The 72,089-nt window shown below is 41.5% G+C and overlaps 4 protein-coding genes across 5 annotated transcripts; 2 read left to right on the top strand and 2 right to left on the bottom strand.

Annotated features, from left to right (window-relative positions):
- Positions 1-2,636: 2,636 nt before the first annotated feature.
- LOC117551624 lies at positions 2,637-24,270 on the bottom strand. Its single transcript, XM_034224560.1, has 7 exons — positions 24,152-24,270; positions 23,037-23,166; positions 18,053-18,146; positions 17,577-17,701; positions 16,461-16,603; positions 14,883-15,080; positions 2,637-2,754 (listed from the first exon to the last, which is right to left on the bottom strand). The coding sequence occupies exons 1-7, from the start codon at positions 24,160-24,162 to the stop codon at positions 2,637-2,639; spliced, it is 819 nt and encodes a 272-aa protein (XP_034080451.1). The 5' UTR covers positions 24,163-24,270.
- A 7,304-nt stretch (positions 24,271-31,574) lies between these two features.
- serpini1 (serpin peptidase inhibitor, clade I (neuroserpin), member 1) lies at positions 31,575-57,894 on the bottom strand. The gene is made up of 9 exons (XM_034224562.1): positions 57,275-57,894; positions 45,312-45,603; positions 44,250-44,480; positions 43,378-43,572; positions 38,077-38,281; positions 36,789-36,886; positions 34,014-34,100; positions 33,515-33,604; positions 31,575-33,102 (listed from the first exon to the last, which is right to left on the bottom strand). Exons 2-9 carry the CDS (start codon positions 45,580-45,582, stop codon positions 33,026-33,028), a joined length of 1,254 nt encoding a protein of 417 aa, XP_034080453.1. The 5' UTR covers positions 45,583-45,603; positions 57,275-57,894; the 3' UTR covers positions 31,575-33,025.
- LOC117551628 (microtubule cross-linking factor 1-like) lies at positions 41,007-46,631 on the top strand. Of its 2 annotated transcripts, none has more exons than XM_034224564.1 (2): positions 41,007-41,799; positions 44,273-46,631. In XM_034224564.1, exons 1-2 carry the CDS (start codon positions 41,017-41,019, stop codon positions 44,282-44,284), a joined length of 795 nt encoding a protein of 264 aa, XP_034080455.1. In that variant the 5' UTR covers positions 41,007-41,016; the 3' UTR covers positions 44,285-46,631. The 2 variants fall into 2 exon arrangements, with proteins under 2 accessions (XP_034080455.1, XP_034080454.1); XM_034224563.1 differs by lacking the exon at positions 44,273-46,631 and adding an exon at positions 42,026-42,296.
- An 85-nt stretch (positions 57,895-57,979) lies between the features above and the next one.
- Positions 57,980-71,834, top strand: LOC117551629 (programmed cell death protein 10-like). Its single transcript, XM_034224566.1, has 8 exons — positions 57,980-58,415; positions 62,881-63,059; positions 66,940-66,993; positions 67,980-68,097; positions 68,622-68,748; positions 70,534-70,612; positions 70,713-70,795; positions 71,143-71,834. The coding sequence occupies exons 2-8, from the start codon at positions 62,970-62,972 to the stop codon at positions 71,222-71,224; spliced, it is 633 nt and encodes a 210-aa protein (XP_034080457.1). The 5' UTR covers positions 57,980-58,415; positions 62,881-62,969; the 3' UTR covers positions 71,225-71,834.
- The last annotated feature ends 255 nt before the right edge of the window (positions 71,835-72,089 follow it).

The raw sequence follows: 72,089 nt of genomic DNA, 5'->3' as shown, positions 1-72,089 counted from the left end.
GCCTAAACCTAACCAAGTCTTCACCCTAAAATTAATGATTCCCAATGATTATGGGGACCTCCATTTTGTCCCCATAAGGGAAGCCAGTCCCCACACGTGACTGTGTAAACAGATTTAGGTCCCCACAAGGATAGTAATGTTAGGCCACACACACATTTGAAAAGTGAAAAGCAATGGCAGCGAGATGATAACTCCTCCTCACTTTTTAGTCATCATTTCATGGGTAAATTACCAGGCATGAATCATGTTAAGCCCAGAGTCTATATTGAGACGCATGCCCACACGGCTGCCACACATTTTAATGTATATATTTAAAATATCCTTTTTAACACCAGCGCAAGATTTACTGGAAAGCTCTGAGCTATGAAAGGAAGTGCTTTTTTATTTTTCACCCATCATTTTTGGGAAGATCAACTCTCTCATTTATCTGGCACAGTGGTGGAGACAGTGGGGGCAAGTACATGTACTGAAGTGAAGCACTTAAGTACACATTTAAGGTACTTGTACTTCAATTTGTATGTTGTGTCTCTACTGTGACATGTCTCCATGCTTTAATGTTAAGAAAGGTCTTTATTGTTCTCATACTGCCTGTGCTGCAGCACCTCTTTTCACCCTCTGTCTGAAACCAAAGCCCAGTCTGCTCTGATTGGTTAGCTGGCCGGCTCTGTTGTGATTGGTCAACCGCTTAGAGATGTCCTGTCCCTTATCACGTACAATGTGTTGGAGTGGAACTTTGGGATGTTAGCCTTTGCAGACCATTGACATGCACAAACACCTACTGTATATTACACATTACAGGAGAGGGAAACAACTGAGAGCCTCGTTAAGGTAAAAATATCTGAGTATCTGTTCCATTACTGTTAGAAACTGGCCCTAAAGATAATCAAAACATTGTGATTTCCTTCATTAAAAACAAAATCCTGTCCTGTGTGTTGTCTCTCCGCAGCAGAAATGATCTCTCATTCCTCAGCTGCAGACTTCCCTCTATCTCCACACACACACACACACACACACACACACACACACACACACACACACACACACACACACACACACACACACACACACACACACACACACACACACACACACACACACACACACACACACACACACACACACACACACACACACACACACACACACACACACACACACACACACACACCACACACACAGACAGACAGACAGACAGACAGACAGACAGACAGACAGACAGACAGACAGACAGACAGACAGACAGACAGACAGACAGACAGACAGACAGACAGACAGACAGACAGACAGACAGACAGACACACACACAAACGAGGCGTGAAACTGTCTCTAATACCGGCTGCTTACATTTCTCTGCATCACTGCGAGGGAAAAGAAACCTAGTGCTCGTTCATGGACTGCTGCAAAGTAAATCAGGTGTAGCGACAATAGTTATGTATGAAAGTATGGATTTGTTCTTTTATCCAAAGCACTTTTCAGAACCACACTTTGAGAGGGACTTACTGTAAGTCCTGCCAGTGTGAGTGCTCTGCAAGCGGCCGAGGATTAATCGGGATGTTCTGTGTGTGTGACCAGCTGGGTGATTACCCAGTCACTCAGAGGCCATTATCCTCGGGGGGGTCTGGACACTAAATGTTTGATAAGGCTCTAAAGTGGATGACCGGTTTTTCTTTTCATATTGTACGGATTTACACTGAAGACACCAATTAAAATCTAAGGCATCCATGGAGAAATAATAATTACTTTGGGTTCCTCAGGTACACTTTAATCTCTCATACATGAAATCGCTAATCTTATCAGAGTTACTTTTTCATCTCTAATATTAATTTTATTTATTTTCTTCTGTATTTTTTTTCTATTTATTAATTTATATTATTTTTCATATGATTTTTCATAATTTATTAATTTTTAAATATACTATCATTTTAATTATTAATATTAATTATGATTATTTCATTTTTTATTTAATTATGATTATGTTAACGTGATTTTTCTATCATTTTTGCTATTACTTGTCTTATTCCGTATCATGTAAAGAATTGACAGGAAAATAACAAGCACACCTCTGTATTTAGTTTTTTTTTTTAAATGAAGGCATTATGTTGTCGACAACAAGGAAAATATCTTCGAATCCATACGATAGTGTACAAGATAATCTCGAAGAAAATAAAGAAAGCTCTCTCGATGTGTTTGGTGCAGTCTGCAGCAGAAAGAGTGTGAGTGTTGGCTCAGCAAAGTCCTGAGAGATGAGAGTGAGTGGAGATGAGTCACGCAGCGATCTGATCATCCTTCCTCCACTTCCCCTCCATCAGAGCCAAAGTTCGTCACAACCATTCAATCTTTGTTCTGCACCACATTCAGTTAAAAACAGAGCAGAAATAGAGCGAAACAGCAGCAAGACTTCATGACATGTTGTTTTTATTATCAAAATGTGTGGATAGAATGTATAAAAATATCATTACCAAAGATAAATCATACTATGTATAATTGGTACTGCATATAAAAGGGTTTTGCATGGCCTTGGAGCACTTACACAATACAGTTCTATTGTCGGCTTTGTCAGTGTTTTTCGGCAACTGTAGAGACACAATGTGTGAGTTGAAGAGTTCTTTGCTGAAGCCTGTTCATTGCTGCCAGGGTCATAAAATGTTGCACATCCTGGTGGTTTCTGGGAACTGTAGTCTGGTGGGCAGAGAGTCTTCTGGCAGCTTTGGGATCCCATCGAGGATCTCAAGCTTTGGCAAACACAGGAAAACACTGCAAAGAGACAAGAAGCAGAATGAAGATCCGGACCATGGTGACATCACTATTTAAAACGATAGTTACGGCTGTAACTACGGTTCTATGAGTCCCGGATGACCGCCAGAGGTGGTGCTTTAGCATTGGATATGTCCATCGCACGCATGCGCAGTTCGAGTACCTAATAACAACAAAGTCACCTGTGACCCACGTGACTACGGCTACATAGGCCGGCGTCATTAGTAGATCGGTTCCCAGAATCTTCTCGCAAGCACACAAGAATTCTGAGTGACCGGAAACTCTGGCGGTCATCCGGGACTCATAGAACCGTAGTTACAGCCGTAACTATCGTTCTATTTCGTCCCTACTGACCGCCAGAGGCGGTGCTTTAGCACTGGATGACCTATACCAACCATGTCATGAAGAATCCAAGCCCTTGCTCAGTACTGGAAGCAGCGGAGCTCGGCAACAGGACCACGCCCAAAGGATGGGGAGTGGCGACATTGACCCGGTAGAACCTGGAGAATGTGCCAGACGATGCCCACGACGCCGAGGCGCAGATGGTTTCCAGGGACACCCCTCTAAGGGCAGCCCAAGACGTTGAGATGCTCCTTGTAGAGTGACATCTGTAGTGGAAATGTCCACTCTATCCTGATATGTTTAAACCAAATGCTTCTCATTTGGTTAGATGTGCTGTTTTCCTCTATCTACTCTACTTCAAGGCCACAGAGCTGTTTTGGCTACTGGGTTGAGACTCACACATAGTCACACGAGAACTTCTACAGCTCAAGGCCAGGTGTCTAATAACAATGTGACCGTGTGAAGACAGATTTCTTACATTCTCATCATTTCTGCTATATAAGCTTTGCTGCCATATTGAACTGCGCACACTCGCGAAGATTATTCTATACTCTGTGGGACCTGTGTCTATATTTATTGTATTGTAATATATATATTTGAAGCTTCAAATAAATACCAGAAAGACAACTCTGTCTGATTCACCATTTATTTGATTTGATCACTCTGACTTGTACTCTACAGTATTGGGGTTTTTAGATTTCCATAACAATTGGCGCTGCGAGCAGGGTCTCTGCAAGTTCGATTGGGAACACCTACGAACGCTGGTTGGTAGCTCCAGGATCCTCGGATTCCCTCTACCCCGCGACAAAAACAGTACGGGACGAGAGGACCAGCGGCGGGGGTGGAACTGATTGACTTCACGAGATCAAACGGACTTAAAAAGGCTTTCCAATACTGGGTGAGAAGTGCAGTGTCTAAATTGTTTAAAGTTAAACGTAATTAAAACTCCATGACATTTATGAGAAGGACTGCTCGAAAGTAGGGTTTATCCCGTCGTAGATCGTGGGTTTACGATCAGTTTTTGCGTGATTTGTACTGAGAAACAAATATCACATCATCGACGAAAAAAAAGAAAAGAAAGGTGTTTAAACACCCCTTGTTTTGTCAGGGGTGGTTTGGTAACATCTAGAGACTTTGTCATGGGAGCAAAGTAGAGTAGGGGGCTTGTACACCCCCCCAAGGGTCCGATTGTGGATGTCATGAGAGTAAAATATGGGAGGACAGTCTGTCTAAATTAAATATATGGACGGAAATGATTATTTCCCTACCTCACATTAACTCAGATGTTCTTTATGCTATAAACAACCAAATGTGTGTTTCGTGATAGCATTCTACACGAGGATGAAAAATTAAAGAAAAGAAAACTAAGTTTAATATTAATATCAAAATGAGTGATCTGTACATCTCAAAACCCAATTCAAGCGACCTTTCACCTCCACTTAATTAAATGCACTGGTTGCAAGATAAAAAATGTGAGTTAATTGATTTAGATAAAGTCCCCAAAATCCCAGTATTGGAAGCCTTCCGAGTTCGTTGTACTGAGAAACAAATATCACATCATCGACGGATGAAAAAAAGAAAAGAAAGGTGTTTAAACACCCCTTGTTTTGTCAGGGGTGGTTTGGTAACATCTAGAGACTTTGTCATGGGAGCAAAGTAGAGTAGGGGGCTTGTACACCCCCCTAAGGGTCCGATTGTGGATGTCATGAGAGTAAAATATGGTGAGGACAGTCTGTCTAAATTAAATATATGGACGGAAATGTTCGGATTTCCAAAGGGAGTTTTTTTTTTGAGTAAATAAAAAATCAAGAACCTAAAGAATAAATTACAAGAAGAAGTAGAAATAAAAATAAAGATAAAGTAAAAGACTTATATAGAAAACTGGACACTCACAGAAAGTGTTTATAATAAATACTGGGAGGATTAAGCAGAATGCCGTGAAAGAAGGCAGTTGGCCTTGGGCATTAAAGAAAATATTAAGGTTGAAGATGAATGTGAAGAAAAGAAGGAAAATAAATTATTTACAAAACCATGTAAACCCCAGACATCTCTGTGTTCTTCCATTGCAGGCCTGAATGACCTCTCCTCGACTGGGTATCCTTTCCCTCCCCCGGGGTACAACCCTGGCAATCCGGCTGGGCCACCTCAACCACCTCCACCGCCACTACAAGTCCCAGCCATGCAGTCAACAGACTCCCCGTAAGCTCGTCCACCCCCATCAGCCCCAAGTAGATGGGGATAACAGCGGGATAAACAAACCGAAGCCCAAGCAGGTGTTTGGGCAACACACCTCAGTAATGCCTTTCTCAACGGACTCACAGACACAGCGCAAGCTACGCAGAATGCTGGCCGATCACAATACCGAGGGAGAGAAAGAAGAGGTTTTCCGAGGCAGAAGACGAGAAGCAAGACCTTAATTTGACGAAAGATGTTTCAAGTGTGGCAGTGTTGAACATTGGATTATGGGACTGCTCACAGAACACTGGCGAGTGGAGGCAGAGAGGGGGACAGCAAGGACAGGGCCATTCACAATCAGACTGACCTACACCAGATGGGGAGGAGGGGACCCGATCGAGCGAGACGGAAATTCAGCCAGCGTTCGAACCAGGGAAGTGACACACACACACACACATCATGCTATTGAGTAATTGGAAAATGTGTGAATGATGGTTATTGAGTAAAAGTAGAAGAAATGTCCCACACTAACTTGAGCTATCATGGGTGTTGATGTTCTATAGTAAAAAGGGCAGATTTGCCTGATTGCAAATGTAGTGGTAGATTTATGCACTCAATAGGAGCGGCTGGGGTGACTAAAGGAGAAGTTTTTGTATCACTTCAGAGTGGAGATAACGGTGATGATAGTCAATCCATTTCCCACATAAGTAAAAAAACAGTTTCTTTTATCCTCCGTCTGCCTAATAAATTTACTGGGCAGAGATCTGATTCTCCGGTTCGGCTTAGATCTCATTTTTTCCACAAATGAGGGTATTAAAGTCCGGCAGCCATCTCCTACGATGGTTCAAAAACTGGCATTTGATGATAAAGAACTGTGTGAATGTGTATATAATGGCTGCTGACATATCCTGATTCTCAGGCGTTGTTGCGTTTGACTGATCAACGTGTTTTTCCACCTGCTGTGTTCATGGAGGCTTCTCATTTGCATTATACGTGCTAACGTTGTTGATGATCCGTGTAAATGATGAGAGTTTTCAGTTAGAATGTGTGAATGATGAGCTCATGCTTAAAACTATGCTTGGAGGAGTTTGCTGGTTCCTGTTGCACTCACACCCAACACCCACACAACACAAACTGTGTCAAATCCCAGGGGCGGTCCACACATTTCACTAGCCAGGGGCCCCACTGAGAGATAGAGGGATTTGGATCCAATCGTTAAAGATTGGGAGTCAGTCACTGATTGGACACCTACACACACAGAATATGTACATGTGTCACGTGACGTGTATCAAATGAAAATGTGCACGAACGTAGCCGTTCTGCGCACATTGCTGTTGGTTGAGGATGATGAGGTAATTCTCATATCTCTGAGCTTCCTGCCGCGTTTTCAGATGGGCCATGCTCACTCTGGGCAGCTCACAGATATGACGTATGTTTAATGTCCACGTTCCGTTCAAATCAACCCCCGTACCCATTGAAACGTGAAGCTGTTGATGGCATTCGGCCAGTGTTTACCTCTCTGCTTAAACAAGGGGTCATTATTCCGTGTAACGATTCCGGTACGCACTCCAGTGTTTCCTGTCAAAAAGATCAGAGACAAAACCTCCTGACGAGTGGAGATTTGTCCAGGATTTACAGTAAATGCAGCTGTGCATGCCCGCTCGTCCTACATCCTTATCTGATTCTTTCCCAAGTTCCAGCCTCTGCAGCATTTTTTTACTGTCATAAGATCTCTCAAATGCATTTTTTTAGTGTTCCTGTACACAAAGACAGTCAATTTTGTTCACATTTGAATATAAGGGTAAACCTTACACATTCACACGTTTGTGTCAAGTCTACTGTGTACAACCAGGCATTGTGTACAAGGTTGGTCTCTCTCCAAGTTTCTAAAGGCACCGCTCTCATACAAGGCCAGTTTGATGACCTCATGATTTATAGCACCCACAGCCGAACAGTGTGGAGCTGATACCATTTCCTTGTTAAAATACCTCGCAGCCGAAGGCCAGAAGGCTAGTTTGTCTAAACTCCAATATGTACAAAGAACAGTTACATTTTTGGGTCATGTCATTTCAGGAGAGGGGAAAACGCTTTCAGATAACTCACTAAGCGACAGATGATGTCATACTTGCGTATGTGTTCATAACACACGGCTGTTGTTATGCTTGCTGTGATGTTACATTAGTCCGTTCTCTGCTTGTAATTATGCCGTTACAAGCTTCAAAGTGTATTTATCATCTGAATTTGCCGAAACAAGTTTAATATTCTGGAAGCCAATACTTTGTTTATTCGAAAACAGATGAAAACAAACTGTCTTTTATACAAAATGGAAGTATTATACAAGTAAAACTACATGTTGCTTTAATCCCATGTAATTGTAGAATGAACACAGTCTTCCTTTGTATAAGTCAGGTGTTTTGAGTAGTCAAAATTACCTACAAATCATTGTACAGATTTGTAAATATTATTTTCCACTTGTTACCATTGTGAGGCTATTTTTATGAAGCTCTGCGTGATTTTGTAGCTACAATTCAGACTAATACACTACCAGAGGTGGAATAAGTACTCAGATCTTTTAGTGAAATTATAGGTACTCAGATCTTGTACTTGAGTAAAAGTAGAAGTACCAGAGTGGTACAGTAAAAGTCCTGCATTCAAAATGTTCCTCAAGAAGAAGTAGAAAAGTATTATCAAAATATAATACGGTAAAAGTATTCATTGTGCAGATTGGTCCATTTCAGAATAATATATATGATATGTTTTATAATGATTGATCATTAAAGTGTTCTCAAAGCTGGTAAAGGTGCAGCTAGTTTGAAGTACTTTGTATACTGCAGGGTAGCTTGTGGATTTACTCCAGGTGGAACTAAAGTCTGTATTAACACTTGATTATATTTCACATCATTCATCCACATCTGTGAAGTAACTAAAGGTATTAAATACATGTGGTGAAGGAAAAGTACACCATGTACCTCTGACTTATGTTCACTGCCAACCTAAAAGATATCTAAAAAAAAAAATAGTAATCAATGATGTTTTGAGAAGTTATTTGGCTGATTGTTTTTATATCGGCTCAGCCAGGTTATATGGGAGGCCCAGTCTACGTACACTCTAAAAACAAATGCTTGGCTTAACAAAGAGAATCAAGGCAATAGGTTGCATCGATGGTTATTGAGTTAAGACAACTTCTAATGAAATGTTGTTAAAGCAACAAAGTTATTTGAGTTAGGGGAAAAGGCGTTTCCTCTACAATCAGGTGTTTTCAATTACCACTTACTTAATAATTGGTAGCATAAACACAAGTTTTTAAGTTGATTACTCCAAAAGTTCCAACTTGTTTTACCGTATGATTTAAATGTAATCTTAAGTTGTGTATACTTAATTACCACATGTTGAACATGGACAGATGTTTTTAAGTTGACAGCCATTTGTAAATTAAGTTGCTCCAAATAATATTGTATTCAATAGGGTTTTCCTCTTAGCTTATTCATGTTTTTGCCTTTAAAGAAAGAAATTAATTGATTCCACAACAAAAATATTAGGCAATTCACTTTTTAATTTTGAACTGCAGTTGTTTATTTCAACACATGATGTTTCAATCAGGAGAGTTTGAATTTCAAGTTGTATTTGAATGACAAAAGATGACACTCACCTTAAAATGTCCTTTGTATATTTCTATTTGTCTTAACTATGGGAACTTGTCCAGGAGTTAAGTTAAGTGGGAGTGGATTTGAAATCCTTAACTCAAGGTGTAGAACAATTAAGTTATCAAGCCAATTGCATTACAATACCTCAACTTGAATTTAGTTTGAAGTCAATTTAACGCAGAAATCAGAGTTCAAATGACACACAATATTAAGTTGATGTAATTACCAACATTATTACATCAACACAATTTATAAATTAATTTTTGCAAATTATGGGGATTTTGGGGATTTTATCTAAATCAATTAACTCACATTTTTATCTTGCAACCAGTGCATTTAATTAAGTGGAGGTGAAAGGTCGCTTGAATTGGGTTTTTAGATGTACAGATCACTCATTTTGATATTAATATTAAACTTAGTTTTCTTTTCTTTAATTTTTCATCCTCGTGTAGAATGCTATCACGAAACACACATTTGGTTGTTTATAGCATAAAGAACATCTGAGTTAATGTGAGGTAGGGAAATACTCATTTGAGTATGTGCATATAAATATGTAATTTACAACAGCTGTAAGATGCTTGAAAAGTGCTTGAATTTGATTTAGATAAAGTCCCCAAAATCCCCCCATAACGGAAGACGACAACAAGTGACGTGTCCTAGTCACCACTAGCACCACACTTGCACTACATACACTAAAACACACTACACACAAGGTGTCACGAGCGAGTGCCAGCTGAGCGGTTCCATATGCTCTGGTTCCTCGTTTGTGTTACCGGTGTGCGGAGTCTGACTGTCCGTGTCACAAAATCAACCGAGGGAATACACACACACCCCATGGAGCATTCCCACCTCGTGATGACGGCTCGCCTGGGAAAACGACAACGCAACCGTGAGCAATACTACCGGAGAGCCTGGACAATCATAAAATGGTTCCTCTGCATACTTGCCATGATAATTGTGTTAGGACTAGTCCTATATTTTATGTATCCATGGTCAGCACACAGCATGTCAGCCAAAATCGAGGTATCTAAGAGGTACATGGGGAGAGCAGGGCGAACCACATGGGCAGAGGGGCTGGTCAAGACAGGGATTGGTAACATTACTCTAAGGGATGGGAAGATAGCACAGTGCAGTTACGGTGTTTACAATATCTCGTATTGCATATTCAGTGTCCCTGGAAGAATCCTTTCTAACGTAGCATTCCCTGATGTTAACCATATTTCCCTCCAACTGGCCTGGCCCAGTGATGCTGGGTTTAGCTCGCCACAAGATTACGTTTGGTTGTGCGGCGACAAGCTCTATCAAATGCTGGCTCCCCTCTGGATAGGTACATGCACTCTAGTGGATTTGAATCCAGCAGTCACTGTCCTCACGTCCTTAATGTACACGACACATCATTACCCAGAGTTCCAACACCACGAACACCACAAGGTAAAAAGCCCATAACATAGATACCTTACACGTTCGGCTAGAGAACCTCACTTACGAGACGACGCAAGGCTTCCAGGTCATGCCCCATTCATAATAGCCTCTAGGAACATGCTCATGCAGCACCAATTTGCTCTTGACCTGTGTCATATTATATGTCTGTTTGATTATCCCAATACTGAAGAAGTGCGTTTCCAGCATGGTATCCTCAGCTTTCGTTCAGTATACTGCTATTCCATTACATGACAATCCTTTGCGCCACAGTGAGATAGACCAGCTAGAATCAGAAGAGTCTGATACCGACACTACAATATAATCAATATAATCATGTGTATCAAGTGTACTCTCCTCCTTGTATGCTTACATTATATTGGAGTCTGTCCTCCACAAAAACAGCCAATTTTCTATGATATATTTGGGATGTGTTTACTTAAACCAGCGATGGAGTGTATTCATTGATGTGTTATATCAGTCTATCCTGTCATTTGTTTTTTTTATTGATCAAGTATGATCAAAAGGGGGGAATGTAGTGGAAATGTCCACTCTATCCTGATATGTTTAAACCAAATGCTTCTCATTTGGTTAGATGTGCTGTTTTCCTCTATCTACTCTACTTCAAGGCCACAGAGCTGTTTTGGCTACTGGGTTGAGACTCACACAAAGTCACACGAGAACTTCTACAGCTCAAGGCCAGGTGTCTAATAACAATGTGACCGTGTGAAGACAGATTTCTTACCTTTTCATCATTTCTGTTATATAAACTTTGCTGCCATATTGAACTGCGCACACTCGCGCAGATTATTCTACACTCTGTGGGACCTGTGTCTATATTTATTGTATTGTAATATATATATTTGAAGCTTCAAATAAATACCAGAAAGACAACTCTGTCTGATTCACCATTTATTTTATTTGATCACTCTGACTTGTACTCTACAGTATTGGGGTTTTTAGATTTTTTTTTTTTTCCATGGCCACTGGCCCCATAGGCATGTGAGATTGTATCCACAACCCAGTGGGACAGCCACTGCTTGGAGAGAGCACAGCCCCTTCTCGTGCCGCCATGGCAAACGAAGAGCTGCTCTGACTGTCGTATATGGGCCGTAGCACCAATATACGCTGCTAGGGCACGCACAGGGCACAGAAACTCAGGCGTGCCGTTCTCCTGTGGGACGTTAAATGTCAAATGCTAATGATAGCTCAGGCACAACGCCACAAGCAGAACTTTCAAAAGAGCATAATAAGGGCAACTTTATGGGAGAGGAAGCTGAATCATCAGATCCTCCTTCGCACTCTCCAAAAACTTGGAGTTTCAGGCTCTGCACTTTCCCTCCTCACCTCATACCTCAAAGACCGTACCTACAGGGTGACTTGGAGAGGGTCTGAGTCCGACCCTTGTCAATTAACTACAGGGGTCCCTCAGGGCTCTGTTCTTGGTCCCCTCCTCTTCTCCCTGTACACAAACTCGCTCGGATCAGTCATTAGCTCGCATGGTTTTTCTTACCACTGCTACGCTGATGACACCCAATTAATTCTGTCCTTCCCCGCTCAGAGACCCAGGTCGTCGCACGCATCTCTGCTTGTCTAGCTGACATCTCTCAGTGGATGTCTGCTCATCACCTCAAACTCAACCTTGACAAGACTGAGCTGCTCTTCCTTCCGGGAAAAGATTGTCCCACTCTTGACCTAACAATCAACATCGGCACCTCAGTTGTTTCCCCGACTCAGACTGCAAGGAATCTGGGTGTGACCCTAGATAACAACCTGTCCTTCACTGCAAACATCGCTGCTACAACCCGTTGCTGCAGATACACGCTTTACAACATCAGGAAGATGCGTCCCCAGCTGACACAGAAAGCGACTCAGGTTCTGGTCCAGGCTCTCGTCATCTCACGCCTAGACTACTGCAACTCCCTCCTGGCTGGTCTACCTGCATGTGCCATCCGACCTTTGCAGCTCATCCAGAATGCAGCGGCTCGTCTGGTCTTCAACCTTCCTAAATGTTCCCACACTACTCCGCTCCTACGCTCGCTTCACTGGCTTCCGGTAACTGCTAGAATCCACTTCAAGACACTGGTACTTGCGTACCATGCTGCGAATGGATCTGGCCCTTCCTACATCCAGGACATGGTTAAACCGTACACCCCAGCACGTGCACTACGCTCTGCATCAGCCAAACGACTCGCTGCGCCCTCGCTGCGAGGGGGACCCAAGTTCCCAACGGCGAAAACACGTGGGTTTGCTGTCCTGGCTCCAGGATGGTGGCATGAGCTCCCCATTGACATCAGGACGGCAGATAGCTTGCACATCTTCCGGCGCAAACTGAAAACTCATCTCTTTCGACTCCACTTCGAGCGATAGAACTATTAACGAAGCACTTTTATACTAATAAAGGACTGGCTTTTCTAAAGCCAGTTGAGTAGCACTTGAAATGTTTTTGCTCTATGAAACCTGATGTACTTATATGATTCTGTTTTCTTCAAGTTGTATTTTGTTGGACGAACGCACTTATTGTAAGTCGCTTTGGATAAAAGCGTCAGCTAAATGCAATGTAATGTAATGTAAAGGAAGCGGGAACACTGTCGTCACCAGAAAGTCTAAGCCAAACAATAAATAAGACAGCAATCAGGACAACTTAGCTGGGAGAGGGTGCGGGGACACAGCCATCACCAGCAACAAGTTGACACAAACCTGTCGATCGAGGCTCTGCACAGCGCACAGCCGGCCACAGCTCCTGGAGGATGCGGAACCCGTAGCTACGACTGTCAGTTAGTGATGGCAGTTTGACACTGAAGCTTCGAACGGAGCTTCAACCCTGGACTTCCTATTCCATAGAAGCAGTGCTTCGAAGCTTGCTTCAAATCACGTGACATATGACGTCCGAAGCAGCAACTGCTTCAAATCACGTGACATGTGACGTCCGAAGCAGCAACTGCTTCATTTCCTGAATGAATCACTTGACTGGTTCGCGGTCCATTCACGCTATTCAATGCACTGCCTCGTCTAAACAATGCGCAATGTGTGGGTTGTTGTCGTAGTTTGCGTTGTTGCTGTTGAGTTGTTGTTGGTATTGCATTTGAATTGTAGTATCATTATAGAGCAAGCCAGGAAGAAAGATAGGTCGTTCTGGCTCGGGAAACACTTCGAAATGTGGAGAAGTTGTGAACAAAAAGACAGTTATCAGTAATATAAAAACAGTCCAATATTTCAAGGAATAGATAGCCCAGTGGGTTGAGCCGGCGGCCAGGATGCGGCAATGTCCTCCGCGCAGCTGGTTCAAAGCCCGGAATGGATGTATTTTAATCATTGCTTTTCAACTTTAATAACTGATAAAAGGCCCTCTCCTCCCAAAGAAATGTCCAGCACTCTCTAGTCTCTTCTCAATAACCCAATACACACAATTATCAATCTTTAATTGCAAATAGAACATGATATTCAGTCTTAGTGTGTGTGTGCATCGAACATCAAGCCACGTTAGCTTTCTACTGTTTCAAGTCTTTATGCTAAGTCAACCCGCTGGGGCTATAGAATTATACTCTCTGCAATAAGCTCATTTCTAAAAACCTCTGACTATTCCCCACTGCAGCCTTGCACTTCGCCAGGAGAGGTTGCTGTAACTGAAGCTTCGAGAAATGAACCTATTTCCGACACAATTGTCCAAGTGGTTCGATGCTTCATTCAAAGCTTCATTTTGCCATCACTACTGTCAGTCGCGAAGCTGCCCCACGGCCAGCTGCTTGCAGAGAAATCCCTCAGATCAAACGTTCAAACCTGAACGCTGTAGGCTACAAGAATGTAGCCGCGGTACTCTCGCGAAGCGAGAAGATGAAAAGAAACCGATCCACTAATGACGCCGGCCTATGTAGCCGTAGTCACGTGGGTCACAGGTGACTTTGTTGTTATTAGGTACTCGAACTGCGCATGTGTGCGATGGACATATCCAGTGCTAAAGCACCGCCTCTGGCGGTCAGTAGGGACGAAATAGAACTCCCACTTCTATTGGCTAGAGTTACAACACGTGATAGGCTAAGGGGCGGGACATCTCTAAGTGGTTGACAAATCACAACAGAGCTCGCCAGCTAACCAATCAGAGCAGACTGGGCTCTGGTTTCAGACAGAGGGTGAAAAGAGGTGCTGCAGCACAGGCAGTATGAGACAAATAAAGAGCTTTTTGAACATTAAAGCATGAAGACATGTCACAGTCAACATGAAACCAAATATGAACCTGAAAATGAGCATCACAGCCCCTTTCAATTACAACATTTTCCAGCTACAATCAGCCATTGTCTAAGAAATTAAAATCTTTTTACTCTCTGCTATAACGCCAGATAAAAGGCCATCATTTCCAAGAAACCTGTCCCAATGTTTCCCTGTCACCACATCTTTTTATCGCTTGCTATACGGGTTGCATCGATGAATCTCTTCGAAGGTCTTTGAAGACAAAGCCTTCTCTTTAACAACCTTTTACACCATCTTTAACTTTACTGCCCCTGCCCCCTCGTTTTGATCCACCTTCTTCATACGTGTCCGGCCGCTCACCGTGCACGGTAGTCCTGAGTGAAGGTCACGGGGTTGCGGCTCAGGTTGAGGGAGCGCAGCGGGCCGATCCCCAGAGCCCCCAGACCCCCCAGGGAGCCGATGGCGTTCTCAGACAGAGAGAGGTGCTCCACGGCGGGGAGCTTTGGCAGCTGACGCAGACACAGCAGGTGGTTACGCTGCAGGTTGAGCATTCTGCACCTGCAAGGAGGAAGCACAATGCGGTTATGGTTAAGGCATTGCTTTATGAACAGACAGGCAGGTAAAAGTGGTTTGAAGGTCAAAGGTGGGTTCGGATAACAGTAAAACAGGGAAAATGTGTTGTCTGCAAAATGGATGAAAGGAATATAAAAAGGTTAGAAAAGTGTCAAAAGAACTATCATTTCACGGGAAGACTAGGGGAAGAGGAATGTGAGAATTTGGTTCGGGATATTGCCAAATATCTGGAACAAACTCCCAGAAACCTGCAGGTCCGCTGCAACTCTCACTCTCCAGATTGAAGACTTTTCTTTTTGCCGCTGCGTTTAATTGAACTATTCATATCTTAAACTGCACTGTAACTATTAATGTTTTATTATCTTTGCTTTTTAATGTTTCTAATGTGTTTTATGCTCTGTGACGAAGGACGAAGTCACTATGGACTGATGGCTTCGGGCCGGGTAATATTGCACTTTATTAGCGTGATTGCACAGTACAGTTGACATTACATATTTGCACATCATTTATACAAATTATTGAGGTAGTATTTTTTTAACTGATTAAACCGTATTTATTGGAATGTTGTCTGGCAGGTGCTGGTCGGGTCCTCGGCTCCGCCTGAAAAGATAGGGGAGTTTGCGAGAGCGCCGAGAGTAGTTATGCTGGTGTAAGGATGACAGCGGTTGAGAGTAATCAGGGTGCAAATAATATGTTGATGTCTGTGGCTGATGATTGTGTGCACCTGGTGTCCTGTGTTGTCTCCTCCCCCCTCACCTGTGTCTTGTTAGTATGTGTGTATTTAGGTGCTGTTTCCTTGTAACTGGGTGTGTGTGAGATCCTTGTGGCTGCAGGATGTGTGCAAGGGGAACAGCAGGATTGAGGCTGTGAACTTTGTGCACATGATTTTAATAAATGCCCACGTCGGGTTATATTTTTGGACGTTCTGCCTCTGCCTCCTTGCTTGGTCTGGGCCGCTCAACGGTCAGTCTCACATGCTCTTAATGTCTTTCATTTTTGTAAAACACTTTGAATTGCCTTGTGTTGAAAAGTGCTATGTAAATAAATGTGCCTTGCCTTACTTAATTGGCACAATATCAGAAACCCCACATGAAGAAATATATGTTATTAAACTGAAAGTCAGCCATAGTGTATATATTGAAAGAGTCTTCCAATCACTACATTTACGGGAAATGGGAAACTGCACAAATGAAAAAATGACAACTTAGTTATGTCAAGTGGCAAAGACAGAAGAACATGGAGACTACCTAAATGTTACAGATATATGTAAGTGTCAGTGTCCAAAATAAACAGCTTTCCCATCAGACTACAGCGGTTATATTGAGAAGCGCTAAACTGGTGCAGTTTGGGTAGTGTAGTTTCTACCTTGGCAGACGTACAGAACTCAGGTTGGTGAGGGAGTTGTCAACAAGTTGTAGTTTCTCCACACGGATCAACCGGCGGAGGATCCGGAGGAAATTCTCTTTTTGGAACGGGTCACCCAAGCCCTGGTAGGACAGATTTAACTCCTGAGGGGAGAGACGGGTAGAGAACGTTTTCATCAGCCTCTGTCACAACTCTAGCAAGCGCCAAACATTAATTCATTGCTCTTATAATTTTAATTATATATTACCTTTTCACCTCCAATAGTATATAACGCCACATTTTCACTCATTCTATATTCCTGATTAACAGATTGTTATGTCTTTCAACAGATTCTGCAAACATATGATATTTGGTATCAGATGCTTCCTGGTATCTGTTTCTAATTATCTAGTAAACGGTGTTCTTGTAAAACAATCCGGTTGTAGACGTTGTCTCTCATCACATATCCAATATTGGATCTCAAGTTGCTAATCGGGCATTAAACGACTGACCAGCTAAATGAAAAAGAAGTCTAGGCCTGGACATGTGTTCGCTACATCTGAACAAAGAAGCATTGTTACCTGCACCAAGAGGAGAATGATAGCCAATGGGTTATTAGATAGTTAAAATGTAGAGTAAGCATGTTTTCATTGATAACCTTTGTTTTTCCCATTGATTGTCTCAACCCTTGGTAAAATATAACTTCCTATCCATCTTTGTCACACACACACACACACACACACACACACACACACACACACACACACACACACACACACACACACACACACACACACACACACACACACACACACACACACATATACATCACTTCAGGGGACATTACATTGACTTACATGCATTTCCTGGAGACTTATCCTAACCATAACCAACACATGCCTAACCCTAAACCTAACCAAGTCTTCACCCTAAAATTAATGATTCCCCTCATGGGGACCTCCAATTTGTCCCCATAAGGGAAGCCAGTCCCCACACGTGACTATGTAAACAGATTTAGGTCCCCACAAGTATAGTAATGCTAGAACACACACACACACACACACACACACACACACACACACACACACACACACACACACACACACACACACACACACACACACACACCTGACTTACCAGACAGTTCTCCCAGTTCTCTTGCAGTCTATCCTCCCATCGTTGTCCTTCCTCCTCCCTCCTCCTTCCTCTCTCTAAACAGAGGTCATCCCCCTCTCTTTGGAACAGCTCCTCATCTGATGGCCCTTTAATGATGACATAGTAGTAAAATAATTAAGTAATGTCAACAATGTTTACATGATTATTCTGATTGTAGTTTAAAGGTCTGTTGCTTCCAATGAATGGCTGAAGAATTCCTGTTTTCTTTTACGCTTGCAAAAACTAAATATAATGTTCTAAGTTCATTCTCTCAAACATAGAAACCATATTGCAGAACTGCATGAGTTAGAAAACTGTAATCTCTTATTGTTATTTTATTACATTATTATTCTGTCTCTTTGAATCCAAAGTTACTGCAGCAAAAAGAGCAAACTTCGAGTGGATATCTCTGGACGATCAAAGTGCACAGGTAGGGGTTTTCTCAGAGTGATCCAGACCTTCTCTGACCCTGGGGCAGGTCAGCTGGTCGCCCGTTACATCACACTGCTCCAGGCGATGCCAAGACACGAAGCGGAAACGACTCGAGGGAAGCTGAAAAAGAAGAAGAAGAGAGCAGGGTGAGCTTTGTGGTCACTCACAGGGCAAATGAGTGGCAACAGGATGTTCAGTTTTCAAATAATAGTAACTTCCCGTTATAAATAAGGAACCAAAACGTACCCAGGCCAATACAGAACAATATCGTATGTGCTCTTTCAAAATAAGATGAATAATGATATGTGACATTTTTTGTATGTATGGTGATGGCAGGTCACAGGTGGAGATGTGTGGTATAGAAAAGTGTAACCAAGAGGCGCATTCACACCGTAGTACTTTTCCCACAAAGGTTCATCAGAACATAGTCCATGAGAACTCTTTAGTTCATGAGAACTCTTTAGTTCTCATGAACTCTTTAGTTCTCATGAACTAAGTACAGATCGTGTTCACACCGGAATAAGTTCCTGGGGAAGGATTAGGCAAATGAAGCCGCTGACGTCACTTCTTCTTCTTCTGCTTTGGGTTTACTGGCAGGCCGCAAACCACTTCACGGCGTATACTGCCGCCCAAAGTCCCCGGCCGGAAGTCCCCGGAGTTAGGGACTGGCGAGTAAATCGCCAGAACGCCGACACCTCCTCATCTCCACCGCTCCCACGTTTTCTTTTGTGTTGCCATAAGTTAGTCTCTCTGCGTTTCTGCGCTGGGCTAATGCTAATGCTAATAATGCTAATGCGAGGATAATAAAATGGCGGCTTCAAAAAACATTTTGGCAGTTTTACGGGGCGTGGTTTGCAATCCGCCCAGCCAATCAGACATAGGAACCTTTTTCTCCCACGAAAGTCCCTGGTCTCTAGCAGGGACGGAAAAGGGGGTGAAAAGGTTTTCATTAACTAATTTTAGTTCCGGCTCTTTTTGGTGTGAACGCGACATTTCGGAACTATATCGGAACCAAAGTGGGAAAAGTACTGCGGTGTCAATGCGGCTATGGTTCCTAACTGTCACTCAGCTCTTTACAAAGGGGCCCCATTATGCTTTATGGGGTGTTCCTTTTCCTGTAGTGTTGGATAGGTTTTAGTGCATGTAAATGGTCTGCAAAAGCTAAAATCCCTGTGTTCTCTCTCCATAGGGAGTTTCTCTCCCACCCCCCCCCCCCCCCCCCCCTCGCCTGAAACGCCTCCATTGGACTCCTTTGTTTACTTCCGGAACATTATGACATCACTATGTAACACTCACACTTCTATTGGCTAGCGCTCCAACACATTGTACGTGCTAATGAGAAGGACATCTCTAAGCAGTTGACCAATCACAAAAGAGCCGGCCAGCTAGCCAATCAGAGCAGACTGGGCTCTAGTTTCAGACAGAGGGTGAAAAGAGGTGCTGCAGCACAGACAGTATGAGGAAAATAAAGAGCTTTTTGAACATTAAAGCATGGAGACATGTCCCAGTAGAGGAACTAAAGAATAATATATACCTTTGTATAATATGTCTTTTTAAAGTTAATGAATGCAATGAGTTCAACTATTAAAGGCTGTATAATATGATGCACAACTCAGCATAAACAAAGCCCTCTGTACCGTTCAGTGTAATGCCGAAGACACCAGTGATTGGGAGTAGAGGACACACACTAAAGCTTAATCTACCGCAGCTTCCATTAGGGCCGGCTTAAACTGGATTCCCTCAGCGTGCAGTTAGTGTGAAGCTTAAATCAATGGGTTATTTCTTAGACCATTAACCAATACTGCTTTATGTGTTAACAAGGTGAAGTTTTTACTCAAACTCCTTCAGGTTTGCTGATGCTTGACAAGAAGTAATAATGTTTTATCATCTGATGATGGCAGCCTCCTATTTCTTACACCCCTTATCTTTCATATCTTTACACACCAGTACAGATCTTTCTGCCAATGCAGTATTTCAGGTATCACATCACACTGTGTAGACGATCAACTAGCAAATCCATGTGAGATTTTAATTAAATTAATTGAGCAAGTGAATCTACTCTTTGCTTGTCCTAAAACATTTAATTGTCTTTATCCGTTTGACTTCAGTGGGATGCAGGAACTCTTATCCCGACATGACCTTTTCAACCCCCTATACACTCATCTCATTCGACCTTACTTTGTCTGTAACTTTATACCTTCCTCTGTTACTCTAGAGTCTAGACACAGGAGTGACCTGCTACTCATTGACTCGCAAACAGCCCCAGGGCACCAGCTCACTTTTGACTAGCATAAGTATAAAATACTGAAAGGAATAAAAACCAAACTTGGCAGAATGACGTACACCAATACAATTGTTGGATAGGTGGTTGGGGAATTAAATACATATAATATCATGATGAGCTTGATTAGTAGAACATGTGGATTCAGGAGTTCTAGTTAATTTGTTGATTGGAATTCTTTCAGACGAGATATATGGTAACGTGTTCAGGTGCAAGGCAAAAACTGTCAACTGATAATGAGACCACCTTAATTTGTTATCATTGCACCTGATGACAAGCAAACATTGAAGCCTTTTTGGTGGTACCGATTCCCCAGATTATAGCTTGAGGGAGCCTCAGAACCAACGCCCAATTAAATAAAAATGTAAAAACATTTAAAGTTGAACGGCCCCCCTCGCACTTCTACGTGAGTCGGAGTTACAGGCGGGTAACCTTAAGCTCATCAGAGAGAAACCAAACCTTCCACTTGGCATGAGTGATTTGAGTGGTCAGAGCTAAAGAGTAGGGGGAGCAGCAAACCATCGTAAATGAAACAGAAACTCGCAGAGTGCTACGATATCTCCCAAAAGGGTCTATGACAAACAGTTCATGACTTATGAAAGGGGTGTTGTAACAGTGTAGGGGGCGGGGTAAACCTATCATTGGCCTCTAGATGTTTTCATGGCTGGACCAACATCATCCACATGTAATTGGTGACAATAGACCAACGTCTGATTTATACAATTTTTTTTATCTTTTGTATAATGGCCAAAATGGCAGCCTACCCACAGCAAAGTCTTTTCATGAAAACTCACGATTTTGATTAATGTTCGTGCTCAAGGTCTTGTGATCGTCCAGACCAAATTTGAAGTCAAACAGACAAATTATGCAGGAAGAATTCATGAATTAAAATATTTACAAAATGGAGTGTGCAGGCACTATTTTACTGTGAGTCAAGGATACATTCACGAATAACTGATGCATGTATTCACTAGAGCTGTTATATCCTCAATGTTTTTAAGTTTTAAGTTACGTGATTTTGAGTTGACTAAGTCAATGCGTTTGACTTATGTGTAATTAAAGAAATTAAAATGTAGACTAACAAATATTGAGTCATGTCAAATTAAAAGTGTATGTTTGAGTACTTAATCCATTGCTGTACAGTAACTGAACATATTTGAGTTGACTTAATAATAAATATTGAGTTCAGTTAACCCAAAAGACTGTTTGAGTACTTATTTTTGTAAGTTCTGTTAACTTAATCCATTGGTAGAGGTGAATTCAAATGGTTAAGTCACAGTACCTGAATACATTTCAGTTGACTTAACAAGCCATTTTAATTTTACTGTAATCAATAGGTACATAGCATTTAATCCACATATTTAAGTTCTTGAAAAATGTAAGTTTTTAGTTAATTAACTTAAAATACTTAAGGCAATCAGTTGCCCTAATTGACTTTAGTTGACTTATTGTGGCTTACAGTGTAGGTTTCAGAATCAATCTCAACTAGAAAAGTTAAAACAACAAAAAAGTCTCAGGGGGGGGAAAGTCCAGAGTTTCTTTCTGACAATATCTGCTGACAAGAAGCTTGCATATAATGGAGGAAGAATCGGATCAGCAGTTCCCTGCCTCTTTTGAACCCTCTAGAAATGCCCCAAGCTGCTCTCACTTCTTAATTAACAGCCAGTCCAAACACCCTGTGCAACAGGTGATCTGAATAACCTCCAATCAACTCAGGGGAATTGTGACATTCAGCTCACATTTGGAAACAAGCAAAATGACAACAAGTATCAAGGAGTGGGCAACTGCCGCACATTATGTACACAAGCAAAACAAATATCCCAACTATAGTACAATGTTCAACCTTTTTCGACTGTGCAAAAGTCTGTGGTTAACAAAAGCTGAAAAATGTTTAACGCTTTGCTCTGCGAAATAAGAAATGTCAGTAATACTCTGGTAAATGGCTGAAGCTTGTATGTGTCATAAAAAAGGCAGTTGTTAAAAAGTGTCTAAATGAGACTTCTAAACTTAAACTTATGCTATTAAATGTAACAAAAATGTTTAAAAAAGCACATGGGAGGGTTAGGTAAGATGCCAGCTTTCATCTCTCTTCATTCAAATAGTCAAGAGGGTACCAAATCTATCTAGGCGAGAGGCCAGTGCCCTGAGGGGTAAAATGGAGAGAGCATGGAACAGACAGAGAATATTAGGATCAGTTCAGAGAGGGAGGAAGAGAAGAGGGACTAAGAGGAGAGGGATGAAGAGGAGAGGGAGGAAGAGGAGGGAAGGCTGGAATGGAAAGATTAGGAGATGAGAGAAGGAGGTGGAAGAGGAAGGTATAAAAAGATGGAAGAAGCAAAGCTAAAGAACGCGTAGCAAAAAAGCCTTTAGGAGAGCCCCAATGGATAACTGGCTTACAGTAATGTGTGTGTGTGTGTGTGTGTGTGTGTGTGTGTGTGTGTGTGTGTGTGTGTGTGTGTGTGTGTGTGTGTGTGTGTGTGTGTGTGTGTGCGTGTGTGTTTAGGTAATTATCTCTATTTGGGGATGTCATTCTGTTTACCCACTCACAACCGGGGGCCCCACTTTATACAGACAACAAATCAGGCCCCAAAAAGGAGTCATTCTAAAAGTGCCTGTGAAGTGTTTTGCTTTGGCCCCTGTGTGTGTGTGTGTGTGTGTGTGTGTGTGTGTGTGTGTGTGTGTGTGTGTGTGTGTGTGTGTGTGTGTGTGTGTGTGTGTATGCCTCTTACAGGGGTAGCTACAAGTCCAGAATCGGGACTCTGGTCCACAGAGAGAGGTGTTCGTGTAACCCGGAGGTCAGAGCACTGGGAGGAGTGGGATTTGGGAAAACTGCCAGTGAGCGTGTTCACACCTGAAGAACTGAGACAGAAACACAAAGACGGGGTCACTCGGGACATTTTCACATCTTTTGGCAGCTGTCTTGTCGTAATGTAAGCCCTGCTGTGCGCTGAAACCCTGACCACCGGCCGAGTGGGTAGAGTTACGGAGAACTGGGCCTGACAATGCAGATTAGGACCTGTTGCCAGGACAGTGGCAGACACCTGAGCAGGTGCTGTTAGCCCATAATAGCACCTGTATGCAGGGGATGGCCGGACACGGGTGCCTCTTTAATTGGTGTTGCTTGTACAGTAATGAAATGTATTTGACCTCTCTTGGTAATGTATTATTTGCAATCCTAGTATAAGTGACTAGGCCTACTTACGTTTAATAAGTATGTATGTCATTTAAAAAATAAATGAAGGGCTATTAGACCTAGAATTTAGTATGTATATCTATAAAGTGACCTTTTGAAGGGGTGTCATTTTGAGGTAAAAATAATAACACATCTTTCGTAACTTAACTAAATAGCCAAAAATAAACGACTCAATAAATGAACTATCTGCCGTTAAATGTATTAAAAAGGTAATATATGAAAATACATTTAGTCAAAATGTATGGTGAATATTTTTCTAAAATGTTTTCTTTTAAAAGGATTGAATACATATATGACTGAAAAAATAAATGATTGAATGCCTCATATGATAAATAAATACATAAATAAATACACAAACAGAAATACATCAATAAATACATAAATAAATAATTAAATAAAGGGAAAATGAAAGAAATAGGAAAGTAAACAAAAAGGCGAATACATGTTAATAAAGTACATCTAAATAAAACTAACAATATGTGTCACTTTATATTAATTAAATAATGCCTACACTTAAGAACATATTAACGTATTCATCGAGTCATTTATTCATTGATTTTCTTCCTCCTATCTCTGGTCCCTTCAACCTGATGTAATTAAACTGGCAAACGCCCCACACTATCAGTGAACATGATATACCTGGAGTCTTACCTTTCTGACATGTCCCAATTTTCTGGAGGTGAATTCTCCCGGGCTTCTCTAACGCATGGAGAGCGGCTCGCTGTGGCCCGTCAGAGCAGCAGCTGTTTCCCATGGAGCCGCGGTCAGTGTTCACAGAGAGAGAAAGACTGTCCGTCCTGTCTGCTGCCGCTCGCTCCACAGACTGACACCAGAGCGGCAGGTGAGACGGCTGCTGGTTACCTGGCAACAGTGTTCAGTTGTATAACAATATAGGACAACAAATGAATATTCAACTCGTTAATGACCTGTGAAAGCTCAATTACTTGACAAGAGAGATAACACTTCTTGTAAGAACCAAAAAAAGTAAAGTCAATTACTTTTGGGTTTAATTGTGTAGTAATCTGGGTATCAGTCACATTTACAGGGACTTATTACAATCTTGTTCTTCAGCTTCTACCATTTTTCAATTTGGTCCTCTTATTCTTATCATACCAACTTTGAATTATTTGAATTGTATTTATTCCATTATGTTTTGTAACTTAGATCTGCAAATAAAGTTTTCTAAATGTATGCCTCAGTAAACTTCCATACAATGATGAATAAAAAACGGAGTAATAAACCAAAATACTTCTTTACTTTACTTCAATATACATTTTCTGTGAATGACATATCTGTATGGAGGACTTCAGCCTCCTGGTGGCCGTGGCAAGTCTAAACTGACTGTGGAAACTAAGGGATAGTGGGAAACAATGCTAATCATTACTCAACTAGTCCAGTTTTATTTAATTAAAAGTAAAGAGGTGCAAAAAAAGAGCAATTTTAGAGTAGATCATTGACGCATTAGCCTTGCTTCAGCATAAATAATTACTTAAAGGTGGGGTAGGTAATTCACTTCAGAAACACTTCTTGTTATATTCCATGGAATGCTCTTAACATCCCGATAGCAATGAATATATTAAATGCTTTGACAATAAATAGGCCTACATAAAAAAAAAAAGTCATCTGTGGAAGCTGTAGCGCTGTAATAAGCACGACCAATCATCTGAGCCGGCCCGGCTAAAATAACTGGATGGCCTACCTGCCTGTCAGCCTTCCATCTGTGCACAAACTTATCTCGTGCCCTCATTGGTCATGTGCGCGTTCGTCGTGTGTGTTGGAGGAGGGGCTCTGTAAGGAAGTCTGAAGGAAGAGGCAGATTTTTTTCGGCTGCGTACTTTCAAATTCTAACGCACTCGAGCTGGTTTCTCCAAAATTACCTACCCCACCTTTAATACACTATATGGTAGTTTTATGCAGGCTTTGGGAGGGATTACATGTAACATAATTAGGTATTCAGGATACTGTAGTGCCGAGTGATAGGAGTCGGAGGCGGTGCATTGAAAGTGCAAAGTTGACTTTATTCAGGAGCAGCAAAGGACATGTTGTCGGGTCGCAGCCCGGGAAGACAAGAGAAAGCGAAAGGAAGGAGGACACAGTATATACCCCGGAGGTACAGTAAGCAATAGTGTCCGTGCGGAACAATACCCCCAACCTGTAGTTCCATGATTGAATTATGTAATCCAGTGTATTAATAAGTGATCACTACACAAGCCCCCCCAGAATTCAACCATGGACACAATCCGGGAGGAAGCACCACAGGGGACGAGGAGGGTGGGGGCCGAGGGCCGGGCCATGGAACGGGCCGTTGGAAGGGGGCCGCAGGAGAGGGTAGGGGCCCTAACGAGGGCATCCCCACCGGGGGTGGGGGGCAGGCCGGAATGGGCCGTCGTAAGGGGGCCGCAGTAGGCGTCGTGGCGAATGAAGAAAACATCCGCCAGCCGTAGAAAGCAGGCCCCCCGTAGAAAGCAGGGCCGCCGTGCTGCGACGTTGGGACGGGCATGAACATCCCGGTGGCCCCCAGCAGGGAGGAGCGCTGCCCGGCCGCAGGCGAAGGCACAGCGGCGGCGGGCATGAAGTCCTCGGGAGGAAGGAGCCATGTCCCCGGGGTGCAGGAGCAGTATCCCCAGGAGGAAGGAGCCGTGGACAAGGGAGAGGCCAGACGGGATCAAACGGGGCGCCGTCGAGGTGAACCCGCCGTCGGTAGCTGCCAGCCGTTAGCTGTCGTGGTCAGCTGTTAGCCGATGTTGACGGCCACTAGCTGTAAGCCGGTAGCCGTTAGACTATGTCGTCGGCCCCGGAGCCTCTGCTAGGCGGCGTGCCTCTACCAGGGAAGGTGCCGCTGCGTGTAGTGGCCAGCACCTCAGGGGTAAATCGCCGGGCGGCCAGGAAGAACCGGCTATCTTCTTCGGGCCAAAGTGTGGGGCTCAACACTAGCCGTGTTAGCTAGCGCAGTCTGGACATGCAGCCTTATGTCCCGAAGAAACAGCTCCATGAGGTAGAAGTCGGGTTCTTCTGTACCTAGCAGGTCGTCCATAATTTCCATGTGGTCGGAAGGCTTGCTGTCTCCCAGTGCCGAAACGATGTGGAAATGACGAGTGTCGTCCTCGGCCATCCCGCGGAGGGCAAACCGAGCCTCAGTCCGTGCGCACGATGCAGCCACGGGCGTCTCCAAAAATCCCCGGCATTTCGAGAAAAACTGCATTTTTTGCCGTGTTCGGTTCAGTCTCGGATACTTCGCAAGACTTATGTCAGGGTCACCAATGTAGTGCCGAGAGATAGGAGTCGGAGGCGGTGCATTGAAAGTGCAAAGTTTACTTTATTCAGGAGCAGCCAGTGGCGAGCCGTGACTTTTATACCTAGGCCCTCTGACCCCCCCCCTTCCCTCGGAAAAAAAGAAGAGTTATTACGTCACACCGTATACTTCAGCGGAATATCAAAACAGAGGCCCGGGGGGCAAAACGCATCAATGACAGCGACCCTCTACCACACAAAACAACACATTTATATAAACACCTATCATGACAGGGCACCCACAGCCAAGTTTTGATTGATTGAAAAGTTTATTAACAGCTTGTATATTGGGTACAGTACAGTACAGCTCAAAACATACAATTGTTAAGGGGATGCAGACCAGAGAAAGACTTTCGTCTTGTTTACATCAGGGTCCCCTATTTCCAATTCATCATGTCATTTAAGACATATAAGACATATTTGACATACAGATGGCTTATTTACAATTTACATACAGGTGGTTTTTTTACATACAGATTGCTTGTTTACAATTTTCATTTTAGATTTCGTTCTAATACATCCTAACCGGACATTTAAGACATACCAAGTCTACAGATATACAGTTAGTAACAGAGTCTAAAATGCGAGTATATACATAGATGGGGGGGGGGGGAAGCTGTCCATTGAACGACAGGTTGAGATGTGTACCATTACCGGGGCCAGTTTTGCAATGCTCTCCCCCGAAGGTGCTCTTTAAGAGAGGTTTTGAAGGCAAGTATAGTTTTACTTTCCTTTACAGTTGTGGGAAGAGCGTTCCACCTTGATGTGGCATAATTGCGAAACGTGTATTCCTCCTTTTTTGTGCCAAATCTGGGTTTCACATGATTTGTGGAGCCCCCTCTGGTGTTATGATCATGGTATTCCTTGACCTTTGGGAAGAATTTTGACATGTACATGGGTACCATAGAGGTGTAGTGGATCTTGTAGACCAGGCCCATTGCAAGTAGCTGTACTCTGTCGTCTACTCTAAGCCATCCTAGGTTGTCAAAGTGGGCAGAGGTGAGGTGGGTTCTAGATGAAAGGTCAAGCAGTAGTCTGACCAGTTTATTTTGCGATGTTTGAAGTTTTATTTTTAGCGCCTTGGAGGTGCTATGGTACCATGACATGCAAGCATAGTCATAGTACCCTTGAATGAGTGCTCCTGCCAGAGTTTTCAGGGTGTTTTTGTTTACCAGAGAGGACATCCGGTATAGGAATCTAGTTCTTTGATTGACTTTTTTTATTACATTGGATGCCATTTTGTCACAGGAGAGGTTTGCCTCAAGAATAGATCCTAGGTATGTAATTTCCTTCTTACTTGTGACAATAATGTCGCCCACTGCAACTGAGAAGTCGTCGGATTTGCTGAGATTATGTAACTACAGATGAATTAAGTCGGCACGACGGCCCGCATTGAAAATGACTTAGGCCTACCTTTGATGATCTGAAACACAAAGTCCATCCTCCTGTCCTTTTGGATGAAGCACTTGATGGCGAGGCAAATTTCGAGGCTGCACATGGGTAGACTTCGCGTCCTTAAAATCCCCACAATGCTTTGCACACGGACCAATTTCAAAAACCCTTGCGGAGAATGACTGAACCGACGCAGCACACATTTAAATGTAAGTATGTAGTGGCGTAGAACATGTGTTGGTAAATGTGTTACTTTGTTAAATTTGTTATCACCATAAATGTGTTCCGTGAAAGTAAAGCAAGTTCATAATTAGATAGACATTGTGAGGTATTTATTTTCGGTACAGTTTATGTTGAAACCGTTAGAGAGAGTAGCACACTTGTTAGCCTGTTCCATTCTTCTTCGTTTTACGAAGCCGTGGCTTGGAAGTATACTTGCTTCGTTTCTGAAGGAAGTGACTTGGAAGTATGCGACTACCAAGCCAGCATCCTCGCGATTGAGAAACGTCGCATTTATAAAGAATGCACAAATGTGTTTAATCGTTAATGTCAGATATGTACGACGTAAATACATTTGTTCCTGCTCAAGATTAGATTCAACTTTATTGTTATTTCACATATTACAGGTACTGAGGCAACGAAATGCAGTTTAGCTTCTAACCAGGAGTGCAGCAAGCAGTAAAGTGAAAAGTAATGTACACAATCTACAGAATAAAATATATAGAATGAATTGAATGATGAACAAACAGTGAGGGGTACACTAGATATACACAGCAGCCTGTGAGCAGTATGAACAGTGTGTATGAATATGCTAAGATATATAAAGTATAAAAACGGTAAGTAGTGCAAGTATAGTAGGCCTATAACATATATAGATATTCATTTCATGATGATAAACATTGTGGAACAATGATGAAAAATGTGAATGGAAGTTTCACAGTGTTTCACACAAACAAGTGTTACTTCACAGTTTTACGACACATTTTTTTTTTCTTACTTGCAAAATGATCTTTTAAATTGACAAACATCATATGTGTAATTCGTGGCACAATTCAAACGGGATCGAAAGATAATCTTTCTCTCTCCATTGACTTCAATACATAATTTTCCGAAATAAGGTCCCATGGAGGTCCACCGGAAGGGGAGGGACTTCGCCTCTCTATAGGAGCTACAACGAGCCGTTAAAGGCAGAGAGTGAAATTCAGTGAATACACGTAGTTTACAGAGATGCTGTTTGAGAAAATTGCACAATATAAATCTATTCTAGTAGACCTCAACAATGGAATTATGATCAGTGGAAATGGCCATGACATGGGACCTTTAAGGTTACTCTCACAACCCTGCCTGGTCTTTGTGGATATTTTCTGAAGGGTTATTCAGATGTATTAGTAGCAAAGAATGAAGACACAAGCCTTAGCTATCATACCAGCTGCTGAAAGTAATTTGTATCATAACTTCCTCCACCTGTCACGGGCTGTCGTTTCTCATCATTGTGTCTAAGATATTGCAGCACTAAGACACACAAAAGCTATTCGATTTTTCAAAGAGTTAAATGAAAACCTCTGGTACTGCAGGGGACTGTGCGAACGATTTCCTCTGACAGTATACTTGTGTTTCATCACAGATATTGCTTTTGCAAGTTATTCAAAGACAGAGTTATTATTTTAGCAGCAGTCAACTACAGTCTGCTTTTGCTGTTTAGCAGTTAAAGGATTCCTCTTCATGTGTTCTTGTTTAATCTCGTCTGAAAGTCATCTCATAGATAATTAACGTTCCTAAAACGTCGACTGAAGATAAGGATGTCACATCAAAGCATATTTTAGTGTTTTTTTTTCGTGTTTATAACAAACTAAAAACACTCATATGATGACGGGGAACATTGTTAGGGATGCATTTATCACGTTTTATTTTCCTAATCACTTACTATATACTACTGTGCCAGTTTCATTCAGACAGCAATACATGTATTCGTTGTGCAGTTGTACTTATTCCCCAGATTTAAGCTTATAGGCCTGAAGCCTCAAAACAAAACAAAAAAATGGGCAGATACTATATGGCTCCATAGCTCACGATGCTATCTGCACCCGGGTGTCCATAGCTAATCTGCACCCGGGTGTCCATAGCTAACGATGATAATAATAATGAAATCCACCCTATTGAATTATAACAAAATTCCTTTCTAAACCATCTGTTAAAAGTACAAACTGGAGTTCTGTTCAGTACAATACAATTAAAAATACTTCACAATGTCTCGTTTGTACTCTGGGGACAGTAAGCAAACCTGTTTAAGAGAAGAATATTCCTGGAGGGTTTATATGAGGAAAGTAGGTCAGAAAAGTGTGTAATGTATTCAGCTGTTCAACATGGGGCTGAGGATTAATACTTTCTAGGAGAGACTTTGACTGTAGTCCAACCCAATTAAGATATAATGCGCAGTTTACTTTTTTTTCTCCAGATATGTATCTTATATTTTAAAGGTGATACATATGAGATGTATTGACCACCAATGATATGGCTGTTAAAATTGAGATCTGAATTTAGAAATGTTAGCAGGCTAAAACACTCATACGATTTTGTCTCATGATCTACTACATGATTCATTCTCCAGGTCCAGGACAGAATGTTACTTAAATAGAAAGATTTAAAATAAATGTACTTTAAGATAATACCGACTGGATCAACAGAGTCAACATGCAGGTCTCTCTTTTCCTCGGTCATCGTATATCCTTGCCTTGCTTAGCGATATGATCTGTTACCTTGTGTGTGTGTGTGTGTGTGTGTGTGTGTATTAGCTAGGTGATGCCACAGGCTTGAAACCACTCCAAGATGACTTGGCAGGACATTGGGAAGCAGGACAGCCAACTTCTGCCCTCAGGTTGGCAGTTTAACAGTAGCAGCTAACCTTGGGGCATTATATAAAACCCATTATATTCAGGCAGCATATCTATATATATATATATAACAGGATATATAAACCCCGGAAGCGTTGCATGTTTTTCAGTCTCATCTAATCCTTCATTTTAAAGAACCTAAAAGTTGTATTATTAGCTGTTGGGATTCAGTTTAATATTGTCTTTTTGAGATTCATTTTTGATATATTATTATTTGTATTATTATCATTGTTTTTATCAAAGTTTGATCAGTCACTGGAGGGCTTTAAAAAAGTATTATTATTTCAGTCTTTTTTTTTTTAACCCTAACCCTGCCTCTCTACTTCAGTTTAATTTGTTATCCGTACATTGTCTGTGAATACTTTTTTTGAATTAAGACAAAAAAAGAGAAGATAAATAAACAATAAATAAATGTTTCAAATTAAAAACATTTTCAAATAAATAAATGTTTCACACTGTAAATGGCTGCTGTATACAGCTTACATTAAAAAAGGACACAGTTTTAAATGGGAACAAATTCATGTTTATTGAGTAAAAGACTACAGCTGGTGTTTCTGTTTCTCCCTGTATGTACATCCAGAAAATAGTGCAAGCAGATCTTCTTCAGTGCGCCTGCCTGCATGCTCCGGTCCGTTTCCATAGCAACCCACCTTAGTTACGCAGCCTCCCCTGCTCACCTGTGAGATGCCCAGCTGGGGCCTGATCAACCACTCATATAAGGCATATAAGTTCATCAGCAGTGTGCCCTACCGTGTAAAAAATTACTAGAATACTGTCAGTGTATTACTGAGATTCAGTGTATAAGGAATGTGACGTCATCAGCGGCAAGTCGGCCATCTTTGGAGGATACTAGTTGATACGCAACCTATTGACTTTGACTGTACAGCGAGTGAAGTAGCTGTAACTTTTTGACTTTAAACGTTTTAAACATGTTCAGTAGGCACTGTTATACTGGCTGTAACACCAATGAAAAAAAAAAAAAAAAGACGACGACGACGGGATTACATGTTATTCTATTAAACTATCATGGAAACGAGCGAGACGTAGCAAACTTCAGCAAGAGACGCTGAGTTGTGTTGGTTGTCAGCCATCTGCTGAACTACAGTAACACAAACCACTACGCTGGGAATAGGATTTCTAACAGGAAATATCGCAGGACACGTACATTTACGGGAGATTGATTAAGCATGACATGCCGACGTTAAGTTAGCACTCAGTTAGCATAACATTAGCTGTCTTACTTCCGTCTGGATTATTTTATTGTTATATAAAAATTAACCTGTAGATTTGAAGGTCCTGTGTCCATTCTTTTGTAAACTTGACATGGGCATCCAAATGTTTAATATTTAAATATGTGTGAACACTAACTAAATAACGCTCCTCTGTTTCTGCCCAGAGGTTTTCTTTGTAAGGGCATTAATATTTATTCAATTCTGATGGGAAACGCTGATAGATATTGATGGCTGCTGCTATCCTCCAAAGATGGCTGCGGTGCATTCTGGGGCATCGCATTCCCTGTAGGGACAAAATGTCTATGCTGCAATAAATACTGAGTATATATGTTAATATAGAACACAATGTCGAATGTACAGGGATGTAATTAAAGCAGAAATATGTTTGTGCCTGGTGTGTGTGTGTGTGTGTGTGTGTGTGTGGGCGCAGGTGAGTTTGAAGCTGCTGAACTTAAAGGGGTTGTGCGTGGATTACGTGTGTTTTCTTTTCCTCATATACAAACTTGTGTTGCCAGAGAATATGTACATCTTCATTTTTTCTGCTTGTCTGTATACAAGAGTTTTAAAGCTTCCAGTATCAAAACACAGTCACGTGTATATGTCATATGTTAATATATAATATATCGTGTTATATATATTTTTTAAAGGAGTATAAAACACAGCTGAAGATGGCGATAGAGGATAGGTAGCGTTTATGACGTCAGGATCTGAGATCTGTTTTACATGGAGTCAAAGTCCTGGTCGTTGGGGTCGACGACCTCGGGGGTCATGACCCTGCCCATGAAGAGGATGGTCCCTGAGGAAGAATATAGAAAGTCTGGTCAAAACACACATTCAGTGAATCAGACGCACGTTTACATGCGCACACACACACACACACACACACACACACACACACACACACACACCACACACACACACACACACACACACACACACACACACACACACACACACACACACACACACACACACACACACACACACACACACACACACACACACACACACACACACACACACACACACACACACACACACACACACACACACACACACACACACACACACACACACACACACACACACACACACACACACACACACACACACACACACACACACACACACACACACACACACACACACACACACACACACACACACACACACACACACACACACACACACACACACACACAACACACCTGTCCTCCGGTTTCTAATGACGAAGAAGAACGGGTGATCGGCCATGACCTGCGGGTACAACACCAGAGTCCGGGTGAGGGCGATCATTCCTGAGAGAGGGAGGGAAAGGGGGACAAAACACAATCATTATTTATTCATCTATTTATGCATTTATTTATTAATTACTGTATTTATTTGTTCATTTATTTATGTATCTATTAATTATTTTAAGGGATAATTAATTAAGGTAAGTATTTATTCATTCATTTTCTTGTGAGAGAGGGAATTGTTTATTTTTATTAAATCCAAAATAATATAAACACACAACGTACAAGAAAACAAAGTAAATTGAAGCGGAAGGGCAAAAAGATATAATAAAAATAAATGAATAACAGCATAAAATAAAATACTCACAATATAATGAGGTGAATCTGTTTGAATATATACTTATATGAATAATTATCTTTAGATAAATATATATAAATGTGTGTGTGCAACAAGTCCTGAGCGGTAACATACCTGATCCAACGGCTCCTTCTGCTCCCTCCTCCGTCACCTCCAGGTACGCCTTCTGCACCGCCTTCCCAATGTGCAGGTCCTTACCATCTGTCACACACACACACACACACCCACACACACACACACACACACACACACACACACACACACCACACACACACACACACACACACACACACACACACACACACACACACACACACACACACACACACACACACAAAGTAAATACCACTCGTCCACTGAGCATCACTTTCTGCAGCTCCATTTAAAAGGAAATCTGGTCCGCTGCGACAGAACATCTCTATGATTTGATTTAAAGCAGACAGCGTGTCCTCTGAGAACATGCAGAGGTGAGGAGGGTTTGAGCGGGCACAGGATGTTCCGACGTGCAGTACAGCCTGCAGACGGTGATTTCACAACATCATGTCAGCTCCACCTGACCAGGAGGAACACGCTGTTCAGCACGAAGCCAAATATTATGTTTATTTTATTTTCTAAACATATCTTTATTTTACAATTCAACTTCACATTATTATTTTTAAATACAATATTTTTCATTATATATATATTTTTTATTTTATTTACTTTAACACCCTATGTTTGTATTAATATTCTTTTTAAATGTAATATCTTTTATATTTCACATTCTCACTTAGTTTTATGATTTTTTTATCTTATATTGGACATTTCACTTTAACTACCTATGTTTATATAAATATCATTATTTAATATTTGATTGCACATTCTTAATTTAAAGTGCACCTATCATGCTATTTTTAGGCAATTTTTATGGCAATAGCATAGGTCTCAGATATATAAACATGTCTATGATGTGTTTTGCCCAAAATACCAAACAGATCACCCATTCTAGCCATGCCTCATATCCCTCTATTTCACTTCCTGTTTCAAAAGTGCTGATTCGGGGTATAAAGTTGAAAGAAATTGATTAAAAAAAAGGAGGGGGCTCATGTGGGACCCGGCAGATACTGTCTAAACCAGTGGTTCTCAACTGGTCAGGCCTCGGGACCCACTTTTTACTTGGTCAATACATCGCGACCCAACATTTTGAAGCACTCAAATCTATTCAACAAAAATCGTGCTGTAATATATACGCTTTTCAGCATACAATATTAATAAAAGTGAAGTTCAGTGCATATATCCCTTATATCCCTTCACAGAACTAAAGTATGCTTTTAAAAAAGGTTCAATGAGATGATGGAATCAAAGCTGAACTATATAAAAAGGCACGCATGCTGAAAACCCAACCCCAGCAGGGGGTCTGGGGGGATTCTCCCCCAGGAGATTTTTAGAAATACTAACATAAACTATGCATTCTGGTACACTGAGAAGAAAATAAATAAATCTATTACTACCCGACATATTAATAATATGTTATGCCATTGTTTGTTTTTCACTTTGTTCTAACATCTTGCTGCGAGAAGAATAAAGAGGAGATAGTCTGTGTGACTTACTTTAAATTGTGGGTAAGGGTAGATAGCTCCCATTGTTCTGTGACCTGTCAGTCATCAGACCGGGGGTCATATTTCATTATGTGTTAATTTCTATCTGAAGTTGTACCCATGGATGTATAAAGAAGAGTTCTACCGCAAAGTTATTCTCCGTGGGGACTTCCGGCAACAATCTTGATTCTGATTGGCCAGAAGACTCGAAAAAAACATCAGCAAAGATATTTTATTGAGAAGATGATCACTATGTGACAGAAGTTTTCAAAACCGTTTATGGTCTTTGGTGCTTCGAGTCCAACGCGGACTGCATGCACAGAGTTAGAAAATCGGGCCTTCAAAATAAAAGTTAGACTTTTCCCCCCAAAAAAAAAAAAATTAAATTAAATTTTTTTTTCTTCACTCACACATCCGCGACCCACTTTTGGGTCGCGACCCACCAGTTGAGAACCACTGGTCTAAACTAAATACTGCGGTGATGAAACGCCATATCATGGATTATCAAGGATTCTTTCTGAAACAGTATGGAGCTCAAAGGCTTTCTCTCTTGCCGGTCACCACAAGGTGATTTCCTTTTTATTTCCTGCTTCTTCACACACATGCTCTCCAGCACAGGTTAGCTCTGAGTGTTAGCGATGCTAATGTAAACATGCACCGACCATATTACGTCCAAAACAGTCGGGCATTCTTTCGCAACATTTCTGATAGGGCCGTGGGTGTAAAGCCAGCCTACATTTCCGATATTACGTCATATCGGACACAAATCTGGATCAGCTCCGTTGTAGCCCCGTTTTTAGGGATTTGGGTGCGGAGGAAAAGAGAGAGGGTTTTATTTTCTGACGCTGCGTGAGTTCCCCGACACACCGGGGACACATGTTTATGTATACAAGACATACAAAAGTGTATTTTGTATGATAGGTCCCCTTTAACTGATGTTTATATAAATATATTTTTTTTTTATTTTATATTTATGATATGATTCTTGGACATGGGTCTTATCTTCAGCTAACAATATTTTATTTTATGTTTGACTTATATGTATGTCTCCTGTCTCTTTGCCTCTGTGCATATCCCTCTCTCCGGATCTATTTTTGTCCGATGATGATGTGACAGCTCTGACCTGCCCACTCGCTGCCGGTTACCGTGGTTACCTGAGAAAAGTACCGGAGGCAACTTCACTGCAGCCAAGGAGCAGAAATATGAAATCACCTTCTCACGCTGAACCCTGCTCTGTTTCTATATCTGTGAGGTTTATATAATAACTTTATGGTAAGTCTCACATTTTGCCTCTAGCAGAGAGGAGTGTTACCTGTCATGGCGGAGAGATCAGCATCGTTGGTGAAGATGTTTTTTATTCCCAGATCCTGCAGCGTGCTCCTCAGGTCGATCTTCTGCTCCACTTTGAACCTGGGGGAAAGCCATGAGAATTTAAGAAAAACATCAGATGCCACGTGATGATGGTCGGAAGTATGAGGTAGGTACGGTGGATGCAAAGGCAGACCAACTTTACATGGGGGGGGGGGCTATCGTGCTGGGACCAGATATTTTATGAGAGGGGCACTGACACAGTGTTCAGAATTTCACTATTCTTGGTTAGGATTAGAGCAGGGTATATGCAGGAATCCTGAAGTCAAATGTAACACATTTTAAGACCTTTTAAGACCCTTTCCATACATTTTAAGACCTCATCGCCACTTTGAGTTTTAACCGGTTACATTGACGACACACTTTACCTCACATTTACTATACACAGTATTGATTGTCCTTCCTCCTTATCTTCCAACCATTTGGACGCAAACTTGCATTTCCCCATAACGATGTTGTTTAACAACCGGCGTAAACGGACCTTCGCGCTATCAAGCAGTGAGCGCGCGATGTCCTGTTCAGATGACGTCAAATCCAACGGGATGCCATCAATAAACTACACAGAATCACACTACACACCTACGCAATGATTACATTCAGGCAGACTGTAGAATGCAACCTCTTTGGACCATTCATATACTTATTGAAAACAAGCTACAAAATGTAATACCTTGAGAAATGCCCTTTAATACTTTTTAATAGACTTAATTTCCCCGCGGACACCAGTGTAGAGTCATTGCACACAAAAAATCCTCATAAAATAACATGATTTGTTTTAGTAGAGTTTGTGTCACTTTTTTATTAAAGGGACCCTTTTATGCCCATTTTCAGGTTCATATTTGTACTTAGTGCCTCTACTGTGACATGTTTACAAGTGCCTATAAGAATTATTTATTAAAAGTATGTTGCTAAATAGCTTGCACCAAGAAATGTTGACTAAATAATGAGAGCTCCTGGAGAAAGGTACCATGAGTAGATGATAACTTATCATTTTGTCACGAAGAAAAACACAAAACCAAGATGTCAATGTGCTGGAAGTCAAATGTTGTTATTGTTATGTTTTATCGATTTAAAGCAAACGATTTTAAAAATGTCCCCCTCAGGAACTATAAAGAATCCTTCTATTTGAAAATGTAGCTAACCACTAATGGACGCACAAGTAACCAAGGCATATTGAGGGGAATTAGGTGCACAAAACAGAAGATGTTGTATAGCAGGTATTCCACTCTCACCTGGGCATGTAGACCTCCACCTTCTGCCGCTTGACGTTGTTGGCCCACTCCTCCAGCAGCGCTGCTTTGAAGATGGGCTCCAGCGAGGCCAGAGGCACTTCCTGCCGCGGCAGAACGATCAACATGGACATGTCCTCGCCCTCGTACGGCATCTCCAGCACCTGGTACACACCGCCAGCCTCCTGTGAGCCGTCGCTGAACTCACCTGGTGGTGAGGAGATAAACACAATGCAGGTATAAGTAGATACACACATATACGTAGGTGTCTTTTACACTGGGGATGCTGGGGATATAACCCCACCACTTTTAGAAAGTATAACAATTCTTGCCTAGTGATTCTTAAGAGACAAAATTAATTTGTATTTTATTGCTGTAACAGCACATGCTCTTTTGATGTGGTTATGCTTTTTTCAGACACACCATAATCATCTTCATAAAACCAACACACCTATTACATATCTCAACATCACATGTTCAAGAACGTTTTTTAAAGGGGCTCTATGATGCTAATTTTCAGGTTCATTTTGTATTGTGTGTTTCTACTGTGACATGTTTCCATGCTTTAATGTTTAAAAAGTGTTTTATTGTTCTGATACGGCCTGTGCTGCAGCACCTCTTTTCACCCTCTGTCTGAAACCGTTTAGAGATGTCCCGCCCCTTAGCCTATCAGGTACAATGTGTTGGGGCGATAGCCAATAGAAGCAGGAGTGTTCCATAGTGATGTTGCTATGTTCGAGAAGTAAACAAAGGAGTCCAATGGAGGATTTTCAGGCAAGGGGCGGGGGGGGGGACAGGAATTTTAACCTTTGCAGAACATTTTCATGCACAAAAACTATATAACACACTAAAGACATATACTGTAGAGTCTCTCTAAGATGCCCTAACACACTACATAAGCATACTAGGGCCTCTTTAAAAACATATATAATCACACACACACCCACACACACCACACACCCCACACACACACACACACACACCACACACACACACACACACACACACACACACACACACACACACACCACACACACACACACACACACACACACACACCACACACCCACACACCCACACACCCACACACCCACACACACACACACACACACACACACACACACACACACATACACACACACACACACACACACACACACACACACACACACACACACACACACACACACACTCTGTAATGTGACTGTTTACTTGGCTGAAGAGGCAGTAAGCACATTAAAGCACATCGATCAACAGCATTGATCAAGTGTGTGTGGTCATTTCCCTGATGCACTAATTAAAAACCACTGGTGCTTCACTTTAACGTCTTTACATTTTCTACACACAGTATTTGAGCAGGAAAGGCTGTTTCTACAATCTCTTTCTCACTGCAAAACTGCAAGCAGCAAATAATCCCAATTTGGGCTCCAAAAAAACATTCTGCATGTATTTACACACACATTTAGAGCAAAATTCATCACACGAAGATAGACCCAGATCTTCTTAGAGACACACTAGAGAGGATGAGAAAGCCAAAGATATAGATTATAATCGGGAAACGCCAACAAGCATTTAGTTAAATTAAATGAAACGCATATCTTTTTGAGATAATCCTTTTATCCTCAAAACGTCCACCTAGAATTAAAATTAAAATAAAACATTATCCCCCTCACTGAGGTATTTGCATTTGTGTGTGATGGAGATTACAGAGCGTTTAACATCCCCAGTCTTTATCTCAATCTTGGCACATTATTTTTCTTTTGAAGCTTCTTAAAAAGGGAAACAAAAAGCGTTTCATCCTTCATTAACTTACATGTGGCGTCTTGTTTTTGTATGTATGCACAGTGAGGCGATGTTGCAGCAGACAGCGGGGTGGGGTTTCTACAAACAGTTTACATGATTGTGCTTCAGAATTCAAAAGCAGATTTCTCCCCGAGGACCTGTCCCTGTTTTACACACACACACACACACACACACACACACACACACACACACACACACACACACACACACACACACACACACACACACACACACAACACACACACACACAACACACACACACACACACACAACACACACACACACACACACACACACCACACACACACACACACACACACACACACACACACACACACACACACACACACACACACACACACACACACACATCTGATGTTTGGCGGTAGTCAGATGAAAAAGATTTGATGCAGAAAATAAAGACTGGAATTATTCAGATATTGTAAACGTTAATTGAAAAAGGATATTTTATCGTCAGTTTTCTCCATCAGAAAACACAGTGGAACTTTCTGTATCAGCAGAAGACGGACAGGAAGTAAACACTAGCGCCCGAAACACCTCCATTAGACTCCTTTGTTTACTTCCGGAACATAGTGACATCACTACGTAACACTCACACTTCTATAGAGTGCCACAGTGACGCATCCTAAAACCCAGAAATCCGGTTCCTTCGACAAAAACGCAATGCAATTTCTCCATAGGATTTTGGAAAATAGCTGGAAATAAGGTCTGTGGTTGACACACATTTAAGAGACGGATCACGTTTTGTTCAGCCGGATAATATCCACATGTCTACCCTACTTTTATAATTTTCGAATCATAAATCTAGTCGCCAGAAGCAAAATGCTAACGTTATGCTATAAAGGAACTACAGCAGAGTCGCTGCTTCAGCGTCACACGAACTTAAAGGGAAATGGAAACACTTTTCAAACTGCTTTCCATACAATATTCCCATTAGGAAATGTATGTATCTAGTCTATTTCCAATGTAAACGATCGAGATACGCAAATTAATTTTTTGAAATACGCGCCTAATGACCTTGGGCGCTTCCATCGATCCGGGACTTTCCCAGTGACGTCACTGTGTGGGTACGGCTTCCTGGGCCAAAGCTCAATACAGCTGCAAACAACATGGCGTGCAATGCACCAGTGGTTTCCAACAAAAGAAAACGGTCGTCGTCAGGAGCGTATTGTACCCTCCCCGGCCAGACCGAAGGATGTACCCGGTTGGTCGCTCACCAAGATTCGCAGAGAGATTGGGACCCCGACTCTGAGCGTCAAGCCGGGAGACATTCACCTGGGCAGGCGCATTTCCCGGCGCAGCCCCGTGGGAAGTCTCGCTGGAAAGGAAGGTAAAGCGGATAAGAGCAAACCGGCGGGCAAATCATCCTCAGCCTTCTCTAAAACGGCCAACGCAGTGAAAAGCACCGGGGGTCGGCGTAAGGGTTCGGACGCCAGCACAGGCTCCGACGATTTATCTAAGGACTCCGGCTGTGCCACCGGGAAGCTCTCCCCGACCGACAGTAGCTCCGAGCTCTCGGACTGCGCCTCCGAGGAAAACAAGCTCTCAGCGGACGCTGTGAGTAGCGACGCCGAGGCGAGAAGCAGCCGAGGCGGGGGGCTAGACGGAGACAAGCCGCTCAGAGATGGCGTGTTGGCAGAAAGAGCTAGCCAACATGCCACCGCCAGGACCACCTGCTTCTCCTCGGAGAGGGACTACAAGGACCGGCTCTCCCTGGCCGTGGAGACAGGGGAAGGGAGCATATCCCCAGGCGTGGAGCGCTCGGTCACCTCGTTTGACAGCAGGGTGCCCCCCAGCGCATCCCTGGCTTTCTCAGACCTCACAGAGGAGTTTATGGACGGCATGCATGAGGAGTTTGTACGGGAAATAGAAGAACTGAGATCTGAGAATGATTACCTCAAGGTAAGTCCAATATATTCGACTAAGTGTCAACTATGATTGTGACTAAATGTCCCATGGGTTTTTCAAATGACAAACATAAACAAAAGGCCTAACCAGCCTATTTTAGAATTTGGTTTCTTTCATTGTAATGTTGCTTTTTGGCCTATATGCTAAAACTATTTATCATGAGCATGGTGTAATATAAAGTCAGTTGAGTTCAGTTTGTTCACTATGATTTGCTTCCTAGAGTGTAGAAATGCCTTTGGACTCCATCCAATGCTACTCACTACAGGGATGATGATGTTATGATTAGAGAGCATGCAACACAGACACATGAAACACATGAGCAAAACATGTAGCCTTGCAGCCTCCACATCAATGTCATCTCCCGACGAATAGTCAAATTCATCGTTCAAAACGTCGATCTCATTGCAAAATTCCTCCATCGCTGCAATATCTGCCACGTTGTGTTGACTTCCGGTATGGATACCCGGAGCGAGGACCCACACAGTGACGTCACCATTTGGGACTCCCCTAATGGTAGCGGCCTGGTCCAGGAATTCCCCACCCGGCCGGCGGATAATTAATTTTCTTTTGGCGAGTAATATCATATACAATAAATATTGCGATCAATATCCATTGTAAAATGAATAAACTACCGGAATATTATAGCTGTAATGGTGTTTCCTTTCCCCTTTAAGATGCATATCAAAACTACAGATTGTAAATGGTACAAGTTGAAGCGTTTGTTTGAACAGTTTGCAGGAGGCAGGTACTTGCTTTCAAGCAGAACAGGGCAAACAAACTTAGCGGGAGTGTTTACGTGTTCGGCGTAATGACGTACAACGGCCTCGATGACTTCTGTAGTCCTATTCAGCCACTTGGTAACAACCATCGTTTTTCAGACACGTAAACTCTTCAGAAATCACCAGTGGGGTCACTGCTGGTGTATTTAATGTCGTAGAACAAAACGTGATCCGTCTCTTAAATGTGTTTCAACCACAGACCTTATTTCCAGATATTTTCCTAAATCCTACGGAGAGATCCCGTTGCTTTTTGTAGAAGGAACCAGAAGTGATACAATTCTAACTCACTTCCGGGTTTTAGGACGCGTCACTGTGGCACTCTAATACATTGTACGTGATAGGCTAACGGGCGGGACATCTATAAACAGTTTCAGACAGAGGGTGAAAAGAGGTGCTGCAGCACAGTATGAGAAAAATAAAGAGCTGTTTGAACATTAAAGCATGGAGACATGTCACCGTAGAGACACTAAATACTAAAAATGAGCATATAGGGCCCCTCTAACTGAAACTGTCGCAGTACCACTAATATTGTATGACATTAACAAAGTAGGCTTTAAAATAGTACAACTGGATCCATTAGATATACCAGAGTGTATGCTAGTGAAGACTAGCATACACATTAAAGCTCACTGAGCAGAAAAGATGAGCCTCGTGGGAATAACACTCCAAATATGAATATTTCAGATCTAAGATTAACATTTTAAATATCCTCTGGAAATACTAGCCCAAATAAGGGCTTCACACACACGCACGCACTCACACACGCACGCACTCACGCACAGCTCCTCCCTACCGTAGTAGAAGTCTCCCTGCTGGTACATCATGAGCGTCTGGACCTCGGAGCCGTCGTCTCGGCTGAAGGAGAAGGTCCTGGTGTTTTCTGGCCTGAACTGGTTTTTCCAGGAGCCCCTGAAGTAGACGGCGTTCACCAGCGTGAGGCGGGTCACGCTGCTGAAGTCATCGGCTGAGAAAAGATCATGGATCTTACCTGGAGGGGGGGGTTGTACAGGATCTAGATTAGTTTACATAGTCCTGAGAGCGCCTGCTGGATGCAGCCTTTGAAGTTATAATACCAAAGTGAAGAAAACCTTTGTTACAAGTAAAAGTCCTTAAATTCAAAATCTTACTTCAGTAAAATCAAATATACTTGAAGTACCAAAACTAAAAATACTCATTATGCAGAATGGCCAATTCTGAACAAATGTATATTTGATCACAGGGTTATAATTATTGATCCATTGATCCTGTTAAACTGGCTTTCAATTGAATTGTAATTATTCTTATTCCATTCTCACTTTATTATTTTATTCTTATTTCATTTTTTATTTGTTATTAAAATGTTGTTTATTCAGTCCTCTGTTGTTATCAAGTTTCCTCATTAATCACAAAGCTATATGTTACTGTGTGTTAGTATTGTTTTTGCTTTGTGAAGCACTTTGTGTTACCTTTGTGTATGAAAAGTGCCCTAACAATAAAGTTTGATTTGATGTAATTAATGTGATCATGGTATCATTTTAATTTTGCAGCTGGTAAAAGACTTAACTTGAATGACTTTTTAAACTGCCATGTATTCATTACAATTGTTTTGGTAGAAGATGATGTGATCAAACAAATCAGATGCAGGTCCTTTAGTAAGATGAGATTGTGAGCGTCTCTCTAACTCACTCTCGGTGTGATTCTCCACCCAGGTGTTGATTTGATCGGCCACGGCGGCTGATTCGCTGAAGTCCACGGTCTCCACGTCAGCCTGGAAGTACTTCTTCATCAGATGCAGGAACTCGGGGTTGAAGGTGATGCCTTCCTGCAGGAGGAGGCTGTTGGCGAACCGGATCACGTAGTGGGCGTTGTCTTCAGACAGCGCCGCCGTCAGGTTCTGCAGCAAAGAGAACTCCACGCCTAAAGGACAGAGGGACACATCCATAATGTAGCTGTGTGTCCAGAGGACAGTGATCCGACAAAGATGTGCTTTTTAGTTAAACAATGGTACAGCAATTGGAACAAAAACCCCACCCAGTAGAACTAACAAACATTTTGTACATTTAGCTTCTTCATGGTTAAATACACTCAATGTTGGTTGCTTTTCTAAACAGTGGCAGTTCTTGACCATATTTTCTTGGGTGCACATTAAATGCTGCACACAAAAAAGAGACAGTGTTTATAATTGTTAGGTTAGTATAACGATGTAGACAACAAAATAATTAGATTGTAATTTGTGTCTCTAACTCAGTTAACATGGTATGACATTATTAAAAACAAAACACATTTTTGTCAACTTTGGTTCAGGTTAAAGCAGTCTTTGAATAAAAACTGAATTAGCATAGACTCTTCCCTTGGAGGGGGGCCACTGGTGGGTCCAAGCCCAGTGTAATAGGGGCACTGGTCCCAGCTGCACCCCCCCCCCCCATGAGAAACAATCATGCAGCTAAATGAAATGTGATGAAATCATATTCAACTCCTCTTCCTTCCCCCATAGCCCTAATGCTGGTGTGTTTGCGGCTGTGTCTCCGGTCAAAGCAGTCTTTGAATAAAATCAAAAACGGTATTATTATTGACTCTTATTTTGTAGGGGGGCCAACAGGGGGGTCCAAGCTTAGTGTTACAGGGGCACTGGAAAGCACCCAGAACCACCCATGCAGCTGATTGAAATGTAATTCAATCATTTATTAAACTCCCCTTCCTTAACCCACCTGTAACACTAATGCTGGTGAACTTGTGTTTGTCTCTCACCTGGCAGCAGATGGCTGAAGCCCACCGCCTGGCGGATCTCCTCCAGCGAGGCCCCCCGGGCCCCCAGCTCCACCATGCCCAGGGCCAGAGCCACGCTGAGCGGGGAGAAGACGATGTTGTCCTGGTCCCCCGCCGCCTGCAGCCGGTGGTACAGTCTGACCGAGAACTCTGCTGTCGTGTCCTCCGGAATGTCCGCCGCCCGGCAACTGTAGCGCGGCAACAGGAAGAGTAGGAGGAGGAGGAGCGGGGAGAACACGTCCAGGATCAACATCGCAGCACGGACCACAGACAGCTGGAGGGGGAGAGAGGAAGAGATGAGGGATTTAATGTGATGTGTAAAAAATATGAGGTGTGAAGGAGGCAAAAAAAAAAAGGTGGGGAGGAAGGAATGGAGAGAAAAGGGGGAGGATTGCAAAACAGGAGGGAGGGGTTGAGAAAGATAAAGGTAGAGAAGATTACTGTGTATGGGAGAAAAAGAGATGAAGGTCAAGAGGATTTTGAAAGAGAGGGTCGGGTTGTGGAGGCAGGAAACATCTGACATTCTGCCAAATGAAAGAGGGCATACGATGCTCATTTTCAGGGTCATATTAGTATGTTGTGCCTCTACTGTGTCTCCAGGCTTTAATGTGCAAAAAGCTATTTTTCACCCTCTGCCTGAAACCAGAGCCCAGTCTGCTCTGATTGGTTAGCTGGCTGGCTCTGCTGTGATTGGTCAACCGCTTAGAAAGGTTCCACCCCTTAGCGTACTAATGTGTTGTGAGCGCTGGCCAATAGAAGTGTGAGTGTTACATCGTGATGTCACTTTGTTACAGAGCTTTGGGATTTTAGCCTATGCAGACCATTTAAATCACAAAAACCTATATAACACACTAAAGACATATACTGTAGAGTCTCTCTAAGATGCCCAGACAAACATGTATCGTATAACAGAGAAATATTGAAAGGGAGATAAACATATCCGCAACACAGTCTGGAATAACACATTTATTTTGTTGTTTGTCTCTGTGATGGGCTGTTGTCATTATGCAGTGTGTATTATGGGCTGGAATCTGCTGGCGGCTGCTGTGTGTGTGTGTGTGTGTGTGTGTGTGTGTGTGTGTGTGTGTGTGTGTGTGTGTGTGTGTGTGTGTGTGTGTGTGTGTGGCATCAGGTGACACAATGTACCTGAGAGTCAACAACAATAGGCAGCAGATACAGAAGCAGAGCCCCATCCTGTTGTCCTTTTCCTCTGCTGTGCCCTGGGATTGGCACAAAGAGCAATGTTCCCTTTCAAAATAAAAGCTCTACAGCCTCGGGGACACATAAATGTCACGCCCTACAGGATTAGTCCGATGATATTTCTTCCTCTGTGGCCATTGTCGTGCAAAAACTATGAATATATCAGAGCCACACTGTTGGGTGTAATGTTGCCATGTTAACGTGCATTCTTTTGACTCCATCCAACACCTCCCACCTGTTTCAAATCGTCACTAGATTACATTACATGTTACAGACGCTTTTATCCAAAGCGACTTACATACTCAATACTGTGGACAATCCCCACAGGAGCAATTTGTGGTGAAGTGTCTCAGGGACACAACGACATGCTGACTGCAGTGGGACTCAAACTTGCTATCCTCTGATTCGAAGATCAGCGTACTAACCCACAGCCAGTGGCGGTTCTAGACCAATTTGACTGGGGGGGCCACTGGGGGGCCAGTTATTTTTCTGAGGGGGGCACAATAAATGCAGGACGAAAAAGAGAACTAGACAGTATGAAGTAATTGCGCATAAGAAAACAATGCAATCCAGTTATTGGTATTTGTTTCAGTACACTTATTTATTTCAGATAGATCTTATAGTTATTACTGTTAGCTTCAGCTTAAGTTATAGTGCAATGTTTGCACTAACACCATATTTATATAAAAATAAAGGCAATGAACAGTTACATCTCTACTTTACATAAGGGTGTCTGCACAATCTCACATTACAGCAACAAAATCCTGCGTTTTTTGGCAAACCGAGTACCAGAAAATATACATTTAAAAAAAAAAAAAAAAAAACCTTTTCATTGTTAGGGGGGCCACAGGGGGGGTCAGAGGTCAGTGTAGGGGGCACTGGGCCCCCCTAGAACAGCCCCTGGCCACAGCCTCCCTCCCACTAGAGCAATCTGTTGCTGAAAATAGTCTCCCACAAACTCACTGTTTCTGAGGATGTCCATGTTTGATAAACTCCCCCGGCCTCTGAAGCATACCGTCTCAAAGTGTTGGGTTTAAATGGCAGAAAGGATTAACGGTGAATTTGCGTGACGTCACGTTTAAATTGTGGAAATGTCAACTGCCGATCTATTCTGTCTGAGAATTAGGATTACACCGAGAGATTAGAGGGGTTTGCTTTTTAAAGGCCAGTGAGTTTAATTGCACGGAATGAATCAAGTCGTCAGGATTTGCAACTCGAACCAGGAGACGGTTCTTTTTTTTTTAAGTCACGAGAGAACATTTTACAGCTGGGCGTTGGGTTTCCCCTCGGTCAAAGTTGGGCTGTTATTCATCAATGGCCAATCTGACAACGTGCCACAACTCAAAAGGTCAGAATGGTGTCACTGTTACACGTAATAGCCAGCCACCCTTGATGTTATTATCCACTCTCACAGGTTCACACACAACGATGCTCCACACACCACTTTCCCTGGCTTTGCTGCATGGCTGGCTCCTTCCCGTACAGAAAGCAGCGCTGTCGGTCTCACAAAAGTTCAGCTCCCAGCCTCCCACAGCTCAGAAGGTCAGGAACATTCCCTCCATTTACATCTGTGCCAGCCGCCCCCCTCCCTTCTTCTTACTCTCTCTGGGTCTCTTTGCCTTCAGTGACGCACAACATGTGAGAACATGGTGAACAAACGTGACTAACACTTTATTAACAGCAGTAGGCTACACAAGGATGTGCCTTCAGGTGTCATTTGATTTTTCTGTTAACGTCTATTTAAAGTGCAAAGCGAATGCATCAAGGCTTTAACGACAATGTATGCGCCTCCAATCAGAATCAGGGTTATTGCCAAGTAACATCGCACATACAAGGAATTAGCTTTGGTGTATGGTGCTTATAAACACATGACGAATTAAAGAGGCCCTAATATGTTTTTGTGGGGTTTTCCCTCTCCTGAAGTGTTCTATAGGTTTTAGGGTGAAAAGAGGGGCTGCAGCACGGGCAGTATGAGAAAAATAAAGACCTTTTTGAACATTATAGCATGGAGACGTGTCACAGTAGAGACACTACATACTAATATAAACCTGAAAATTAACATAATATGTTGTCTTTAAATACTGTTGCAAAATTAAATATATAACGGGTGGTTTGAGGAGAGAAATTTAATAAAACAATAAAACTGTTAAGGATTAATATCAATTTAGATTTAAAAACACAAGGTCAGGGAAGAGATAAGAAGGGTAAAAACTAGGGATGTAACGATATATCGAATATCGCGGTAAATAAATGTCTCAATACCGTCGTGAGACTGACAAAATCTACCGTGATTTAAAAAAAAATCTTTATTTAACCAGATGGTCCCATTAAGATAATCGATCTCTTTTTCAAGGGAGACCTGTCCAACATGGCAGCAAGTAGTTACAACATGAACATAAAACAACAGATAACACAAAAGGACATCGTATTTACAGGGCTACATGTACATACCTAGAGACATTGACAAGTACCAACAGTATATTTATATCTCGCCCTGTCAATAAGCCTCACCTTCTTGGCAAAAACTGTATTGTTTTTGAAGTGGTGGAGAGACAATGCACAGTTTGACCCACTGCTGTCACCCATGGCCAAAGCATATCTCTCTGTCCCAGCAACATCAGTACCAAGCAAGAGAGTTTTTTCCACAGCAGGGGATTTTGTAAACGCCCAAACATCCCAGCTTCTACCTGGAAATGTGGACATGCTCATATTCCTAAAAGATAACCTTGTTGATGCTGAGTGAGTGAGTGAGAGAGTTAGAGTTGAGTTACTTGAAAAACTAAAGTGAAACTTGATTTATTATATTGCAGGGTCTGATTATTATATTGTTAACACTCTAAAATACTAATATCCTACTAAAATGCTGTACAAATCAGATTTATTATTTAATAAAGAAAAAAAATTAAAGAAAAAAAAAAAAAGTCCACATTTTTCCCCTTTATTTTTAAATATCGCGATAAATATCGTACCGTGGACATTTTAACGCGATATTATCGTACTGTGAGTTTTTGGTATCGTTACATCCCTAGTAAAAACACTTGGGTACAAGTAAAACTGTATAAACAAGTATATTGTGACATCCTCATTCACATCCATGCGCACACACACACACACACACACACACACACACACACACACACACACACACACACACACACACACACACACACACACACACACACCACACACACACACACACACACACACACACACACACACACACACACACACACACACACACACACACACACACACACACACACACACACACACACACACACACACACACACACACACACACACACACACACACACACACACACACACACTTTACACGCCGAGGCAACCAGAGCATCTGCAAGTGATGGACATTTTTCGTTTTGCCAAGCTGACAGACATATTTCTTCCTCTTTAAAGATATCTTCCTCCTTCCACAGAGGCAGATAAAGTCTCTTTCCTCTTTGCACTCATGACTCAGCATTTTCTGTCTAACCCCTCTCTCGGCAAGAACTCTTTAAAGTAGCTCCAGTTCTGTCACTCAATGCACTCGCTGACATCGCCTACAACACACACACTCCCAGAGTTCACTCTGTAGTTTGGCAGAAACAAGGCAAGCTCCAGTCCCGGAGCACTATCATCCTTCTTTAACCCACTTCCTGCTCCTGCTCAAATCACAGCACCCTGGTTCATATCACAGGCTCTAAGTACACTTCCAAATTCATCTGCACTTTGACGAATTCTGTGAAGAATGCTAACGTCTCCGTCCCTCTGGGAATAAACTGCAGAGAAGCGATTATCTCTTGCCCCGTAAAACTTTGAATTTCTAAGATGGACACTCGGTTATAAATGTCAGAGTAATCCCGCACGATTTCACCGTGAGGATGTATAACTTATAAAGGGCTTTGAACTGCTGAGATGAAGACAATTTGACTATTATTCACGAATCGTCCTTGGAGAAGATACTTCCTACATGTTGTTCTGGGCTTGATAGAAATGCAAGTATAGGCTCATGAACATTCCCACTAAAAATGAATATAATAAACCTACACGTGTCACACTTTCCCCAGTTTGAATAACCACGGTCCCTCTCCTATTGATCACCCGCTGATAAAGGAACTCCTTTGTTGGGGCAGAGGATTCACACAGAGTCTGCAGTGAAGACCACCAGTGGGTAGAGCCTTTAAAGAGGCCCTATTGTTCTTTTTTGGGGGGGTTTCCCTTTCCTGTATAGGTTTGTGTGCATGTAAATGGTCTGCAAAGGCTAAAATCCCCAAACACACATGATCCCAAACACAAAGGATCGCTCAAATAGAGTTTGCAGATCAACTTCTACATTTTCATTCGGATATTTTCACATATTTTTCTCATTAACAAATATTTCGGTACTGCGATTTGGATAATGCACTAGTCGATATTGCTTCGATTGATTGTTCAACCATAGACTGTATTTGAACCCAAATATTCACAACACACTCATCTTCATTGTTAAGGTAACAAACAATGTGATACGTCTATCTGTGTTACTATTTCTAATGGAAGAAACAACACACTACAGGATTCATTTTGTCCTCAAATCAAGAAAACATATCATAAGTTTAGGAGCATGACTATTCATCTTTTTTTAAAGGAAATTATAAATATTATTAAAAAAGATTAAAAAGAAAAAAGGGAAGTTGACTGCCACTTCCGCATCATTTTGTAGAGGTTACAGGTACACCGTGCATGTTCATCATTTAAAACAAAACGCTTTAAGATTTAACTTCAAAAGCAGCATGCAACAGATTCCTCCATTGCTGCCCCCATATTCACACAGGTATTTCATTTATTTTTCATTGTATGAAATATGAAAATGCTACGTGTCAGGGAATACGCTTCAGTGAATGACTTTTTAATTAAATCTTAGAATAAGACCGGTCCCTTTAGCAGGTAAGCCTGGAGATCAAAACAACAGTAAACTAGGCCATCCCTCTTCCTGCAGACTCAAGGTGACAGTCGTTTTAAAACTGATATGTGTCGTTGTGTTGCCTTGAAAGGTGAAGCTTAATTTGGCTGTGTGTCAATAACTGTCACGGGGTATGAAAACGCAGAATGAAGAGGAGGCAAGTATAAACAAAAAGTAAGCTTTTAATTAAATAAAGACCAAACCAAATAAAGAAAAACTAAACAAGCTTGAGGAACAAGAGCAGGAACATAGACGACGGACAGACAAAGAACAAGAGTGGAGACAGGACGATCTACATGTACACAAGACTAATGACAAAGACAAGACACGGGCCGTTTCTCAATGTCGAGTAACGCTGCTTCAGAGCCACTATTTCAAGCATACTACGTCATCGAGTGGCGCCGAATCACTGTTTAAATGCCAGCATACATGTGCTAACAAGCAAGCCTCCTCGACATTGAGAAACGGCCACAGCTGGAGAGGGCGGGCAGCAGGTGAACACAATCAGACAATCACACAGGCGGGAAAACCAAAACACAGGAAGGAAAACCAGACAAAACACAAAGAGAACATTAATTTCAAAATAAAACAGGAAACATTAAACACAAAAAGTGAGATCACGACAATCGAAGACTGTTATTCAGCCATGATTAAATGTATTGTTCACACGTTGACTTTTGCATGTTTCAACAGAGCAGTTTTGAGATTTGTAGAGACGATACTCTATGTAGGGCTTACAAAGGTTCATTTGTTATTGTAAATAATAATAATAACAGATCGCTGCTAAGGATGACACTGATCAATGTGCGGTCATATCAATCCGCAGAAAGAAGTCCGGTCAATTTAACGTCAACGGTGGACAACAATAATTTGTTTTCATCCATCAGAAAACAGCATGGAATACTTTTTGAATATTTATATCTGTATTTTTGGAGAGCAGGAAACGTAGGACTCATGTTAGCTAAACTGTCCCCAGTAAAGAAAAGTTAAATACTCTGGAAGTCAGAGAAATCAGCAGAAGAAGACAGACAGGAAGTAAACACTAACAGGAACACAGTATGGGCTCTGACGGTGTTTAAAGACTGGTTAATGGGAAATAATATGTGAACAGACAGTTACAGAAAACCTCGATATGCGCTGCCTACATTTTACTTGTAAAATATAAAACATTAATAAATAATTAATCTTGTGAGTGCAGACAGATATCGGCCAATAGGACAATCTGAAAAAAGGGCATTAATCAGTCAACCACTGCTAAACTAAAATTGCACAAAACATGGGGTTTCTGGTGCTGTGGGCGTAGCAGGAGCTCATTAGCACCTTTTACACTGACAGAAACAACTTACTTAACAACCTCATTTTACCCTTGCAGTTTATATTGTTTGCAGTGGCAGACAGAATTACCCCCATCTCATTTAGCTGCTTGTTAGAGAACGACATGGAGGCAGCCTGAAGTCCCAGGATGCTCTACACTCCACAGAGGACACACAGAGGTTAACAACCCTTTATTAATCCCTGCTAACAGAGACACCCGCAGGGAGGGAGAAGGCGATAAAGAGGCTTAATAGACTGAGAGAGAGGAGGGAAAAAAATACAACAAAAACAGAGATGATATCATATGTGGGTGGGACTTTTCCAAAAAGGCAAGACGGATAGACAGGGACAGGAAGTGAAAGGATAAATAGAGTGGTGATGGGAGAAGTAATTCTGTAGGCTGACCCAAAGTAAGCATCGCACGGGCATCTTTGAGGAAAACGTTTCTGATACAAGTTTTAAAAAGCTAACATCAGGCTAGGGCTGCTCGATTATGGCAAAAATCATAATCTCAATTATTTGGGTCAATAATTGATATCACGATTATTAAAAACGATTATCCATTTACTTTGAAAACATCAATTTATTGGAGAATTTTTTTTTTTAACAGTATGTTTTGAACAGTTGATTGATTACCCTCGACTTTAAGTATAATTCAACTGAAAAACCAACAACAACAAAAAATTAAGAAAAAAAAAGTAATAATAAAAAAATTATCGTTTTATTTCGATTGCGTTGTTTTCGTAATCGTTGCAAGCCATAATCGTAATTGCGATTAAAATACGATTAATTGAGCAGCCCTAGGCTAAAGGAACTACATCATGGTCACATGTCACCACCGCTAAGCTAAAGGCGGCTTCTGTTCAACGTCATGATGTTCAGTAGTTTGTTAAGACATTTTTGTTGCAGCACAGGCAGTATGAGACAAATAAAGAACTTTACCACTATGAACCTGAGAATGAGCATAATAGGTCCTATTTAAGAAGACTTTTCCCACCATTGATGATATTTAATCGGCCCCTGCGTAGCATGAAAGATGTCTGACTGCTCCCCACACTCTGCTAAGACACTCAAAAGTGTCTCTTCTCTTTTTCGATATCGGAAAGACACGTACGCGCACACGCATATTCAGTAACGGCTGCGGTGCTGAGGGAGCTCAGAGAGGAGGTTTGAGCTGTAATTGGATCGGCCTCTATTTGGGGTCAGTGGTAAAAGTGAAAAGACTTGAGGCTTTTTCAAATGGACTAAAGACTGGGGAGACAACGGAGCACAGGAAAGGTCAACATCAACTAGTCCTGTGGGGAAGTGTGGTGTGTGGTGTGTGTGTGTGTGTGTGTGTGTGTGTGTGTGTGTGTGTGTGTGTGTGTGTGTGTGTGTGTGTGTGTGTGTGTGTGTGTGTGTGTGTGTGTGTGTGTGTGTGTGTGTGTGAGAGAGAGTGTGGGTGTTGAGGTAATGGTGAAAATGATGTGCATTTACTCAAATAAGTGCAGTAGTTAACTAGCGTATTTCTATGTTATGCTACTTCAACACCACCACATTTCAGAGGGGGTAATATATTTAGAATATTTCTCTGTTTGGGGGGTGGGGAGGAGGGGATGAGGTGTAACAGGTAAGAAAAGGAGACGATACTGAATGCCAGGTGAAAGTCAGGTGATGTGAGAGTGTGATAATGAGGGTGTGTTAGGATCGCTCACACACCGATTATTTTTACGGGTTTCAGGGCATGGAGTCGGTGAACAGCTGTGAAACCAGGAAAGAGAGGAAGAGAGACAATGGAGGTGACAAGTGAGACAGTGAGGACAATAATTCAAACTGATTAGCCATAAAGTTTGAGCGAGGAGAAAGAATTATTATGACTGAATCACTCCGACCATTTTACCGTCCTCCGCAAAGAGAGCTGTCTCTGTCGCTCAACTGCGCTCAGCCCTGCTCAGGGACACCAATCATTCAGAGGATCGATTCCAGGGTGTGTGAGTGTGTGTGTGTGTGTGTGTGTGTGTGTGTGTGTGTGTGTGTGTGAGTGAGTGTGTGTGTGTTCTCTAATCTCTAATACTAAAATACATTTGCACAAAAAATAAATAAAATACTGTTCTATTATAATTTTGAATTATCAAAAGATTATCTGAAATTGATTGATCTTAAACGTTTCTTTAACAAGTATGGAGATTTTTTAAAAAGTTTTAAAAAGTAGAAGAAAGAAATAAGGAAAAGGGAAAATAAAAAAACAAATACGCAGCATTTGAAAAAATAAATAAAATACTAACAATTTTTCTTTTGAATGTTTAAATGTCAGTTTTAAAAAAATGTTTAATGTTGAGATATTAACAATTCACAGTTTAATGCATTTATTCAAATAAACAATTCATTTTCTATTTTTCTTTATACTCGATGTAACTTCCTGATATAACTCCTGACCTGCTTCTCTCTGAATCTCTCCCCTTTCATCCTCTATCCGGCCAGGTATAAAATAATCCCTTGTGTCTTTGCTGCAGCATGTACAGGGACAAACCTGTGCCCGAGTGTGTGCCCGAGTGTGTGTGTGTGTGTGTGTGTGTGTGTGTGTGTGTGTGTGTGTGTGTGTGTGTGTGTGTGTGTGTGTGTGTGTGTGTGGTGTGCCTCAGTGTGCTTAGAAAGTGAAGGGAAAAGTGGAACAAATGCATAAATCAAACTGCTGAAAGTGACAGTAATGTTGGATTTTCCGGCTCTTTTTCAGTATGCTTTTCACGTGTTTCAAATCCATTAATGAGAGACGAATATGCAGTTTTCTTGCTGATCACTGCCTCCCTTTTGTTCTTACTGCATTTCCAGTAAATTCAAATTCAGTAACCATGGGCATACATTTATTTCAGGACAAAGAAAGATTCAATTAGACTGTTTTCACTTAACACTGCAGCATAGCAGGTTTGACTCAAGCCTATAAGGAAATGCGCGAATCCTTACTAGCTATAAGAGTAGCAATAATTAACAAATTAGAAGGCCTTGGTTTCAAGATAATAACTATAATAGGCCCTTTTATTCTTTTTTCTCTATTTTCCCCTTTTCTGATTTGTTAGTTATTTGATATACTTTAGTTTTAATTGTATCTCTTTTTGCATGTAATGATATAATTTCTTAAAAGATGCAAAAAGGAAAATGTCCGAGTTAACTTAATTATAATTTTTTCTTAACAACACACACACACACACACACACACACACACACACACACACACACACACACACACACACACACACACACACACACACACACACACACACACACACAACACACACACACACACACACACACACACACACACACACACACACACACACACACACACACACACACACACACACACACACACACAAGTATCTCCTGTTGTGCAAGGCTGATTTGAAAGACATTTAATTATTGAAATGCAATTAATGCAGCGCTCTGTGGGAAGAGGCGGCACACGCACACACTGATCAACACCAACACAGGAGGGCATATGGAGGATACAGCAGGATATATATTATGAGCTGAGATTAACCAGCGATTCGGATGCACATGGGATTAATGCATTGAGATGATGACTGGAAAGGATGTTTTTTCTGAATATGGATCTGATGGAACTCTGTGCATACATGAGGATTTAGGAGGTCATTATCTTAGTTGCAGAGATAAAAAGATCATAGGTGGATTGAGAGGGTGAGACATAAGAATGAGCACTGAATTGCTCCTATTGACCATGTTTTGCTCACATGGTGTCTCTAACATGAGGTGCAATGCCATTTTTCACATATTATATTTAAGCTTTGAATGACAAGAGATGTGTTGTGTTTATCTCTTTTTTATTTCTGAACTAGCTTCAACCTACCATGAATTGTGAACAAAAAACACCTCTACACAAACCTGTATGCAGGAATAACAAGTGGTGTGTGTGTGTGTGTGTGTGTGTGTGTGTGTGTGTGTGTGTGTGTGTGTGTGTGTGTGTGTGTGTGTGTATGGGGTGGGGATACGGTGGGATCCGGCTACTACAATATGCCTTCACACACACTCACTCACTCACTGCGCCTTTGCCTGTATATCAAGGACAAGAACCACACTGAGCGTGTTTCCAATGGAAGAGACTATACAAAAACCAGCGTTACCATTATAACCCACAGACAAAATGTGAAACAGCATTGGATGGTGGACACACGGGAAACATCTTAGTCAAAACGCGTATGGAAATAGGATTGGCTCCAATCTGCGTCTCCACCCTCCCCCTTGTTAAAAACCTACACATGTTGATTATAGCGTCATAACCCCTATTATAATGCACCTTAAAAAAATACAGCACATTTCTACACCTTCATATACCTTCAATATTCTATGGACAAGCTCAGAAATTGGTAATTTTTTTCTTCCAAAAAATAAACATTTACGGTTTGTTGTCCTATCATTTCATTCAAATAAACCAGTGCAGGTTTAGTATGGGAACCAGTTGTAGGTTATGACAAAATACAAAAAAAACGTCTCTTACCGATAAATGGTGTTTGGTTTGATGGATGGATGTGTCTCTCTGCTGCTCTCCTCCAGAACCGCAGCTCGATGCCTGATCGTTTGCCGCAGACCACGCCCCCCCTCTACACTGATTGGTCCAATGAACGTCTGCCAAAGAGTATGAATGTGAAACGAAATAGTTCCTTGTTCCTGTTTCCGTCTTTGCTTTAGCGAACGATCAATAGTTTGCCCTTATCTTATAAATAGTTGCTAAAGTCTAAAGTTACCTTCCATTTCTTCGTTGTTATATAGATGTGTAGAAAAATCATTTGATTTTTTCAATTGCTCATTTCATTTCACATACCTCAATTTCTATGGATTCTAGCTAGGCCTAACATGTCCCTTCTACAACGGTTAGCCTAGTTTGTTTTGAGAAAATAAGCAGTTATATTGTTAAATTAATAAAGTTCGAAAAGGTTTTTAAGAATTCCCGTTAATATGTAAAAACCGAGGAGTTTTGATGTAAAGTTTACAGCTGGAAGTAGTTGACATGGGAAGATAACTATCTTGTCCCACAGTGCGGCAGTTAATTTCGGGTCGTTCTTGCTATTTTTACTCCAAATAAATACACCACCCTACCGAGGACAGAGAGCCTTGTTGTTGTTCGCTTTTTTAGGAAGTGGAAAAGGTAGTGCGTAGCTATGTCAACGCAACATCTGGTTAAAACACCCCACCTGTACACACTTTAGGGATTTGTAGTCTTTTTTGGTGGCCATTACAACGGCAACCGACGCAGCAGACTCGCCAAAAGAACTACAAACGGCCGACTCTGCGATACCAACTGACAGCTCGCGACACCGCCCACCCCGGCTCTCGCTGCAGCTTTGTCAGGCAGAAAACTTCCTGAATGAGACACAAACCACAACAAGAAGAGGGGAGATTGAAACAACGGATCAGTCATTTATTCTTATATATATTTGTGTACATTTCCGTTCTTTTATCACAGACATTAGCTAGCTAGGTTAGCTAACCACGGTATTGATCACCTGTTCTTATCCCAACGGCTAATCTCATGTTAACGCTACCTGGCTGTAGATATTATTAGCTTTTTAACATCACCTACAGCCTGTTCATTGGCACACTGCTTGTCCTCTCTTCATTAAAAATACATCTCAACACAGGTAAGTGTCTTGCTCTCTCAGTCAGCGACATGTTTATTTATTTACCTGTTAGTTAAACTGGCAAACGTGTAGGGGTAAATAGGAGTTGTTTAGTAGTTAAGGTGGTGATGAGGCACTTTACCTGTGCTTAACGTATAATGGGAACCGCGGTGCATTCTGGGTCGTCGCAGCTGTCAATATTTATCAGCATTTATATATTTGGTGTAAAGTAACTAAGTAGATTTACTCAAGTAATGTAGTGAAGTACCATTTTGAGAGACTTTACTGGAGTATTTCAATGTGTTGCTGCTCTGTACTTCTACCCCACTACAAATCAGAATTAATTAATCTACGTCAAATCCACTAAAATGTATTTAATACATTGACTTACTTTGTAGATTTGTATAAATGATATGAAATATAATCAACACTAAAATAATCTTTAGTTACACGTGGAGTAACATTCACAAGCTACCCTGCAGCATACAAAGTAATTAACAGCTTTGATAAACACATTAATGCATCAACAATTATGATCAAAACATATTAAATTATTGTGAAATGGACCAATTTGCAAGAGTACTTTAAGTATATTTTGATGCTAATACTTTTGTACTTTTACTTGTAACAGAGTATCTACACTCTGGTACTTCTATTTTTACTTAAAGGTCACCTATCATGCTATTTTTAGGCAATAGCATAGGTCTCAGATATATAAAAATATATAAAAAACATGTCTATGTAGTGTTTTGCTCAAAATACCAAACAGATCACCCATTCTAGCCATGCCTCACATCCCTCTATTTCACTTCCTGTTTCAAAAGTGCTGATTTGGGGTATAAAGCTTAAAAAAATAATAAAAAATAAAAGCGGAGGGGGCTGAGCTCACGCGGGACCCGGCAGCTACTGTCTAAACTAAATACTGCGGTGATGAAACGCCATATCATGGATTATCAAGGATCTGAAACAGTCTGGAGCTCAAAGGCTTTCTCTCTTGCCGGTTATACCACAAGGTGAGTTCCTTTTTATTTCCTGCTTCTTCACACACATGCTCTCCAGTACAGGTTAGCTCTGAGTGTTAGCGATGCTAATGTAAACATGCACCGACCATATTACGTCCAAAACAGTCGGGCATTGTTTCTGATAGCAACGTTTATGATAGGGCCGTTGGTGTAAAGCCAGCCTACATTTCAGATATTACGTCATATCGGACGCAAATCTGGATCAGCTCCGTTGTAGCCCCGTTTTTAGAGATTTGGGTACGGAGGAAAAGAGAGAGGGTTTTATTTTCTGACGCTGCGTGAGTTCCCCGACACACTGGGGACACATCTTTATGTATACAAGACATCAAAAAGTTTGTGGGATCAAAGATTATGAATGAAAGATGTGATGTTTATTTAATGTGTATTTTTCAACGTTATTTGATCAGCTATGATAATGGTGGTCTTACATGAACACATTACTATTCATCTTAAAGCACCCGGCCCAACTTAGATGCAATATATTATAATTAAATATGATAATATTTATAAAAATTGTCCGAGATTAGCACTGATTTATCTGGTTTCAGCAAACATATTCAGTAATGTAGACTAACTTGTATTTTTACTGTTTTGTTGTACGGGAAAAAATGACAATAGCTGAACTGAAGGTTTGAGCACATTTGCATTTATATAAAAAGAAAAAAATGTATATTACAATGTATTGATGTCTTAGTGAAATTGAGTCTTGAGATGGGGTTAGGTCTTATATTTGTAAACTTTGAAGGCACTTATTTCCTGAATCGTGCTTTATTCCAGTGTATCTACCACTCTCATACTGTATAGGTTTAACTGCAGGAAAAAGGGATGAGGTCAGAAAGTGAAAGAGCCATTTAATGTAGGTGTATTATTATTTATGGTAAATATTTATGTTTGGTGAGACAGTTACATATTCTTTGAATTTAACTTTTATAATCTTGATTTAAAATGATACTGTTTTTGTATTGTTTTGTTTTGTTTGTTTACGACCCAGTTCCATGCGGTAAAAAGCATACAGTATAATGCGCATTTAAATGACGCTTCATACGTGAAATCTCTTCAGCTTATTAACCGCAGGCCTCTTACCACAAATACATACAAAAAACAGTTCAGTTCAAACGAGGGAACCAGAAGTAGTAAAATGCTAACTCATTCCCGGGTTTAAGGACTCATTCCTGCACCACTCTATTCATATTTGCAAACAATGCCATTCTGGACCTGTTTTTTAACCCTTTACTTTGTGTAATAGTGGTTAGTGTGTTGCAGTGTCTCTGTGTAAGAAATTGGAATAATGTTAGGACATTCTCCACAATTAATAACTTGTTAGCTGGTTAGAACTTTAATCTTTGAGTTAACAAACAACATTCCCTTATCCCGTAGAATTGTGTGGAACATAACAATGGGGCAAAATGAAACACCTCAATTAAATGAGATCAAGGGAGGACTATACATTCACTGACAGGTCTTCACATGGTTTCTTCAAGACGCACTTTTTATATAAGCTACAGTAATTCCCTACCTTCCATTAAATGATCACACACCTGTTGTATGATGAATAGACATAATAATAGTCTTATTTAAGTGCCATGCAAAAATGCAAAACGGCCTAATAAAACGAGGATATTATAGATATTTTTCTCTGAATTTAACCAATGGGATTCACTGTTTCATCATGCCAAAATGTATTCATAAAAATCCCTCAATATGAATGCCTCGGTTCTATATTTATCACTGACATTTTATTGCAGCAGTATAATTGGATAGGGTGTACCTTATTCAGGTATGACTCATGCCAGTTTTGTCACCATTGCACCCGGTGGAACAGTAAAGCTCGCAGCCCTCGGCGATGTGGCTGTTATGTGATGATCATGTCAGTGACTAAAAGGCTTTCTGGGAAGCGGTGAACGTCACATTTTATGACATCTAATCGGAAATAATAAAGCTGGCGTTGGAATTATTACCAAATGGATTGTTTGAATGTATTCCATCTTTGACTAAGAAGATTTTCTGTCCCCCATGTTCAATGCAGAAACATTTAGACACAACTAAATTGATTTGTAATTGTAATCATGGAGAGATGGATGATATGACAGATCTTAAAAACTTAAAGAAAGCATCTTAACTTCTCCCTGGTGGCTGGCTGCAGTAAAAATCTGAACCCCCCCCCCCCTCTATGTTAGCCGATGGGACATTAGGAAAGCCAAACTACAAGTCAAATACTTGTTTTCCCATTTTAAGTTCTTATGATGTTGATGGATTTTCAGTTATTGTGTTTTCGGATTAGTTGGTTTTAATGTGTTATTGAATGCCATGGGGTATTCATACTTAACAGCCGAAGGATTGGGAACGGTACAATGGAGGTGATGTAGCTTAACGAATCATAACTGTGTGACGACCCCTCCACACCACGTGGGGTGCCGTCTGTTTGTGTGTGTGTGGTTTGTGGGTGTTCGCAGGTTCAGGTGCTGATGAGCCGCACCTGTGGGCGGACGCCTACCTGATGAGCTACACCTGATGAAGCGGGATAAAGGAGGAGCCCAGCTGGTTGCGTCGCTCTCACTCCTCTGGGCACTCTCTCTGCGCCAGCTTCGGGGACCTGATGCTGGTGTTTTAGTTTGTTGTGTTTAAACAAATAAACTATATTATTCTTACCTCTCGTCTCGCCTCCCTGCTTTTTGTTGCAGCCCAGGAGCCGGGTTGTAACAACTGTCACAAGGCTGTGTCATAAAACCACGGTTGCTAACAAGTCACAAAATAAGACTACCAAATGTCACCACGCTGGACATTAGCCACCTTTAGCTTAGCGGTGGTGACGTGAAGTCATGCTAGCACGATGTGGTTCCTTTATAGCCTAATGTTAACTTTTTACTTCTGTGATTGCATTTACACTTAAAAAATCACGAAGTGGTGTTAATATGTGGAGATTATCCTACTGAACAAAACGTTCTGCAATATACTGAAATCAAAAGGAAAAATCCCATTGCTTTTTGTTGAGAGAGCCTTTCCGATGAGGACTTCGGTCCTACAAAAGCTTCAGTTTACAGACAAATAGTCATCACTGCACCACTCTTTTATGGTAACTTTTTGTACATCTTGCCAGCCAAAAAGCTACCGTGGTGCTAATCTAGCTGCTAAAAGGCTCACGCTAGCAAGATGTAGCAATGCTAGTAGTAATGTGTACGGGCCCCGAAATCCCCCTGATCACAACTGCATAAACCCTGGCTCAAAGTGACGTCAAAATATCAAGATGGCCGCTCCCATATTCAGAATAATTTGGTTTTCTCTTTTTGGGCAGAGGTCGAGGCACGTCGTCCATCTTTGTATACAGCCCATCATTGTAACCATGGGACAGTTTTTGAAACCTTTTATTTGATGAAATCCCATACTCTTGTCCACTGCACCCGCCACCATTCATCTCTCCCTGCAGCTTGTTTACCTGCCGTTGTGTTCCTTTTCATCTCCTTCAGGTTCTTGTCAGCCTCCTTGAGCGATTGAATGAGGTGAAACTGGCAACAGTGGACAACCGCGCACACAAAGGGCCATCGATCAGTCAAGGATGATCATGGAAGACATGAAGAATGAAGCCGACGCTGCCTCGATAGTTTCTATGGCTGTGTACACTGTGATGTTCCCCGTCTTTAACCAGGTAAAGAATGCAGAGTTTCAGTTAAAAGGAAATAAAGGCATTTTGATTAGACTTGTGGTAAATAAATACTCATGTGGAGTAGAGGAGGTTGTGATGTGTGTGTGTGTTGAAATGCTGCGAGGTTAACTCTAAATGGGATTCTATTCAACATTCTTCTGCTGTGTTTACTTCCTGTCTATCTTCTTCTGCTGTTCCCGTTAGTGTTTACTTCCTGTCTGTCTTGTACTGCTGATTTCTCTGACATCCAGCTCTGTCTATTCACTTCCTATATACTGTTGTGCCATTTTCTTGTTGATGTTCTCTTTTTCTTATCTTTGAAATATCTCAACAGCCATTGGATGATTTGTTCCCCTGAGTATGAATTATGAAAGCTTTGCTTATCATAAAATCTGCTTCTGTTCCACTTTGTTGTTAGTGCTAATCAGCTAATGTTAGTATGAGAACATGCTAAACAAAGATAGTCAACGTTATACAAGATAAACCTTAGCATGTTAGCTGATGTTGTTGCTGATTGTTCCCAGTCTAAGTACAGCCTACAAGTTTAACATGACAGTAAGGAGATGGTAAGCAAGTCCTGTTTTCAATTTTCTAGCTAAATGTATTTGATGTACAAATATACTTGAAACATGGCACAAATACAGGTATTCATACAACACAAAAGGCGCAAAAGTTACATAAAAAGGGACAAGATCATAAACAGACCATACTCCTAGTGACAGCAAACACTTAAAGTGGACCTATCATGCTATTTTTAGGCAATAGCATAGGTCTCAGATATATAAAAATATATAAAAAACATGTCTATTAAGTGTTTTGCTCAAAATACCAAACAGATCACCCATTCTAGCCATGCCTCATATCCCTCCATTTCACTTCCTGTTTCAAAAGTGCTGATTTGGGGAATAAAGTTTTAAAAGGAGGGGTCTGAGCTCACGCGGGACCCGGCAGCTACTGTCTAAACTAAATGCTGCGGTGATGAAACGCCATATCATGGATTATCAAGGATTATTTCTGAAACAGTCTGGAGCTCAAAGGCTTTCTCTCTTGCCGGTTATACCACAAGGTGGGCTGCTCGATTATGGCAAAAATCATAATCTCGATTATTTGGGTCAATAATTGTAATTGCGATTATTCATTGACTTTGAAAACATCCATTTATTGGAGAAAAAAAATGTGAACAGTATGTTTTTAACAGTTGATTACCCTGAACTTTAAGTATAATTCAACTGAAAAACAAAAACAAACAACCAAAAAAGTAATAATAATAATAAAAAAATTATCGTTTTATTTCGATTACGTTGTTTTCGTAATCGTTGCAAGCCATAATTGTAATCGCGATTAAAATACAATTAATTGAGCAGCCCTACCACATGGTGAGTTCCCTTTTATTTCCTGCTTCTTCACACACATGCTCTCCAGTACAGGTTAGCTCTGAGTGTTAGCGATGCTAATGTAAACACCGACCATATTACGTCCAAAACAGTCGGGCATTGTTTCTGATAGCAAAGTTTCTGATAGGGCCGTGGGTGTAAAGCCAGCCCACATTTCCGATATTACGTCATATCGGACGCAAATCTGGATCAGCTCCGTTGTAGCCCCGTTTTAGAGATTTGGGTACGGAGGAAAAGAGAGAGGGTTTTATTTTCTGATGCTGCGTGAGTTCCCCGACACACCGGGACACATATTTATGTATAAAAGACATCAAAAAGTGCATTTTGCATGATAGGTCCCCTTTAAAACAAAAACAATTAGCTGTATTTATCAAATGGATAACATACCAATGTGATTTGAAAACAATTTGACTCAATTCCATTTACAATTTGTTTCTCTGTACCACAAAGAGAATAGTGTTTACGTATTGCTAAACACTATTCATTTGGCATACATTTTCTGAGGAGGCCCTGGAGGCCAATTTCTCTCTTATTTATTGTCTGTCTACACAAATATAGACATAGAAAGAAAACGTTCAAACGGCAGTTTCCCCAAATGATATCCAAAGGCATTCTGTCAGCTTTCATCTGAAGTCTTTACTTTTATTTTTGTGTTTTTACCATATTTATATTTCAGTCAGACAACTTTTTAATATGTTTATTAGAAGCAGCATATAGTTTGAGTTTGGCGTCTAGGCTCGGGCCTCATCACTCCACAGATTTACAAAGAACATTGAGTGATGATTAGATAACTATCCCCCGAGCCTACAGGTGGAAGCTGGGGTGGTGGTGGGGCAGGCGAGCAGCAGCAACATGAAACACAGCAGCAGGAACATGAACGCAGCAATAGCAAGTGAACACAGCAGTGGCAGCAGCTAGCGAGGCAGAGGCAGGAAGACCTGGCAGCTTCAATAGAGCGGCATGTTTAGGAGAATGTGTTGGTTGGTTGTAAGAGTGTTAATGTATGATTGGTGCTCGAGTTGACTGAACTAGCTCGCAGGCTTCGCCCCATTTTTTTTAAGGAGGATTAAAATACTTGAAAGCCATTTATGTGAAGTGTCAGAAGAATGAAACAGGCTTGAATTTTAAACCATTATTCTTTCCAATGTGTTAATACTGCAGTTATTTTTATTGGCGAAAATGAAGCTTTGTAATTTGTGAAGAGATTTTTAAAATGTTGGCTTTATAATCTATGAATCTGTGGCTTTCAGTGTGCATTTGTTACCTCTCTTTTATGTTATTTCATCAGATTTGAGGTCGACATGTCTTTGTTTCTTTATATTTTGTGAGGTGTAGTTCAGAAACAGTTTCAGAAATTGTGATTCATTCACAGGATTAATTCAAGTCCTGACAGGCTCTGTAATACTGTAATATCAGCCCAGAGGAATGAAAAAGACTTTTCTGCAGATGGACAGACTCAACACGGCTTTACACAATACAATAACACACTGTCCTCCTCTGGTATTGCAGGATGTCAGGCTTGTATGTACTTTCTGCAGAATTACATTTCAGGACAGAAGAGAGGCCATGATAAGACTAGAGTGTGTGTGTGTGTGTGTGTGTGTGTGTGTGTGTGTGTGTGTGTGTGTGTGTGTGTGTGTGTGTGTGTGTGTGTGTGTGTGTGTGTGTGTGTGTGTGTGTGTGTGTGTGTGTGTGTGTGTGTGTGTGTGTGTGTGTGTGTGTTTTTTGTCCTTGTCAACAACATGGAGCCTAATTTACCCACAATGCAACTTAGCTGCCGTCATTTCAGTGGACAAGCAGATTTAAGAAGCCGGATACAGAGGTCTGGTAAGCAAACAATTGCATTATAGTATAGGCTACATAGTGTTTTGGTAATTTTGGGGTCTAAGCTTTCTAAATATCAAACTTTAATTTGCCATATTTAGACAATAAATACATTTTTGAAGCTTGTAAAGACTGAGTGACAACGTTAGCAATCACCGCCGCCTCTCACTAAAAAACGTGAAGGATATAATTGGAAAGCTTAGAATTTCCTCTTTCCAATGGTGTTTACAACTCAAATGTATTTAGGGGTCAGAGTGACTAAAAGCATGTCACATAGACATAACCAAGTCAAACCTCCAAAAGGTTTTATTTAACTTTCCCCTTTAGCTCACTAACTTGAAAATAATGAAATATATAAATCAGATTATCTTCTGCTTGAAGTTGTCATTCAATGTTTCCAATTTCTATGCTGGCATTTCCATTTCTTAAAACATATTTGGCAACCCATCAAAGTTCAGAGGAGTTGGTCTCTTGGAAGGTGTTCAGCCATGGAGGATTAACGGATCCAAGGAGAGTAGTGAAAAGAAGGGGGGGTAGTGACTGAGTGAGGTACACAGGACCCCTGTGTACAAGTACCCTGCTGAGTGTGTGTGTGTGTGTGTGTGTGTGTGTGTGTGGTTTTGCTCCTGGCTTATGTTTGTGTGTCTGTGTATTACTACTTGCAGTTGGAGAAAGTCAACTTATCAGCAGCACAGACCTTGAGAGCAGCCATTATAAAGGTAAAAACATAAGCTTTATTTTGTTTGAAATGAACAAACTTTTAAAACCTATAGCTCATACCCTCAGCTACGGTGGCCGACCGATGCAAATGTGTTACAATGGCCCAAACATATTTTCCAAAACACAAATGAAGAAACATCTTGTGCAGCGTTTACTAAAAGCGCTGCATTAATGAAACGCAGCTCAAGACACAACCGAAACAAAGACAAAAGTGACGCACACAGCTGGGACCGGAGCACTTGGTGATGTTCGGGAATTATAAAGCTGGCACTGTTGTTGGAAAGATACCTTAAGTGTTTTAACGGCTTATTTTAAAGGTGGGGTAGGTAATTCACTTCAGAAACACTTTTGCTCTTAACACCCTGATAGCAATGAATACATTAAATGCTTTGACAATAAATACATGAACAAAATTCATCTGTGGAAGCCGTGGCGCTGTAAAAAGCCGGCCCGGCTAAAGTAACTGGATGGCCTACCTGCCTGTCAGCCTGCCATCTGGGCAAAAACTTATCTCGTGCCCTCATTGGTCATGTGCGCGTTCGTGTGTGTTGGAGGAGGGGCTCTGTAAGGAAGTGTACTTTCACAATCTAGCTCACTCGAGCTGGTTTCTCCATTCTTACCTACCCTACCTTTTAACAATGTGATCGGATGATTCCTTCTGATGTTATTGCAGATCTGCTGTGAGCTAGCTACAATTATGAAACAGACTAACTCTGCCAACAGTGACAGTTGGACAATTTTATAATCCCCGAATGTCAACAAGCGCTCCGATCCCATCTGTGTGCCGTTCTTATTATACATCCATGCTGTGTGCGTCACTTTTTAGTTTCCCCGTTTCCGTTGTTGTTTGAATTGTTTTGGGCGCGTTTTGCACCTGTCGGCCACCGTACTTAACCTCCCTTGTACATGTTGCACTATTGACTTTCTGTTTATTTGTACAGAGGACTGAGATAACTTTCACACCTGTGTGTTTGTGTTTCTCAAGGCAGAGAAGGAGAGCCCAGGTGTAACACAGGATATTGTTCTGAAAATACTGGAGAAGAAGAACATAAAAATCGACTACCATGAGTCTCTGCTTCGTATGGCTGCAGACGATGTGGAAGGTAGGATGCATAGTGAACGGAGGGTGCAATATAATGCGTCACATAGAACAACATTCACAAAACTGACTGTTGCTCAAGGACAGTTCAAAACGCTGCAGAATGATTACCAATTCAGCTCCGTTTATATTCCTGTTATTCCCTGCCTTTGTTCCATGAGCTCAGTCCTCCACTGGGGGGAGCTGTTTCCCCACAAATCAACTGCTCTCGGTGTTCTTAAATGTTCCATCTTCCTGTCTGTAATTGATTTCTTTGTGCCGTGTACAGTGATTGATGGTAGTAATGAATTCACACACACACACACACACTTTGGATGAATTTTAAATGTACCTACTGCATGGCACAGCTTTAATCCTACTGTCACTTTAAAGTGTGCACACAATTGTGTATTACATTGATACATTTTCACTGTTATTAATTGCTTTGTTTCAATGTGCCCTGCAGCTATGTGCAGCTGTGTTGATGTGATGCCGATGAGGAGTGTGTGATCTGTGTTTTTTTCATTTTCTTCCTCTTGATGTTTCCAGAGTTCATGATTGACAGGCGGGAGCCGGAGTTTCAGGAGCTGAACGAGAGGGCCCGAGCTCTGAAACACATCCTCAGCACTATTCCTGATGAGATCAATGACAGAGTAGGCTTCCTACAGACCATCAAGTAAGACAGCTCAGTGTGTGTCAATCTAAAAGCTTTCACTCTTGTATTAGTTCTGTACATTTCCAGAAATGGCTTCAAAAGGACTTCAAATCGTTTTTTTTGTATCAGTTAAAAGAAAGATTGTGATGAAACAAGTAATTGCATATAAGCACAGACATAAAAAACGATTTATTTCTTTGTGAAGTGAATTTTGGAAGAGACACAATTGAATGCAAAGTCAAAGGAAATACGTGAGTGGGCGTTAAAATAGATGCAAATGCTCTTTCTGTGCAGCGTAATGGGACTAAGAAGATTTGAAAATCTTTCAATAGAGTTGGGCTCAGTCGAAACAAAAAGAACACACATGCAAACTCCGAACCAATCACTGCATGTGTTACTAATTACAGCTAACATCAGCTGAGTGAACGGTCCAGGGTTCCTATTCATGTGATTAAAATTCACCCTCAAAACTGATGTTGTTTGATTTTGGGGCTTTCCCTTTCCTGTAGTGTGTTATTTAGGTTTGAATGAATTCCCACCCAAAAACTAGTCACTGGTCACACACTGACATCCATGGAGCCCAGAGGAGTAGAGAAGAGCTGCTGCAGCTTCCTCAGCCTGTTGTGCCTGATTAGTGAATGGGAGGTTGCACCTGGAGGGAGACGATCACGGGGAGAGGGGGAGAGACGATCACGGGGAGAGGGGGAGAGACGATCACAGGGAGAGGGGGAGAGCCGATCACAGGGAGAGGGGGAGAGACGATCACAGGGAGAGGGGGAGAGACGATCACAGGGAGAGGGGGAGAGACGATCACAGGGAGAGGGGGAGAGACGATCACAGGGAGAGGGGGAGAGACACACAACATGGCACGTAACACTTGGGGAAAAATACAACACTTTAAAAAAAAAAAAAGGTCTCAAACATGGGAGTTCATATGTAACCTTGGAAACAGCGGCATGACAAACTAATAGATGCAAAAGGTTTATCTGGAGCTTTTAGATCAACCAATGAAAAGGGCTATACTGCTGTCACATGACCTGAAGTTTAAACACATACAAATGTAAACATGCAACAAAATGTATGTCTGTTTTGAAAGAGTGGTGAAAAAACTATAAGGCACGCCAGTTTCTACTTTTTTCGCACGCACACATACACGCACACACACACACACACGAGTGAAAGACGTTTCATTTCCTTGGCCCACTTTGCCATTATTTCTGATCGAATTCAATACTCTTAGTGAGTCACTGCTTAAGTAACTTACCCAGCGGAGAGCTTAGAAATGAATTCAATTCAAAAGAAATGCTGAAAAATTACTGTTACGAAATGGCAGATTTGAAGTGCATTCAAGGGGACAAAAAGTTGAAGGAGAAAGCACGTCTGTCAAGAGAAGTGGAAGAAACAGGAAACAACACTCAGTACTGTGGGGGAACTTCTGAAGCAATTGAGAGTCAGGACTCAGAGAGAGACACGAGGAGAGCTGGAGCTTTGATGGCAAACACTGACGGTTCATTTGGAGCTTCGGCCGGAGAATTCACCAGACATGTCACGGGCCACGAGTTGACCACACGGTTGAGATGCCACAATCAATTCTGAAGAACTCTTCCGCAGCTCCAGGTTTTAATACCTAAGCAAATGATTCCCTAACAAGTATAGTTGGTTTTCATAAGACTGATTGGAGATTGGCACTCCCTCTGAATAGAAGGGAACTTTTTGAATGCACAAAAACATATAACACACTACAGGAAAGGGAAAAGCATGATCAGTCCTCTTTAACCTACACTTATTTGTTTGTGTCATCCACAGAGACATCGCCAGTGCCATAAAGGAGCTGCTAGACACGGTTAATACGGTCTTCAGGAAATACCAGTATCAGAATAGACGGGTAAGTAGGAGGATACATGAAAAAGACAACATTAGTTTTACTCAAATGTAGTGTTTGTGGGATAAGTGCAGCTGAAAGGCTGTCTGTATTTATTGTTTAGGTGCTGGAACAGCAGAAGAAAGAGTTTGTGAAATACTCCAAGAGCTTCAGTGTCACGCTGAAAACCTACTTCAGAGACGGAAAGTATGAACCCGTTTCCTTTTTCTGCCTATTCACACACTCGTTCTGCCTTTTTACGACACATTTAATAGCTTTTATAGCAGCACACACACTTTCACACACACACTGTCACCATCATGTAAATGGTTTGTCGTTTGATCACAGCCCCGCTTCTATCAAATCCACCATTGCTGAATAATTCCCTTGACCCATTTCCCGTGGATTCACTCTGAAGCCTGACATCCTCTCCGTTTCCCCCCCCCGCCAGATCAAAGTGTTTCCTGGATCCATCCTAATATTGTTGCCATGGTTTCTCTGCTCTGCTCTGATTGACACGTGTGTCCTTGTGTCTCTGTCACGCTTGTTTCCAGAGTGATAAACGTGTTTGTCAGCGCCAACCGGCTCACGCACCAGACCAACATGATCCTGCAGGCCTTCAAGACGTCGGTGTAGCGGTGCTGGAAGACACACACACAAACACACACACATCTTTATTAGAGAACAGGTAACATGAGGCTTTGTAATTTGTAAAGAGTTTTATTGTTTTGGGCCGTATAATTTATAATTCTGCGGCTTTGGGCGGAGATCAGGTAGTTTGAGGTTCAAAGGGAATCAGGTTGACGGTAATTGTCCGGGATTTCTAACTCTCTTTTATGTTGTTCTTTTATCAAGATCTTGAGTCGATATTTCTTTATATATATATTAGCCTCTCTGTTCAGTGCTGTGCAAAACAAAGTTTAGGAAGGAACAATCATTTCCATTGTGCTGTGTCTTAAAAAGCACAATGAAAACCCTTACACATTCCCACATTTCTGCACTTTAACTCTCAATTTATTGTTTATTCTTCTGTTGTAAAACACCATTCCTGTGTTTATTGAGGAATATAATGTTGATATACCTGTAAATGGTTGTATCATGTACTTTCAGCATTCATCATATTGAACTTATATCTGTCAAGAAACCAAAACCTGGAGAAACATTCAGGATGTTTCCAATGTTTGCTTTTTTTGTCCTGTAATATTCACCCAGTGCATCATAAACACAACCTCTCAAGGTGAACTCACCCGCTGGTCTGTCTTTCTTTTTACTTTAGTTACACAAATATTAGTCTTTGTGTTCTCTGTCTATTAACTAGAAAATAACTCATGGCGTTTTTAATGAAAGGTGATCAGAGTTGCGATTAAAAATGTATTTCTGAGGAGTTTACTTACTGTGGATGTGTATGTACCCTGTCTCTGCATGTCAGTTGGTTTATAACCCTTTTTCTTTCTTGGGACAATTAGAACAATTGTATCTAATTGTGACATGAGTTTCCTTT

The sequence above is a fragment of the Gymnodraco acuticeps genome, unplaced genomic scaffold (genome assembly GCF_902827175.1).
Source record: "Gymnodraco acuticeps unplaced genomic scaffold, fGymAcu1.1, whole genome shotgun sequence".
NCBI lineage: Eukaryota > Metazoa > Chordata > Actinopteri > Perciformes > Bathydraconidae > Gymnodraco > Gymnodraco acuticeps.
This window is presented reverse-complemented; position numbering and strand designations above follow the sequence as displayed.

Bases quoted from the DNA above. Each gene is read 5' to 3' on its own strand.
- LOC117551629 (XM_034224566.1), top strand. From the start codon at position 62,970: ATGATCATGGAAGACATGAAGAATGAAGCCGACGCTGCCTCGATAGTT. The intron at 68,098-68,621 runs GTAGGATGCATA...TGATGTTTCCAG, and splicing joins GGCTGCAGACGATGTGGAAG to AGTTCATGATTGACAGGCGG. The intron at 68,749-70,533 runs GTAAGACAGCTC...TGTCATCCACAG, and splicing joins GGCTTCCTACAGACCATCAA to AGACATCGCCAGTGCCATAA.
- serpini1 (XM_034224562.1), bottom strand. From the start codon at position 45,582: ATGTTGATCCTGGACGTGTTCTCCCCGCTCCTCCTCCTCCTACTCTTC. The intron at 43,573-44,249 runs GTGAGTTAGAGA...CCCCCCCTCCAG, and splicing joins GGTGGAGAATCACACCGAGA to GTAAGATCCATGATCTTTTC. The intron at 34,101-36,788 runs GTAACACTCCTC...TGTGTGTGACAG, and splicing joins TGATCTCTCCGCCATGACAG to ATGGTAAGGACCTGCACATT.
- LOC117551624 (XM_034224560.1), bottom strand. The intron at 16,604-17,576 runs GTAAGTCAGGTG...CTCTCCCCTCAG, and splicing joins AGAACTGGGAGAACTGTCTG to GAGTTAAATCTGTCCTACCA. The intron at 15,081-16,460 runs GTAGAAACTACA...TCCTCCTTGCAG, and splicing joins AGTTCTGTACGTCTGCCAAG to GTGCAGAATGCTCAACCTGC.
- LOC117551628 (XM_034224563.1), top strand. From the start codon at position 41,017: ATGCACCAGTGGTTTCCAACAAAAGAAAACGGTCGTCGTCAGGAGCGT. The intron at 41,800-42,025 runs GTAAGTCCAATA...TTTGCTTCCTAG, and splicing joins CTGAGAATGATTACCTCAAG to AGTGTAGAAATGCCTTTGGA.